Genomic DNA, 58058 nt, shown 5'->3' on the forward strand with positions numbered 1-58058 from the left:
ATCGAGCCGAATGTGGGGCTCCCTGCTTGGTGGGGAGGCTGCTTTTCCCTCTCTCTCTCTCTCCCTCTCTCTCTGCCTCTCCCCTCTGCTTGTTCTCTCAAGTAAATAAATAAAATCTTAAAAAAAAAATTATCTCTCTCTCCATCTACCCCTACAAAGACTAAATACCTTCATTAGAAGAAAAGTCTCAAATCAATAACTTCAGCTTCCACCTTAATAACCAGAATAAGAAGTAAAACCAAATCAAGCAGAAAAAAAAAAAGAAATAATAGACATCCAACTGGAATAAATAAAACAGAAAACAAAAAGCCAATAAAGAAAAACAATAAACTAAAACCTGTTAAGAGAATATCAATAAAATTAATAAAACTCTGGCCAGAATGATTAAATGAGAAAAGACACACAACCAATATCAGGAATCAAAGGGTTACATCATTTAAGCTTCTGTAAATATTAAAGGATAAAATGCAAACAATGAATCATGGAACACTACATCAAAAACAAATGATGTACTGTATAGTGACTAACATAAAAAAATAAAATTAAAAATTAAAAAAAGCAAATACTGGAGTGCCTGGGTAGCTCAGCTGGTTAAGCGTTCTATTCTTGATCTCAGCACAGGTCTTGATCTCAGGGTCATGAGTTCAAGCCTCATGTTATGCTCCATGGGCATGGAGCCTACTTAAAATTTAAAAAAAGGGGGGGGGGGCACCTGGGTGGCTCAGTGGGTTGAGCCGCTGCCTTCGGCTCAGGTCATGATCTCAGGGTCCTGGGATCGAGGCCCGCATCGGGCTCTCTGCTCAGCAGGGAGCCTGCTTCCCTCTCTCACTCTCTCTCTCTGCCTGCCTCTCTGTCTACTTGTGATCTCTCTCTGTCAAATAAATAAATAAAATCTTTAAAAAAAAAAAAACATGATAATCTTAACAGATGCAGAAAAAGCATTTACCAAAACCCAACATCCATTTCTTTTTTTTTTTAAGATTTTATTTATTTATTTGACAGAGAGAGATCACAAGCAGACAGAGAGGCAGGCAGAGAGAGAGAGAGAGAGAGAGAGGGAAGCAGGCTCCCTGCTGAGCAGAGAGCCCGATGCGGGACTCGATCCCAGGACCCTGAGATCATGACCTGAGCCGAAGGCAGCGGCTCAACCCACTGAGCCACCCAGGTGCCCCCAACATCCATTTCTGATTAAACAATTCACTTAAGAGAGAAAGACTTGGGGCGCCTGGATGGCTCAGTTGGTTAAACAACTGCCTTCAGCTCGGGTCATGATCCTGGAGTCCCAGGTTCAAGTTCCACATAGGGCTCCTGCTCGATGGGAAGTCTGCTTCTCCTGCTGACCTTTCTCCACTCAGGCTCTCTCTCTCATTCTCTCTATCTCTCAAATAAATAAATAAAATCTTAAAAAAGAGAGAGAGAGAAAGACTTGAATTTTCCCCCCAAGGATCAAAGGATGTCCATTCTTTTCTATTCAGCATTGTACTGGAACTTCTAGACAGAGCAATCAAGCAAGAAAAAGAAATAAAGTTTCCAGATTGCAGAGGAAGAAGAAAATGGTCCATGTCATTTCTATTCAGCATTGTACTGGAACTTCTAGACAGAGCAATCAAGCAAGAAAAAGAAATAAAGTTTCCAGATTGCAGAGGAAGAAGAAAATGGTCTTTATGCACAGAAGACATCATAACCTATGTGAAAAAATGGATGAAATCAACTGAAAAACTATTAGAATAGGTGAGTATTGCAAGTTTGCAGGATGTAAGAGCAATATGCAAAAATCAGTTTGTTTCTACACACTAACAACCACCGAAATTGAAATTTTTTAAATATAACTTAGGACAATACTTAAAAACATCACATATTGGGGCGCCTGGGTGGCTCAGTGGGTTAAGCCGCTGCCTTCGGCTCAGGTCATGATCTCAGGGTCCTGGGATCGAGTCCCGCGTCAGGCTCTCTGCTCAGCAGGGAGCCTGCTTCTCTCTCTCTCTCTCTCTCTCTCTCTCTGCCTCTCTGTCTACTTGCGATCTCTCTCTGTCAAATAAACAAATAAAATCTTTAAAAAAAACATCAAATATTTAGGGATAAACCAGAAAAAGATGGTAAAAGAGCCATACACTGAAAATAATGAAATACAGCTGAGATAAAGGAGAATTAAATAGAGAGTTATACCTTGATCATGGTCAGAAAACTCAAGGTTGTTGAGTTGTAAATTCTCTCCCAAACTCATTGATGTTTTCAAAGCAACCTCACTCAATATCCTGGCAGGTTTTTTCCTAGAAGTTGATAAGGTGATTCTAGAAATCATATAGAAATGTGAAGAACCAGAGGCGTCTGGGTGACTCCGTTGGTGAAGCAGCTACCTTTGGCTCAGGTCATGATCCCAAGGTCCTGGGATCTAGCCCTGCATCAGGCTCAGCAGTGAACCTGTTTCTGCCCCTCCCCCCTGGTCATGCTCTCTCTCCCCTTCTCTCTCTCTTTTAAAAAATGTAAAGAAACTAGAATAACCAAAACAACTTTTAAAAAGAAAAATAAATTTGGAGGACTAGTCTGCCTGATTTCAGAATTTTTTTAGAACTAGAGTAATCAGGGGTTCCTGGGTGGCTCAGTGGGTTAAAGCCTCTGCCTTTGGCTCGGATCATGGTCCCGGGGCCCTGGGATCGAGCCCCACATCAGGCTCTCTGTTCAGCAGGGAGCCTGCTTCCCTCTCTCTCTCTGCCTGCCTCTCTGCCTGCTTGTGATCTCTGTCTGTCAAATAAATATTTTTTTTAAATGAAAGAGAAGACATTACAACTAATACTTCAGAAATGCAAAAAATCAGAAAAGACTACTATGAACATGTATACACCAACAAATTGGACAACCTAGAAAAAATTAAATTCCTAGGAACATACAACCTACCAAGACTGAATTATGAAGAAATAGAAAATCCGAATGCACTGATGACAAAAGAGATTGAATCAGTAATCAAAAAATCTCTCAACAAAGAAAAGCCCAGGACCTGATGGCTTCACCAGTAAATTCTATCAAACATTTAAAGAAGAATTAATGCCAAGTCATCTCAAACTTTTCTAACTCTTCCAAACTCACTTTACAAGGCCAGCATTACACTGTTACCAAAACTAGACAAGGATACTATAAGAAAAGAAAATTACAGGCCAATATCCCTGATAAACATAGACGCAGGAATCTTCAATAGCACAGTAAAAAGATCATATACCATGACCAAACGGGATTCATCCCTGGATACAAGGATGGTTCAATATATGCAAATAAAGAAGTATGATACACCACATTAACCTAATAAAGGATAAAAATCATGATAAAATAATCATATGATCAATAGTGCAAAAAAAGCATTAGAAAAATTCAACATACATTCATGATAAAAACTCAACAAAGTGAGTACAAAGGGAACATACCTCAATATAATAAAGGCTATGTATGACAAGTCCACAGCTCACAACATACTTAAGAGTGAAAAGATAAAAGCTTTCCTCTATGATCAGGAACAACACAAGGGGACCCACGCCCACAACTTGTATTCAAAATAGTACTGGAAAAAAAAAAAAAAAAAAAAAAAGGAGTACTGGATGTCCCAGGCAGAGGAATTGGGCAAGAAAAAAAATAAATAAAAGGAATCCAAATCTGGGGCGCCTGGGTGGCTCAGTGGGTTAAGCCGCTGCCTTTGGCTCGGGTCATGATCTCGGGGTCCTGGGATCGAGGCCCACATCGGGCTCTCTGCTCAGCAGGGAGCCTGCTTCCCTCTCTCTCTTTCTCTGCCTGCCTCTCCATCTGCTTGTGATCTCTCTCTGTCAAATAAATAAATAAAATCTTAAAAAAAAAAAAAAAGGAATCCAAATCTGAAAGGAAGAAAAATCATCTCTATTTCCATATAACATAATATTATATATAGTTGACCCTTGAACAACATGGGAGTTAGGGGCATCAAGCCCTCACAGAGCCAAAAATCCAAGTATAATTCTTGATTCCCCCAAAACTTAATTACTAAGAGCCTACTGTTAACCAGAAGCATTACTGATAATATAAACAGCTGATTAATACATGTTTTATATGGTATATGTATTGTATACTGTATTCTTAAAATAAAGTAAGCTAGAGAAAAGAAAATGTTATTAAGAAAACCATGAGGGGGCGCCTGGGTGGCTCAGTGGGTTGAGCCTCTGCCTTCCACTCAGGGCATGATCTCAGGGCCCTGGGATCAAGCCCCACATCGGGCTCTCTGCTCTGCGGAGAGCCTGCTTCCTCCTCTCTCTCTGCCTGCCTCTCTGCCTACTTGTGATCTCTCTGTCAAATAATAGATAAAATCTTAAAAAAAGAAAGAAAGAAAGAAAGAAAGAAAACCATAAGGAAGAGAAAATATATTTAGGTATTTTTTAAAGAAATTCACATATAAATAAATGGACCCACACAGTTGAAGCCTACATTGCTCAAGGGTCAACTATGTAGGGAACCTTAAGGACAGTATACACACACACACACACACACACACAATTAGAACTAATAAATAAATCCAGTTAAGTTGCAGGATACAAAATCACATTCAAAAATCACTGCACTTCTACCCAGGGGCTTAAAACCACATTTGGATTGTCAGCAAAAAGAGGGAAGAGAAAACAAATGAAGCCTTGGTAAAATATGATGGAGAAGATTTGATTTTTGACAATTCCCAGAAGACCTAGAAGGGGGAGGGGAATTCTAAAGTTGTCTTTAAAGCTCCTGCGTCATGTCCAGCATTTCTAAAATAACTGAGCTTCTTCCTAGGGGAGTGAGGGGTGATTCCAGCAGCCAGGTTGGAACTAAACACCACATGTAAATAAGCCTTGTCACCTTACAGTCTTTTTGGAAGGCAGATGGAGGATAGGTTTTGAGAATGTCCTTCTATAGGTTCTCTGTGCTGAACCAAGGCGAAAAGACCCCAGTATCCTCAATTCCAGGGTTCTCTAGTACCCAGTCTCTTGTAAACCCAAAAGGAGCCAAATAATGTGCCTGAACCATCTAATCATGACAGAATCCATCTGCCCTCCACACTGGACGGATGGACACACACATACACACACACCTTCCAGTGCTCACCTGCTTTTCTGACCCATCAGCTGTCCTGCTCTGGAAAAGGAATACTGGTTATTTAGGAATTTTGATCAGAAGTTAACGTAGACGTACATTCAGGCCACTATCATTGTCACAAAGATCTACCAGACAGTGAAACACAACAATAATATTTTGAGATATTTTAAATCTACGGTCTGCTTTCCCAATTTCACTTCCAGGACACAAGCAAGTAACTGGTCATATCACCATTGCCTCAAGAGAAAAGCAACCTGAAGCAGAAGTCAGAGAGAGAGTGCAAATCCCCCCGATATTTTTATCTAAATTTTAAGCCACAGGAAGAAGAGGAACCAGAAACATGAGCACATTAGGAATATGTGAGAGGTCATCTTATGTGTTGATTGAACTGGACTTAGAGATGGCCACAGAGCTGGTAAAACACTTCTGGGTGTATCTGGGAGGGCTTTTGGAGGAGACTGGCATTTGAGTTGATAGACTGTAAAGCAGATTTTAATCCCCTATGTGGGTGTGCTTCGCCCAATCCACTGAGGTCCTGAATAGAAGAAAAGGGTGAAGGAAGGGCAAGTTTGCTTTTCACTTAAACTGAATCATTCAACTTTTCCTGCCCTCAGACCCTGGCAATCCTGGTCTTGGGTCTCCAGTCTTAGATCAGGATTTACAGTTCTCAGACTAGCTCCCCTCAGACTAGGACTGGGACTTACACCGTTGACTCCCCTGGTCTTCAGGACTTTGGGTTTGGACTGGAACTCCGTCACCTGCTTTCCTGGGCCTCCAGCTTGCAGACATCAGATGATGGGACTTGTCAGTCTCCATAACAGTGTAAGCCAATCCCTCGCAATAAATCTCTATAGAGAAACAGATCCTACTGAATCTGTTTCTCTTAGGAACCCTAATACAGGCTACAGGTTAGAAGGAGAACAGAAGAGAAGCTTCCTCCTAGACTAGAAAATCTTCCTCTGGGCTAAGGAGCACAGGAAAAGGGGAAAGAAGGTTGTCTGTGAGGCTAGACTCAGAAGAGCAGGAGAGGTCCTCTGTTCCAGCAGCGGTACCCCAGAGGTTGGTCCTGCGGGGTGCATTCTCACATTTTCACCACCAGATGGCAGCATCCACCCACAGATGCTACAACCTGTCAAACCCATCTCTGCGATACTCGGGAATTCGCTTACAGAACACTTAGAGGGTCCTGATTCCTTGGCTCCTGTTAAAAGGTCAGGAGGGTGATTCAGAAAACATCTCCCGATAGGGGGCAGTCCTCTCTACACCTCCACAGGGGCACACCGACCCCTGCACTCCTGCACTGTTACCTACCATACAGGTGTTGCTATTTTAAACACATACCCACCACAAAAAATGGCCCCGCTGAGAAAAGGCCTTTTAACCACGAAATCTCAAGGTTCAGAGGGAGCTTCCATCTGTTCCTTAGTTCCTATATTAAATATAGAAGCCACTGGACAGGGATGCCTGGGTCGCTCAGTCAGTTAAGCCTTAGGCTCAGGTCATGATCTGAGGGTCCTGAAATCGAGTCCCGCATCAGGCTCCCACATTTGTCTCTCTGGAAAATAAATAAATAAATAAAGTCCTTAAAAAAATATTTTTTAAGAAAAAAGAAAGTTTATGGGGTGCCTGGGTGGCTCAGTTGGTAGACCATGTGACTCTTGATCTCAGGATTGTAAGTTCAAGCCCCACATAAAGCTCAGTTTATAAATAAATAAATAAATAAATAAATAAATAAATAATTTTTTTTAAAAAGCTTACATGCTGATGAGGCCTCGCAGGTGCTATTGTGATTACAGAAAACTGCATTTTATGCAACACCTGTGAGAATTCATGCTGACTGGAATTGCACATTCCATTCCATTTAGCCATGGCTTCTCTTTGCTAAGAAAATGTCTACTCAGTATTTGGCAAAATTTGATTACTTCGACTGGATCTTATTTATAAAAGGGAAAAAAGTTGCGAGTGACACTCAATTCTTTTCAGAGTACTGGATGCTCTCCTTCCCTCCTCCCCTTTGCTAAGCTGTGACAATACAAAGAACAGGGTTTAGAATGAGACAAATTCGGTTTGAATTTCTTTTCTGTCACTCGGTAGTGCAGGGCAATGGAGAAGTAGCTAAACTTCACTGAGGATCAGTTTCCTGAAGTAACAAAAGGGAATAAATCCTCCTCACAGTGCTTGGCACAGGGAAGTGCTCGGTGAGTATGAGTGAATCATTTGTTTGCGGGTTTCCTGCAGCCCCTGGACATGCAAAGTGCAACCCCCTGGTTGACCTTGGGGGCTAATGAATCCTGACACTGAAACTGTTATTTAACAAGCTCTGTCTCCAGTGACTTCTTTTTTAAAATATTGATTTTATTTGTTTGTTTGTTTGTTTATCAGAGAGAGAAGAGAGCGCGCGCGCACAATCAGGGGAGCAGCAGGCAGAGGGAGAAGCAGGCTTCCCGATGAGCCCGAAGCCTGATGTAGGACTCAATCCCAGGACCCTGGGACCAGGACCTGAGCCAAAAGCAGACGCCTGAGCCACCCAGGCGGCCCTAAACTCTAAGTTATATGAAAATTGCCATACTTGTTCTAAAAAATGTTTATATATAAAATAAAATAAACTGCATCCTGAGTTTAACTTTAAATGCTACATAAACCTGACCCCAGAGTCTTTTTTTATATATACTACTGCCGGCCACAGGACCATGATAGTCCACAAATCCATACGGGCTTAGGTTGCATTAATAAAATACTGAAGTTCTAAACAACAGAAAGGATCATCACACTCTGACTTAGACCTCTCCTGATGGGGCTAAGTTCTTGTTAAATCCATGACAGGTTGTGTTTAACTGAAGAATGGATACTGATGTGAAGTTCTTATTAGGGCATACGATGAGTTTTATTAACCAGAGAAGAGACATCAGGATGGCCAGAGGCCCCAGGCCAGACACCTCCAGGGTCCTGAGCTGTTTCTCCTGCCAAGAGCAGAAGAAGAGACAATTTAATAATGGAGATATAGCACCTGTCCTCAAATACGCACAGTATTTCTCTTCCCACTTTGGTGATCAGATGCACACCTATGAATTGAAGGTACACAGAGTCTGTCTCATTAAAAGCAAGAACACTGTCACACCAAGTGCTGTCCCGCATATGGAAACAGGTGGCCTGACCAGTAAATATTTGATGCATCAATGAGATGCATAATCAGAAACTTCTTCCATATACGTGATATGCTACGCCAAATTCTAGGTGCATAATGGCGTTGGAGGTAGGCTCTATTTCTGCCCTCACGGGGCCTTTACAGTGAAAACAGGGCCAAAAAAAAAACAAAAACAAAAACAGGGAAACATAACTATAAAGCATGAAATGTACTATAATAAACGCAGAGTGAAAAGAGCCCCATCCAAGGGGCACCTGACCCTGACTGAGTAGTCAGAAAAGGATCCTCAGAGAATGGTTACCTAATTTGAGACCTAGCAAATGGGAGTTAACTATATAAAGAAGATGGAGAAAAGGAAGGATGTTGCACTGAGAACAATGCTCCTTCCCAAACATTGTTTTCTATAACCTCTTTCTCATATGCGACCTTTATAAACACCAAGAAAAAACTGCTCGTTGTTCTCAGTTATGCTGTGTAACAAGGCACTCTAATATTTTGTGGCTTAAAATCACAATCATTTATATGCTCACGACCCTGCATCTTGGCTGGGCTCCCCCATGTCGCTGCAGTTACTGGATGGCTCAACTTGAAGGCACTGCCCACATGGCATCGGTCAGGGCCCCCCGGTTTTCCTGCACTAGCCTCCCACCCCCGGAAGGCTGGGTAGAGAGCTTCTTCACACGGTGGTGGTGGTGCCGAGGCTGCTTTCCAAGAGGGTGAAGGAGGAAACAGACTCTAGTTTCCCATGGGAGGAGCTGCAAAGCTCTGGCTCTGTTTTTCAATCTACCACAAGTATGCTGAGAAAACATAAAATGGAAGAATTCACGGAAGACTCCAGAAAAGAACTCATTCTAAAGGACAAGGAAGAGTTTGCTGAGGAAAACAGGAGTACACAGCCCTACGGTGGCAGGGAGGTGTTAGGAAGCACATGCGACCTGCCTGGGGAAAGACATGGCAGGAAAAGAACTGTCCCGACATGCATTTGGCTGCGTAGGACACGAGTGATATACCTTGACCGTGTCCTAGGACAAAAGCATGAAGGCCGCTATGACCAATGCAGCAGTCCGCCAAGAGAACATTTTTCATCAGGGGAGTTAGGGAAAGACTCTTTCCCTTCTGTATGTGAGATGATATTTCACAGATGCCGCATGACGTAACCAAACTACTTATTCCTGTGGATCCCGTCAGGACCCTGATTCTCTGTACTTTCTGTGCCCCTTACGTGACCCGTGTGAACCCGAGTCCTTGTTTAGAGCACATCGATTCACTCAGGTTAGAAGAGAGGGGAGTATCCTCAGCGAGTACCGTGACCCCACCTGACGTGGTCACGGACACCGAAGCCAGAGGACCAGTATGAAAGCAGACATGAAGGGAAATGGCGAACATCTAACCCAACACATGGGATCTCCCTCGAGTTGGTTTTATACACAGTACTTTTTCTCTGTGTCCTCAGTCAGTTGGAAGAAGAAGCTTCCTGGCTAACAAGCTAGAGAAAGAACTGAGATAGCAATCCTAGAATCAACCAGTTTTGGCAAAGCCAGGATAAAGATGACCGAGATTGCCCAGGGTCACGTGAACCGAATGATTTAAGCCACTAAGAACGGACAGTAAACATTTCCTCACATTAATGGTTGCTCTGTGAGCAGGAACTAATGTGACTCACGATGAAAATATAGTCACCATGGGGCGCCTGGGTGGCTCAGTGGGTTAAAGCCTCTGCCTTCGGCTCAGGTCATGATCCCAGGGTCCTGGGATCGAGCCAGACATCGGGCTCTCTGCTCGGCAGGGAGCCTGCTTCCTCCTCTCTCTCTGCCTGCCTCTCTGCCTACTTGTGATCTCTGTCTGTCAAATAAATAACTAAATAAAATCTTTTAAAAAAAAAAGAAAAAAATTTTTAAAAAAGAAAAAGAAAAAAGAAAATGTAGTCACCAAAGACCACATATTATTATTGTATGATTCCATTTATACAAGAAGGCCCAGAATAGGCAAATCCATATAGAGAAAGAAAGTAAGATTAGTGACTGCCTTGTCAGGGTGGGGGAGGGAAGACATGGAGAGTAGCTGCTAAAAGAATGCAAAATTTCTTTGAGGGGTGATGAACAGGTTTAAAAATTGTAACGATGGTTATACGACTCTGTGAATATATTAAAAACTACTGATTTGTACATTTTGTATTTTCTTAAGTTTATAATTTTTTTGTAATCTCTACACCTAATGTAGGGCTCAAACTGACAACCCCAAAATCAAGAGTCACACACTCTTTCAGCGGAGCCAGCCAGCCACTCTGAACGTGCACTTTAAAGGGTTAATTATATAGCATGTGAATGATGTCTCTGTAATGCTGTTCCAGAAAATTAAAGTCAAAAACTCTCTCTCCATGCAAATCCCGTCATCTGGAGGCTGTGAACCATCCTCTGAGCTAAACTTTGTGCTCAGAAGGTCTTTTCCCAAAATCAAGAGGAGACAGAGTCTCAAGGCAAAAACTAGTATAGTAAGTGTTTTCTGCTTCCTAATGGTGCCCTTTGTTTAATGCAAAGGAAGCATCTATAGACATGCAGGCAGAAAATCCAGTAACTTTTGATAACTACCAGCTGGGATTTACACAATCCAATTAACTTGTCCGCTGACAAAAACTATCCCTTTGTTTTGTTTCCTGAGGAGAAGTGGAGTCTCCAGTAGGTGGGGAGAGCAAACACCTGCTGATTCGATGCATTTTGTAGTAGATTAGCAAGACCAAAAACATGTCCCTAGGCCTCAGGCTGACTGCGGTTTGCTGAGATAGGAGGGAATCCCTCAAGGACACACAGGTCTAGGGCTACTTACGCTGCACAGTGGATTCATCACTCAGTCGTCCTTCTAGCAAAAGCAAATTACCTCCTGTGTTGTACAAGGCCCTAAAGAAATTAGACAAGTTAGGGGAGCTTGGGTGGCTCAGTGGGTTAAGCTCCCAACTCTTGATCTCAGCTCAGGTCTTTGATCTTAGGGTCATGAGTTCAACCCCCACATGGGGCTCCATGCATAGCATGGAGCCTACTGAAAGGAAGGGAGTGAGGAAAAGAAAGAAATTAGACAAGTGATTCTAATGTACAGGCAATAGTTAAGCTGAAAGTTAGCAAGATGGCACCTCCCAGGGCAGACTTGTCTTGAGTGACCTGATCAAAAATGAGCATAGGGGGGCGCCTGGGTGGCTCAGTGGGTTAAAGCCTCTGCCTTCGGCTCGGGTCGTGATCTCAGGGTCCTGGGATCCAGCCCTGCGTCGGGCTCTCTGCTCGGCAGGGAGCCTGCTTCCCTTCCTCTCTCTGCCTGCCTCTCTGCCTACTTGTGATCTCTGTCTGTCCAATAAATAAATAAAAAACCTTTAAAAAAAAATGAGCATAGGCAATCATGATGACACACATCGTTTTTAAGAGCTTTCACATACTACAGTCTCCAGTGATACTATCATGGTTAGGAAACAGTTTTAATAACATTATTTGTACATGAGGAAACAGAGGTTCAGAAACACCAGGTGCATATAGCAGACAGGGCTTTGATTTTGCAGACATGGAGCTCTTAGTTCAAATGCCATCAATATAACTTACTAGCCTTCTGACTTTTCGCAAGTTTTTGAAACTTTTCTGAATTTCAGTCTCCTCAACTTAACAGCAACAGCATCTCTCATAGGCTTGTGTGAAATAGAGGAGAACTTACTCATTCACATGTGCACATGCACACATATGCGCGCGCGCGCACACACACACACACACACACACACACACAGAATGCCTGGCACTTCAACAGAGTTTAGCAATTGGTTACTAAGCTGTGTCCTCTGGAGTCAGACTACTTCAGTCAACATTGCAGGCCTGCTATGTGCCAAGTTCACAAATGTAAGAAGTATGGCTGCTCACACCGCAGTTCCTTACCTACAAAATGGATCAATAGTAGCAGTTGCCCATAGGTTTGTTGTAAAATTTAAAGATGACAAAGGGGGACACCTGGGTGGCTCAGTTGGTTAAGCTTCTGCCTTCAGCTCAGGTCATGAACTCAGGGTCTTGGGATGGAGGCCCGCATCAGTCTCCCTCTCCCACTCTCCCTGCTCGTGTTCCCTCTCTCGCTGTGTCTCTGTCAAATAAGTAAATAAAATATTTAAAAATAATAATAATAAAGATAACAAAGGCATATAAGTCCATAATAAATAGTCAATAAATTACGGAAATAAAAAGGATAATGATAAGGGATGCCTGAGTGGCTCAGTCGGTTGAGCGGCTGCGTTCGGCTTGGGTCATGATCCTGGGGTCCTGGGATCGAGTCCCACATGGGGTTCCTTTCTCAGCAGGAGTCTTCTTCTTTCTCTGCCTCTGCCTGCCTCTCTGCCTGCTTGGGATCTTTCTCTCTCTCTCTCTCTCTCTGGCAAATAAGTAAATAAACCTTTTTTTTTTTAAAGGATAATAATAATAAAGGTAATGATTGTCATAATTCTCAAACAATTTGTTCAGGGTCACATAACAGATAAGCTAAAAGCAGCTTCCGATTCTAGGTCTTCCAAACTTAAATACTGGTGTCTTTCCGTTATTAGACAAGATTGCAAGGTCAAGAGCAAGGATATGAGATATTTTCAGATTCCGAGAAATCTTTGGTGGCTGAAAATACCTGAACATCATTCAGGAAACAATAGATACGTCTAAGAAGAAAGAGAGAAGGGAACACTTCCTAACTCATTGAATGAGACGCACACCATTGCCCTGAGTCCAAAAGTAGGTAAAGACATGACAAAAAAAGGAAAACTAAAGATCAATGTCTTTCAGGAACATAGACGTAAAAATCCTCAACTAAATACTAGCACAGCGAACCCAACAACACATGAAAATAATTAAACACTATGACCAACTGAGATTTACCCCAGGAATATAAGATCAGTTCAAAAAACAAAAACCAATCAATATAATATACCATATCCACAGAATAAAAACAAAACCACATAACCATCTTAATAGATTCAGAAAAAGCATTTGACAAAACCCAACATGCTTTTATGATGAAAAGGAAAGAAAAAGCAAACACTGAACAAACCAGGAATAGAAGAAAATTTCCTCAACCTCATTAACAGCATATTTGAAAAATCTACTGAATAGTGAAAGACTTAAAATTATCCCCCTAAGTTAAAAAATAAGACAAGAATGTCCACTCTGACCCCTTCTATTCAACATTGTACAAAATAGTAGCAGAGCAATTAGGCAAGGAAAAGAAATAAAGACATCCAGATCAGAAAGACATGACAGGATCTTATACTTAGAAAACACCAAAGAATCCCCTAAAACACTCCAGAGCTAATAAGCAAATTCATCAGGTAAGTTTCAGAATACAAGATCAATACAAAAAAAAAAAAAAAAGGAGCAGTATTTCTAAAAACTAGCAATGAACAACCTAAAGATGAAATTAGGAGAATAATTTCACCCATAATAGATTCAAAAGAATAAAATACTTGGGAATAAATCTAATCAAATAAGAGCAAGGCTTATATACCAAAAACTACAAAACATTGTTGAAATTAAAGAGGATCTAATAAATGGGAAGAAATCCCATCTTTGTGGATCAGAAAAGTTAATATTGTTCAGATGGCAATCCTCTCCAACCTGATTTAACAGAACAGGTTCAATATGATCCGTACCAAGATCTCAGCTGGATTCTTTGCAGCAATTAATAAGCTGGTCCTAAAATTCATAAAGAAATTCAAGGGACCTAAAATACCCAAAACATCATGAAAAAGAATGTTTGGAGGACTCACACTTCTTATTTTCAAAGCTTACTACAAAGCTGCAGAAATAAAGACCAGGTGGTACTGGCATAAAAACAAACGTATACATCAAAGGAAGTACATTAAGAGCCCTGAGATAAGTCCATCCATCTATAAACAACTGTTTTCCCACAACATGCCAAGACCACTTAATGGGGGGAGAATAGTCTTTTCAACAAATAATGCCAGGACATCTGGAGAGCCACATACAAAGGAATGCATTTGGACCTCAACTACACACCATACACAAAAATTAACTCAAGGGGCACCTGGGTGGCTCTGTGGGTTAAGCCTCTGCCTTCAGCTCAGGTCGTGGTCTCATGGTCCTGGGATCGAGCCCCACGTCGGCTTTCTGCTCAGTGGGGAGCCTGTTCCCCCCCCTCTGGCTGCCTCTCTGCCTACTTGTGATCTCTCTCTCCATCAAATAAATAAATAAAATCTTTTTTTAAAAAATTAACTCAGGGACGCCTGGGTGGCTCAGTTGGTTAAGCAGCTGCCTTCGGCTCAGGTCATGATCCCAGCGTCCTGGGATCAAGTCCCGCATCAGGCTCCTTGCTTGGCAGTGAGCCTGCTTCTCCCTCTGCCTCTGCCTGCCACTCTGTCTGCCTGTGCTCACTCTCGCTTCTCTCTCTATGACAAATAAATAAATAAAATCTTAAAAAAAAAAAAATTAACTCAAAATGGATCAAAGGTGGGACACCTGGGTGGTTCAGTCAGTTAAGCGTCAGACTCTTGATTTGAGGTCAGGTCATGATCTCAAAGTCATGGAATCAAGCCCCACACAGGGCTCTGTGCTCAGTGCAGAGTCTACTTATCTCTCTGTCTCCTCCTCCCCCTGCTCACTCATTCTCTCTCTCTTTCTCTCTCAAATAAATAAATGAAATCTTTTTTTAAAAAAAGATTTTTAAGATTTTAAAAAAAGATTTCATTTATTTATTTGACAGAGAACACAAGTAGGCAGAGAGGCAAGCAGAGAGAGGGGGGAAGCAGGCTCTCCGCTAAGCAGAGAACCCGATGAGGGACTCAATCCCAGGACCCTGGCATCATGACCTGAGCTGAAGGCAGAGGCTTTAACCCACTGAGCCACCCAGGCACCGATGAAATCTTTTTTTTTTTTAATGGAGTACCTCACTGGCTCAGTCGGTTAAGCATCTGACTTCGGCTCAGGTCATAATCTCAGGGTCCTAGGATTGAGCCCCATGTCAGGGTCCAAGCTCAGCAGGGAGTTTGCTTGTCCCTCTCCCTCTCCTTCTGCCTCTCCCCTAGCTTGTGCTCTCTTTGTCTCTGTCTCTGTCTCAAATAAATAAATAAAATCTTTTTTTTAATGGATCAAAGGCCTAAATGCAAGAGCTCAAATCATAAACTCTTAAAATAAAACAGGAATAAATCACTGTGACCTTGGATTAGATATTTTCTTAAATAAGCACCAAAAGTACAAGATGCAAAAGAAAGACAATAGATAAATTGCACTTCCTCAAAATTTAAAACTTCGAGCTTCAAAGGACACCGTCAAGATAGTGAAAAGACGACCCACAGAATATTTGCAAACCACATTTATCTGATAAGGTTAAGTAACCACAGCACATAAAGTATTCTTTAAAAAAAAAAAAAGATTTTGGGGTGCCTGGGTGGCTCAGGGGTTAAGCCTCTACCTTCAGCTCAGGTCATGATCTCAGGGTCCTGGGATTGAGCCCTGCATTGCATCGGGATCTCTGCTCATCAGGGAGCCTGCTTCCCCCTCTCTCTCTGCCTGCCTCTCTGCCTACTTGTAATCTCTGCCTGTCAAATAAATAAATAAAATCTTAAAAAAAAAAAGATTTTATTTATTTATATAAGAGAGAAAGAGAGAGCCTGCACAAACAGGGGGGAGGACAGAGGGAGAAGCAGGTTTCCCACTGAGCAGGGAGCCAGACATAGGGCTTGATCTCAGAACCTGGAGATCATGACCTCAGCCGAAGGCAAATGCTCAACAGACTGAGCCACCCAGGTACCCCAAAAAAAGAAATAATCAACTTTTTAAGTAGGTAAAAGATACTTCCAAAAAAGATAGACAAATGGCCAAAAAGCACATAAAAAGACACTCAACATCGTTATCCAGGAAATGCACATCTAAACCACCATAAGAGGGGCACCAGGGTGGCTCTGTGGGTTAAGCCTCTGCCTTCACCTCAGGTGGTGGTCTCAGGGTCCTGGGACCGAGCCCCACATTGGGCTCTCTGCTTAGTGGGGAGCCTGTTCCCCCCTCTCTCTCTGCCTACTTGTGATCTCTTTCTCTCTGTCAAATAAATAAATAAAATTTTTTTAAAAATTTAAACCACCATAAGATACCTCTTTATACACACTAAGATGGCCATAATTTTCTGAAAAAAATAAGTGGTGAGGATGTGGAAAAATTCAAAAATTCAAATTCAAAAAAAATTCAAAAAATTCAAAAATTCATACGCTGCTGGTGGGAATATAAAATGGTGGGGCCTCTGTGAAACAGAGTCTGGAAGTTCCTCAAAAAGTTAAATATAGAGTAACCATATGACCCAGCAATTCCACTCCTGGGTGTACATCCAGAGAAAGGAGACCTGATCATACAAAACCTTGCACATGAATATTCATAACAGCATTTATTCATAATAGCTAAAAAGTGGAAACAAGCCAACATCCATCAACTGACAGATGGATATAAACAAAATGTGGTATATAGAACAGAATATTATTTGGCCCCAAAAAGAAATGAGGAGCGGATGTACGCTCCACCATGAATGAACTTCGGAAACATTAGTGAGAGAAGCCAGACAGAGAAGACATGCATCTTTTTTTTTTTTTTTTTTTTAAAGACATGCATCTTATAAGGGCATGGCGGGGGAGGGAATGGAGATGGAGATATGACTGCTGAGGGTTGGAGGTTTCTATCTGGGGTGATGAACATGTTCTGGAATTAGATGGTGATAGTTGTACAGTCTTGTGAATATGCTGAAAACAACTGAATGGTATACTTTCACATGGCTCATTTATGGTATGTGAATGGCATATGAATTATATCTCAGTTTTAAAAAGAGAGACAATGGGGGCACCTGGGTGGCTCAGTGGGTTAAAGCCTCTGCCTTCGGCTCAGGTCATGATCCCAGTGTCCTGGGATCGAGCTCCGCATCGGGCTCTCTGCTCGGCGGGGAGCCTGCTTCCTCCTCTCTCTCTGCCTGCCTCTTTGCCTACTTGTGATCTCTGTCTGTCAAATAAATAAATAAAATCTTTTAAAAACAAGTTATAAAAAAAGAGACAATGGAAGCTGACATTAAGGCCTCTATGGGAGGGCTTCCTCACGGCTAAGCATGGGACCTCTCGGGCTTTAACCATGTTTCCAGGGAAGCTATGTTGATTACAAAGCCAGCGTGGTTTGTGCAAAATCGTCATGCAAAAACTGTGTTGGTCACGTGACTTGAGTTACAGAGCTCTTGCAACTGGTTTTGAATATCAGAGAACATCTTGAACTCTGTTTGGATAGAAGGGTTTCTGCCATGACCACAAGGCACTCGTAAAATTTTCCCCCTCCTTTGTCCCCCAGCACTATGTGCCATCAGGAAAGTATATAAAGGTTCATTCACATCTCTAGTAGAAAGTGCTTTACATTGGTCATTCACTCATTAATTCATTAATTTGCCCAGTACTTTCACTTATACAAGGTCAAATAGTTCATACTTTAAGCTTAGATGTCCATATTATTGTTGGGAGACAAGTCTCCCTGGAATTCTCGCTTTCTGTGTGTTCTAGGTCTTTTGAGCCAAAGATGTGTTTGAACAGCAAACAGCCTTGGAAGCCAGAAATATGTTCCCTCCTGAGAGACTTGGATATTACCTCCCCAGAGATGTCCCAGTAATAAAGATAAGCCTTCTCTCTCCCTGGGAGATTTGCTCATATTCCAGGCTAATTGAGTAATCTCGCTCTTCAGAGGAGAAGGACAGGTCATTAGTTTCCTCATTGCAGGGCTCCTCTTCCGTGGGGCGTCCCATAACATGTGCAGGTAACACACAGCCCTCACCACATTTCCCCACCAACTTGGAACATAGGAAGTGTTGCCTTGGCTCCTGGTTTTGTCATGGTAATAAACCTGTGTCACTGACCCAGGGGGCGCATGTTTTCTGTCAGTATATGCATATAAAATTGTGCCAGGCTAATTCGTAAGCTTGCAAGTAAGGTAAAATCTCAGGCCTTTCACGATTTCTAACTTAATGTTTTATAAAATGCGGAATAACAATGCTTAGATAAGCATCTTAAGGGTTTGAATCAAGCCATGTGAATAATGCACTTAGCTTATTATTTGTCAGTCACTGTGCCTTATTTTATTAATTACTCTACTAAACACACAAAGTTAGGGGCACAGTAGACAAGAAGAAAGAGATTTGGTTCTTGGATTTCTGTCTGAAAACATGACTTGAACTCTGGCTCCACCACTAACCAGATTTGTGACAGAGGACAAGTCATCCCTCTCTCAGACCTTTGTGTTCTCATCTGCTAAAGTAGAATACTGGAAAAGGTCAATATTTAAAAGATGCTTTCCTAGAAGCATTAGACTCATGAGATTATTCTGGGCAGGGAAAGGGTTCTGTGGACACAGACATCTGGGAGACTTTGCATCTGGTAAGTCTCCCCTAAAAATCTATAAGGCAAAGAATAAAAAGTCAGAAAGCCCTGCAGAAAAGAAGACTGTTTGATATGAATTAAGCCAAGGTTTCCAAAATGTCATTTGACCACAGAACCCTTTCTTCCTCATGACACCAAACTAGCAGCCCATGGATTGTATTGTAAGAAAATGCTGGACCAGGTGATCTAAGGGTCTTTCAAAGGTCAACAAACTTTTACCTCTCTATCATTTACCCATGTCTGATGTTTCTTTCTATAGTTTCAAGCTCAAGTTATGAGTGACAATGATCTTCTTGTGGACAGGAACCACACCTTTCACTCCTAAATCACGCAGCAAGGCAACTAAAAGGTCCATATTGACAGAGAGCCACAGCAGTCAAACGCACACCCATCAGCGAGCACACAAAAGAAGATAGTCATATTGGAAGTTTATAAATGAACTGTCCAACATTCTTACTGCCACCAAACACCCTTGTTGGGAAAATATTTCTTTAGTAATCAGATGGGGGGAAAAAGCCGCATGTGACCATGAACCCTTTTCCAGCCTTGTAAACAGCTAAATCCAATAAGAATGATGCTCTGGAACCTGGAAGCTTCGGATTCTCTTTCTGCCTAAACCATGAACTCACTTCTGACTTGAAGAGAGTCCTCTTCCTTATCAAATCATGCATTTTCTCCATCTTGTCAGTGAGGGAGTTGAGTTTCTTTTTTTTTTTTTTTAAGATTTTATTTGTCAGAGAGAGAGAGCACAAGTAGGCACAGTGGCAGGCAGAGGGAGAAGGAAAGAAGCAGACTCCCCACTGAGCAGGGAAAGCCATGTGGGGCTCCATTCCAGGACCCTGAGACCATGACCTGAGCTGAAGGCAGCCGCTTAACCAACTGAGCCATCCAGATGCCCCAAAATGGCATTTCTTTTGATCCAGCAATTCCATGGTCAGTGCAGCCTTCTGCAGCAGCCTTCTGGTCCCGTGCATATGCATGAGCCTCATAGCCTCCAACATGCACAGCTGGAGATGGGAACAGCTCAAGCCCATCTGGGCCTTTTCGAAAAGGCTGCATCACACCTCTTATGCTCAGTGCCCACAACGATGTCACTCTTAACTACTTGGGAAATGCTGTCTCCGGTTTGGGGGACAGCCTGTGTCCACTAAATCAATGGCCTGGACTGCTGTGATCCTGAAATTTTCCTTATTTATTTATTTGACAGACAGAGATCACAAGTAGGTTGAGGGGGGGGAGCAGGCTCCCCGCTGAGCAGAGAGCCTGATGTGGGGCTCGATCTCAGGACCCCGGGATCATGACCTGAGCCGAAGGCAGAGAGGCTTAACCCACTGAGCCACCCAGGCGCTCCAAAATTTTCCTTTTTGTAATAATTTTTTTAAATGACAAAAACACTCATTTAAGGGGTGCCTGGGTGGCTCAGTGGGTTAAGCCTCTGCCTTCGGCTCAGGTCATGATCCCAGGATTCTGGGATCGAGCCCCGCATCGGACTCTCTGCTCAGCGGAGGGAGCCTGCTTCCTCCTCTCTCTCTCTCTCTGCCTGCCTCTCTGCCTACCTGTGATCTCTATCTGTCAAATAAATAAATAAAATCTTAAAAAAAAAAAAACACTCATTTAAGTTGTGTGAAGGAGGTTACTTCAACCTCCAAAAGCAAAGAGAGCTACACCTGGGCCTAGAAGTAGCGCCAGACACATGGCTTAAGTTAAGGCAAAAGAACAGTTTCAAGTCTGAGTTCAAGTTTGTTCTTTTGTGTGTGTGTGGCTCTGTCAGCAAGATTAAAGCACAGCTTACTTGGGGGAACTAAATGCTATGAATGTGTACATTGGGTTCCACTTCTCTGAACTGTGCTGAGGAGCTCAAATCCTCTTAACCACTGCGCACGGGCAATCTCTCCTCAGGGCAGCGTCCAGCCTTGGCTTTGAGGTCACTGATGGCACCCTGTCCCTGCCCTCCCTGCTGTCAGCTGAATGAAGTCTGGGGCTTGTTTGAATCCCCTAAGTCCCCTTCTCAGGGCCACGACACTTACAGAGAGAGGAACAAGGAAGACCTGGTTGGCTCTGATGTCACTGATCTGTGACCTTGAGACAGTCATGTGGCCTCTCTGAGCCTCCCACACTCTACTTCCCTACAAAACAGGGCTGATAATCGCACGGTGATCGCGCCGTAAAAACCTCATCAGACTGCTGGTGGGACATCTCTTACCCATCTCCAGCTCATGGGATCTGGAGGGATCTTGACTTTGTCCATCTATCTTGTCCCTGTTATCTTCCAGGCTTGACAAGGGCCACACCATCATCCTGGTAATAATGCCCTTTCTGTTTTGTTTTTTCTTTTTTTTTTTTTTTTAAAGATTTTATTTATTTGTCAGAGAGAGAGGAGAGCGAGCGAGCACAGGCAGACAGAATGGCAGGCAGAGGCAGAGGGAGAAGCAGGCTCCCCGCCAAGCAAGGAGCCCGATGTGGGACTCGATCCCAGGACGCTGGGATCATGACCTGAGCCGAAGGCAGCTGCTTAACCAACTGAGCCACCCAGGCGTCCCTGTTTTGTTTTTTCTTAATAAACTGCTACTCATTCTTCTAGAAACCAGTCAAGTGTTTTCTCCTTCAAATGGCTTTTCTTGACATCCCAGGCTGATGGTCCCTGTACTGCATTCCTCTGGCAATAGAAGCACTTCTGTTTACATTTGCTACTGCACTTAGAGAACTAAAATCACAGTTTCCACCTTTAAGATGCTCACAGACAGATGCACCATATTCTTTAATAATTGGCCTTTTTTGGAATGTCCCCTCTCGGGTGGCTAATACATGTCTAGGCACATAATGGTTGGCAGCTGAAAGTGAAAGTACGTGGGGGTGCAGGGGCCACCAAGACAGTACAAGGACCCAAGGGGTCTGGGGGCAGCACTGGCATTGTCTGTGACACTGGAGGAGGCTAGCAGGAGGCCAGCACCTGCCTCTCTTCATGGTCGGCAGATCCTGCAAGACCTCTCAAGGGCGATATGGAAGCAGAGATGGGATTGGCCATATGTTTTAGAAGGAGCCCACTGGCTACTACATGCAGAATGTATAGAAGGAGCAAGACTGGAGTCAAAGAGTCCAGTGAGTGGCTTTAGGTGTGACTCAAGACAGGGCTGATGGTGCTGGTCATGTGGATGGCAAGAGGCAGGAGGCTTCCATTCCCTGGGGTAAGGGAAAAGCTGCGCTGGATCCAGCTCTGCCCCTCCATGGCTATGGGCTTCAGGTGCCAACTTCACAGCATCACTGTGAAGAACATGTGAGGGAATAAATGTTTTAGTAGTAGCAATGTGCCAGGCATGTTCTGGAGGTGAACTGGGGGGTATGGCAGGTGAGAGAGAGATCAGGAATGACTCTTGGATTTCTGGCTTAAGGAAATAGGCTGGTAAGTCAGAAATGACTCATCTATGAGCATGTCAGGTCTTGGGACAGGTAGGAGCAGGACACACTTGGGATCTGTGGGTGGAACTTGTTTAGACCCTCATATCTCAGCCCTAGCTCTGCTGCCTGGTCCTCACTCCCTTGGGCAGGGCTGGGTGGGTGCAGCACAGGCAGCCAGAAAGAGTGGAACTCATTGGAAAGAACAACAGGTCAGTTATCTGAGGGGCTAGGCCTTATCAGAGGTGCTCTGGATGGCCCTGGGCAAGTCACTTCACTGTCCTGCATGTGAATAGAGGACACATTTCCCAGACACTGAGAGCTGGAAAGGACGGATGGGGACCTTGAAACATTTCTTCATTCAAGATCCTACTCATGTGCCACTTCCTCCATGTCACCCCTCCTGGTTCCCCTGCCCCAACAACCACTCTCCACTCTGGGCTCCTAAAACCAACACCCCTGAACACTTTCAAGGCTCTGTCCGGCCCCTGCCCACCCCACAGTGCTCCTTGCCCCATGAGCCGCTCTGCTCCCCGTGGCTGAGGGTGGCTGGCCCCAACACCCGGTGAGTCCAGATGCAGCTCCTGCTGTCATAATCCTAGCCAACAGGGAAGCTGGCTGGTTTTCCTTCGAGTGAAAAGTCCGAGTGTGAAGCAGAACCAAGAGAAATCAAGGCATACCTGTACAACAGGGCGCTACAGAGGGATACCATTAATAAAGAATTTTTAAATAATTTATTAACATCCTTAGAGTGATCAGGCTGAGAAGGGTGGATGTATTTCTCCAGAGTAATTTCACAGATGCAGAAAAGTGTTTGCAGACACTCTGTGAGCCAGTGGGAGAGGTTTCCAGAGGCCCCACGAGTTACTCTCGTGGGCCCCCAGGATACTCTGGGGTTCAGGAGATGCTCTCCCACCCCAAGGAGGGTCACAGTCACCAGAAACTACCCCCTCCTGCCTCTTGCTAGGAAGAGGCTGACTGTGGCAGGGCAGGGCCTTCCCCTAGACATCCCCAAGCTGTTCTTCTGAGGCTCCGCATGCCTCCTGGGGCAGGCTGGGCAGAGAGGGCAGGGGTTGTGAGGATACAGAAGACTGGTCAGTTCAGGGAAAGGGTAACCTCTTCAGATGAGAGTGGTCCTCTCAACCAGCACCACCCCTTCTCCACCCAAGGCAGCCAAGGCAGCTCAACATCCCCTGCTCTGGCCCTCTTCTGGCCCAGCTGGCCTCCTCTGTCCTCCTCAGAAACAGGGGGCCACAGAGCTTCTTGCCTGAAGAGTTTGAAAGCTGGCACACAACTACTCCCCACCACTCCTGCATACTGAATACCCACATGCAAATGGGCACATACATAGACATCCGCAGAGACACATGCCACTCATTTCCATATTCACAAGATCATACTCAAACACAGTTACCCCAAGTGTACATGCATGCCCTCCATAAACACCAAAGACATGCATGTGCATATACAGCTACACACACACACACACACACACACACAGGCACTTCAAGTGTTCTGGCCTTCCAGATTTTGTATACAGCTATATACCTGGCCCCTCTTTCCACTGCAGCATTCACTTGCCCAGGCAAGGTCACTCAGCAGGACGGGGTGAGAGGGAGTCTGGGAGGGGGAGTCGATGCAGAGGTATAAAAGCCAGGCCCCACTGGGCACCTGGGTGGCTCAGATGATTAAGTGTCTGCCTTCGGCTCAGGTCATGATCCCGGGTTCCTGGGATCAAACCCCGCATCAAGCTCCCTGCTCAGTGGGGAGCCTACTTTTCCCTCTGCCTCTCTCTCTCTGTCTCTCATAAATAAATAAATAAAATCTTAAAAAAAAAAAAAAAAAAAAAAGGCCAGGCCCCATTGCCCCAGATCAGGACAATTCTTTGGGGCCATTACCGTCTCAGAGCCTTGTTACTGCTATTGGCATAGCTTCTCCTTCTACCCAGCCTGGCTTCCTTCAACCCCCCAGATGTTGATCATCAGAAGGCCCCCCAAAAGAGTCATGAGTCTGTGCGGAACTCTCCCGTTCTTTTAGGGTCTTCAGTCCTCTAGACTGGGAGAAACCAGCTCTTTTCTACCTACAGCCTGAAGGCTGACCCACAGCATCCTACCCTCTAGTCTGGGCCTGGAGAAGAATGCCAGAGAGGATTCCTGGACAGGCTGCCAGAGGTCTAACTCGGGGCTGGGAGCAGACTGAGGATCCTCCCAAGTGTCTTTATTGGTGACGTTGGTAAAGGAAATCTACCCTTCATCTATGCTTTTGATTCTGGTCTCAAACCGCAGCTGGCTGTGGGACCTCCGGCAATTTTTGCCTCTCTGGCCTTAGATTTCCCGTATGTGTTTTGGGAAGCCTGGAACTGGGGACACAGCTTCCTGGGACACCTGTATAAGAGCTGGCAAGGTATGGTTTAGATCTGTGCTACTCAAAATGTGGTCCATTGGCCAGCAGCTTCGGCCTCACCTGGAAACTTATTAGAATAGCAGAAGGAGAGGACCTCCCACGCCCTAAGGAATCAGAATTTGCATTTTCCCAAGATGCCTGGGTGGTGCTGATGCACACTGCTGTCTGAGAAGCACTGTCCTAAATGAGCTCGGAAAACCTTTCTGTTTCTGGAGGTCTATAAGCTACAACTTTACCAGGATCAGAGTAGAGAATGTGGGGCTTTTGGTTGAGAGGAGTTACTGATTTGCCAGGGAAGCTTTCCTTTGTCAACGCCTGGTGACACAAAATAGCTGATTTCCATAGCTAGAACCGAGTCCTCCTTGGGGACCTTCCCCTGGCTCCCTCTCCTCCATCTGATCTTTACCACGTTCTGTCTCCTCCTCTTAGCTCCTTTAAAAGATGGCTAGTGTGAGGCACCTGGTATAGGAGCCTTCTCTCTACCTGGTCTCCCTACCTCATAAGGGTTGACCCTTCCCACCTATTTTTCCCACCAGTAATTCAAATTAGCTGTTGCACGAGAAAGTTCAATATATATATTACAGAGACCAGTATAAAAAATACACACATCCAAAATGCTGACCACTGTTAATGTTATCTGTAATATGTTATGAAGCAAATATGGCAAAGTTGTATCATTCCCTCCACAAGGCAAGCACTCTCTTAAACCCTCCTGATCCTGTACTGAATGTATCCTCGGTGTATTTTTTTCAAACGTTTACATATGTTTACAAATGACTACATGAAATGATTTTGCATTTGTTAGAATTTTATCTAAATGTTTCTGCAACTTGCTTTTTTGTTTTCGAGGTTTTTCTGTTGATACTTATAAATTGAGATCATCCAGGGCCTCCTAGGTTGCTCAGTCAGTTAAGCACCTGCTTTTGGCTCAGGTCATGATTCCAAGGTCCTGGGATGAGCCCCGCAACAGGCTCCTTGCTCAACAGGGAGCCTGTTTCTCCCTCTCCCTCTGCTACTCCCTCTGCTGCTCCCCCTGCTTGTGCTCTCTCTCTCTGTCAAATAAATAAGCCTTTTTCAAAAAAGTGAGCTCATTCACATCAATAGTTCTATAGTACACCATATGTAACTACAACAGCACATCTATTTAACTACTGATGAGCAACTCGGTTTCTCCTGTGCTTTTCTTTTGTAAACAATGCCTATATCCTACGCATGTGTGAGGTCTTTAAGGCCTATACTAGCAATTATAATTGCTGGGTCTTAAAAACAGTGATTGTTATGGGTTGAAATGCATCCCCCCAAAATATAGGTTTAAGTTCCAATCCCAGGTACCTGAGAATGTGACTAATTTGCAAGCTGAGTCTTTGCAGATGCAATTTCGTCAACTTAAGATGAAACCATTAAGGTGGGCCCTGATCCAATATGAGTCATGTTCTTCAAGAAAAGACCCAGCCGTACACACAGGAAGAAAATACCATGTGAAGACAGAGGCAGAGATTGAGTGATGTAACTACAAGCCAAGTTGCTGCTTGATGGCAAGGACTGCTGGTAACTGCCAGAAGCTGAAAGAGAGGCAGGGAACAGATTCCCATCACAGAGACTCCAGAAGGAATGACCCCTGCTAACACCTCGATTTGGGGCTTCTAGTCTCCAGAACTGTAAAAGAATAAGTTTCTGATGTTTCAAATCATCCAGTTTGTGGTACTTTGTTACAGCAGCTGTAAGAAGCTAATCTAGTGCTGAAATCAAAAGTCCTGGCCTCTGGGAGCATAGGTTAAGGCCAGAGAGAGAGCGGACGAGTCTGGGACAGTCAGCAGCGGCCAGACTGGGAAAGACCAAGAATACGACCTTGGACAGGTGTTTGGATTATTCACTCAGGCAAGGAGATAAATTAAATCGTAAAGGGACACAGTTCTACTTGGGGTTTTTAGAAGTGTCAGAGAAACAGCTGTTCTTTGAGTCGACTTGATTGAATCATTCAACTTCTGATATCTCCAATGAACTCACTTTTTCCTTCAGAAATTATTAATTTCCTTCCACACAAAACTACAAGGATTTGACAAACACAAGTTTGTCATTAATAACCACGGGTTATCTTGTGCTACTAAACCAGGCCGTTTTTAGACATAATCGGCTAATCTCACTTAATCCTCACAAATACCCCCACGAGATGGCCCCGTTATCCTCTACAAACATGGATAAAGAAACTCGGGAAGAAGGTGAGGCGATTTGCACTTCACGAAATATCCCCCCAAAGATTGAGGACTGGCAACCTTGCTTACGGGGCTGTACGGCAGGAGGCAAATTACTTCGCCTACATCAGCCTACCAGCTTTTAAACTGGCGTGATAGAGGCTGTACTGTCTGGTCCGTCGTGATCAAACGAAAGCTTTTCAGGCGCTGCGAACCGCGACAAACCGCAGGGTCACCATACTCGGGGACCACGTGGCGCGGGAGTGCAGACTCCGCGGCGAGCCCACACACCGCCCGGTGCAGGAGGCCTCGCTGTCTGCGCTCCGGGCGCCAGGGTGCGCTGTGACGACGCTCGGGACGACGGACGGCCGCTCTAGCCGCCCCGGGGAAGTCGCTGTCCTTACCTTCAGCAGGAGCCCGCGCCTCGGTGTCTGCGTCCGCTGGCCCTGCGCTCTGTCCTGCAGCTACCCACTGCCTTCTTGCCGCCCACCATGGCCCTGCTGCACTCTGGCCGCGTCCTGTCCGGGGTCGCCGCCGCTTTCCACCCGGGCCTCGCTGCTGCGGCTTCTGCCAGAGCCAGGTAAGCAGGGGAGACGGAGAGGAACCGGGGACAATAGGCCTGCCCAGCCGGGCTGCGGACGCCGCAGGACTTCCACCCCTGCCCACCAAGCACAAGAGCGGGTACCACACACACGCTTTCTCTGACGCCCCCTCGGCTTCACCGGGGGCTGATAATTGAGCATCGGGGCCTCGAAGTGACGGTCGGGGTCCTACAGCCCTCCCCTCCCTCGCCCCCAGGACCGTAGGAGAGCGTGCCAACGCGTTCCCCTGGGGTTAGAAAGTATGGCCCTCTACGGCATCCGGACTCCCATTCTCGGGTAGTGGGGGTCACGAGACGCGGGTTCGGCGCCGTGGGGTGGGGGAGGGGGGCGAGGGGAGAACACACGGGGCTGCAGTGCCGGCCGGCCTGGCGCCGATTGGCTGCGCCCCCGAGACTGCCTCGCGCGGATTGGCTGCGGCGCGGAGGGGCGCGGGTGTCCTTGATGGGCCACTTTGGGGCATGGCGGGACTCACCTGTCCTGGCCTCGTTCGGGCCTGAGCAGGGTAGGCAGGCCTGGGGCGTGCTGCTGGTCGTGGGCCCGGGGATAGGAAGTACATGGCAGGAAGGCTCCCGGGGCACGGCTTTCAGGCCCAGCTTTAGTTCCTGCATCCACTGACCTTGGTGCGTGGCATCCTTTCTCCCTATCCCCCACCCCAACGCCGTGTTATTGCCTCAGTTGCCCGTGACCCCTGGGTCGTGTGGCCTTAGACATGGAAAAGAATCAAGGTGTAGTTCACCTCCCTTTTGTTTGACTGTAGGGAGGTCGCGGTTCTTCCTCTTCACATCACTCTGCACTCCTTTAGTAAGTAAATAGTTCGTCACCTATTTCTCAGAGCCAGGTGCTGGATCAGATGCTGAGTTTGAGCAAGAGACCGGTGTCGCTCAAAAAAAATTCAAATATGTAATTTCACACTGTGTGCTGAGTGGTGCAACAAAAAAGTACGTAGTTTAGAACAAATTAGCAATTCCTTCCCAGTGGAGACCTGAGCCAGGCAATTAATTCACTCAAGAAGGCAATTTGGGGTGTGCCTTGGTGGCTCAGTGGGTTAAGCCTCTGCTTTCGGCTCAGGTCATGATCTCAAGATCCTGGGATCAAGCCCCACATCAGGCTCTGCTCAGCGGGGAGCCTGCTTCCCCCTCTCTCTCCCTGCCTCTCTGCCTACTTGTGATCTCTCTCTCTCTCTTTCTTTGTCAAATAAATAAATAAAATTTAAAAAAAAAAAAAAAGGGCGGAAATTTGGAACAGTATCCTAAAGTACCACGTAATGAGGAACCTAGTCTCCAACTCACCTCCAGCTAGTTACTGGCTACAAGGAGCAAAGCCTTGGCTGTTATGGGTGCCTTGATTGCTTGCATGTGGTCTTCAAGCCAGGGGAACAGTTTGTCCTTTATGCAGCCTCACACTGTTGGCAGTACAGTTTTGCTTGGGCTCTCACATTTTCTCTCTCCCTGATTTAGCTCCTCCTTGGCCCCTTGTCAAGGTATGCTCTTTAAGCCAGCCTATCTAGTGGACCAGATTGAGAGAGGGTTTATCATTTATGCAACTAATATGGAGAAGAGAAAGAGGTGTCTGAAATGATGGGCAAGAGAAAGTCTTTCAACATTGTAGTGATCTTAAAGTAATTACTGTTGTATAGATTTGGTTGGGTGGCTTAAAGCTTAAAGTGCTTTGTGAAAATCCCTATGGGTGTGACCTTTTAGTCATTCTTTGAGTGGCTGACTCACTTTTCTTTTCTGTCTTTTCACAATGAGAATATAAGTTCCGTGAGAGCAGAAACCTTACCAACTTTGTTCACTGATGTAAAGTCTTAAAATTGTTTGAGCATCTGAAGCTGAGAAGGTGTTGTTCAGGTTTAAACAATGATACATGATTGAGTGATAGAGCCAGATTCCGTATCTGGCGGACAGGTAACTGTTCAGACAAGGAAGTGAGAATCTGCATTGCTGCCACTGTGAAAGTGATCTTTACCAAAATCCAAAGCGAAAACATTTAAAATAAACTCAGCTAATTGAAGTTTCTTTTCTTTTTTAAATAGCTCGTTTTGGGGCACCTGGGTGGCTCAGTAGGTTAAAGCCTCTGCCTTCGGCTCAGGTCATGATCCCAGGGTCCTGGGATTGAGCCCTGCATCGGGCTCTCTGCTCAGCGGGGAGCCTGCTTCCCTTCCACTCTCTCTCTGCCTGCCTCTCCGCTTACTTGTGAACTCTGTCTGTCAAATAAATAAAATCTTTAAAAATAAATTAGCTCATTTTACTACAAGTCAACCTTGGCAGTCACTATTCTAAAGAACTGAGGATTTATCCTATGAAATAGTTAATTGGTGTTGGGTCATTTAGATGGAACTCTAAGTTCAAATGTTTCATTTAGGGGCGCCTGGGTGGCTCAGTGGGTTAAGCCGCTGCCTTCGGCTCGGGTCATGATCTCAGGGTCCTGGGATCGAGTCCCACATCGGGCTCTCTGCTCAGCAAGAAGCCTGCTTCCCTCTCTCTCTCTCTCTGCCTGCCTCTCCGTCTACTTGTGATCTCTCTCTGTCAAATAAATAAATAAAATCTTAAAAAAAAAAAATGTTTCATTTAGCTGCATTTTTTAAACAGAAAGCACTCAACATTTAACCTTATCTTCCTGACTGCTGTGAAAACATAGTGACATGAGATCAGCCTTAATCCCAGGTCAATGAAGAAAGGAAAATATGCTCATGTATTTTGATTTATAAAATGATCCGTTCTTAATTACTCTGGTTATTTAATATTTAGTGAAATAACTAAAGGAGTATCATGAGACCTTTTACAAAGGCAGCGTGCTCTCGCTCTCTCAAATAAGAAAAATCTTAAAAAGGGGGGTACTTCTGGGTTATTCAGTTGGTTAAACGTTTGACTCTTGGTTTTTTTTTGCTTGGGTCATGATTTCAGTGTCATGGAATTGAGCCCCATAGTTGGGCTCTACACTCAGTGGAGGGTCTGCCTAAAGAGTCTCTCCCTCTGCACCTCCCTTCCCTCATACTCACTAGCTCGCTCTCAGATAAATGAATAAAAATCTTGGGGGGGGGAGGCAGTGTACAATAGTAGTATAATAATCAGTGCTAGAAATAAGCATTATAGTATCATCTTTGCCATTTTTAGCTCATGATCATGAACAAATTAACTTCTCTCCTTATTTTAAAATAAGAATATGAGGGGCACCTGGGTGGCTCAGTGGGTTGAGCGTCTGCCTTCGGCTCAGGTCATGATCTCAGGGTCCTGGGATCGAGCTCCCTGCTGAGCAGAGAGTCCGCTTCTCCCTCTCCCTCTGACCTTCCTCCGTGCTTGTGCGCTCTCTCTCTCTCTCTCTCTCTGTCTCAAATAAATAAATAAAATCTTAAAAAAAAAAAAAAGAAGAAGAATGTGAGGAAAAGCATATTTTTAAACTACAAAGCACCAGAGAGGTTCCCAGAAAAATTGCAAGGCCTTTGAATTAGAAATATTTTATTTGAATAGTTTTTACCTAACATGTTTTGGTTTGCTGGTCAGCATTGCTCAATGGCTGAGGCTTTGCATTTATGTCCAAAGTACATTGGTAGGAATCAGTTTGTAGGCCACAGGTTATCACCTCAGTTTTGTCCCTAGAACATTCTTGTTTTCATCTATTACTATCCCTTGAAAATATCGTGGTTCTTACATTGTGTGCATAGAGTCTTTACCCTTTTAAGGAATGGAGGATGAAGGGCACAGAGATTCTGAACATGATGTAGAACTAATCGAATCGAGTGTCCCTGCTCCTATATTTAGATTAAGATTCAATATTGTAAAATTGCTTTTAGAATTTTTAAAAGATACCACTTTTTTTTTTAAGATTTTATTATTTGACAGAGATCACAAGTAGGCAGAGAGACAGGCAGAGAGAGAGGGGGAAGCAGGCTCCCTGCTGAGCAGAGAGCCCGATGTGGGGCTGGATCCCAGGACCCTGAGATCATGACCTGAGCTGAAGGAAGAGGCTTTAACCCACTGAGCCACTCAGGCGCTCCAAAAGATAACACTCTTGATGAGATCTCTGCCAGAAAACTCAAGGGTATAGTTTCAGTGAGAATCTCTGTGCTCAATAAACTTTTGAAAGAACTTGATGGGGGTGCCTGGGTGGCTCAGTGGGTTAAGCCTCTGCCTTTGGCTCGGGTCATGATCTCAGGGTCTTGGGATCGAGCTCCATGTCGGGCTCTTTGCTCTGCGGGGAGCCGGCTTCCACCTCTCTCTCTGCCTGCCTCTCTGCCTACTTGTGATCTCTCTCTCTCTCTCTCTCTCTCTCTCTCTGTCAAATAAATCTTTTTTGAAAAAAAAAAAAGAACTTGATGAATAAGTACTTTTCACACCATTTAATAAGAATGGTGCCTTCTGTCCTGTAGCTTGAGGCAGCAATCCTGTCATTGTTGGTTAAAGGCCTTAGAGACAGAGATATCTTTTTTAAAAATGAAAATTGCTTACTGGAAGTTTTCTATAATATGTCCTTGACATTCAAAGTATTCCTTTCACTCATCAGTTAATGACAGTGATGTATAGAGGCAGGTGGCTACATGTCTTCAAGATCTGAATTGTGGGTAGGAAATAAAGGAAGCTTTCTTCAGGCCCAAGTCAGAAGTTGCTTCGAGGTATTTGTTTCTTACTGTTGCTTAGCACTGGAACAGCTAAACAGCCTACAACAATGAAAAAGAAGAGAGGGATTTTGAGTCCTGGCAATAGAGACGGTGAGGAAAAAGGATGGTAATAATGTCCCCCAGGACTGTAGAAAAACTAAGAAGTAATTGAAAAGCAAAAAAGACCTGTATTTGATCATAAAAATTATGACCATATGATTCTTGACTTTTACTTACATACTTGCCTCATCAGACACCATACTCGGGGCACAATAGTTATAAATGAAAGCATAGAAGCAATAATTTAGTAGCAATGATACCAGCTAACAGCAAACACTCACTCTGTTCCAGGCTCTTAGTGTTTTATATTTAATAACTCCCTTCATCCTTCTGGGGCGCCTGGGTGGCTCAGTGGGTTAAAGCCTCTGCCTTCGGCTTAGGTCATGATCCCAGGGTCCTGGGATTGAGCCTGCATTGGGCTCTCCACTCAGCAGGGAGCATGCTTCCCCCTCTCTCTGCCTGCCTGCCTCTCTGTCTACTTATGATCTGTCAGATGAATAAATACAATCTTAAAAAAAACAAAACAAAAAACTCCCTCATCCTTCTAACAACCCTGTAGGATAGGGACTGCTCTGCCCTCACTTTACAGATAAGGAAAGTTGAGATTAGAACTTAATTGGCTTGCCTGTGCTCACCCAAGCTGGTAGGCAGCTGAGCTGTTACTTGAATCCATACAGGTTGCCCAGTACTAACTTTTCTAAGGCAAGCTGATAAAAGCCTGGGAAATCCAAAAATGGAATAATTTATCCTTCATTAACAGAATTAACTATATTTAACAATTACAGCTGCTAACACTCAGGCAGTTTTCAAGGAGTCGGAAGAGCGTAAATTTAACTCTAGTGCTGTCCCGAGCCATCCAGTGTGCCTCATGGAGGAGTGAGGTGCATGAGTGCTCACTGGCCACTGACAAGTTCAACAAGAAAACCATTTTCAAGAAGGAAGTTCTCACTGAGCTTGTCAGCATGGTGAGCACAGAGAACTCTCACTGTGCTGTGTAAAACATTTGATTGGTTAAGATGGCTTCCCTAGCTTCCACCTGTCACTTCAACACCCCCCCTCACCAAGCTCTTTTTCACCTTTAACCTTTATTCTTACGTTTGTGCTGGGAGTGCCTTGTTTCCTTCTGTCATCCTTAGCACTCACCTCATATGTCACCTCCTCCTGGAAGCCTCCCTAAGCCTGTTCTTTCTCTCCCTTTCCCAGGTTTTTAGGGCCTGTCCTCAAGGCTATGAAAAATAATATTCTGTGCTCTGAGCCTGACTTTATCACTGTAGCCCCCCCCACTGCAGCCTGCATTGTTTAGAACTCCCTGGGGGTCACCCCCCCTGGGCTAATGCAGTTGTGAGGGGTGGTTTTACTCTTCTTTATATTCCCAGCTCTTCGCACATAGCACATGCTCAGTGACTGGGACTTAGGAGATCATAAAGACTTTGTTTTCCATGATATGAAACTGTAAAAAGTTTTTTGCTTATTTGCCATGAAGAAAAGGAGTAGAATAATCTTTTTTTCAGAACAGTAATTCACCAGGAGTAAAACCTCAGTTTTGATATATTAATGCTGCCTGGTGCCAAGAGAGTGTTTATTGGAAACATGAATGGAGCTCCTTGGGTGCCCTCTTAGAAATTTCAAAGTAGTTTTAGGTGAAAGATAGCCTGAAAGTTTATGTTTTCTATATTTAGGATTCAATATGGGAAGGCCAAATTAAAAAAAAAAACTGTTAGTTATTTGATCACTTGATTAAGATTGTGAGTGCCTGAGAATTAATCACTATTTATGTATTTAATTAAAATGACAGAACTTTAAACATGTAACATGATTATGAAACCATTTCATATGTGAGGAACTATGTTTTGTGTTTTGTTTTTTCCTTTAACAGGGACATAGGAGAGTCAACACAAAGCATAGAGAAGTATTTTAGTAAAACAAAGAATCTCCACTACCTAGGCAGATTACACAGGAGGTAAAAAAAATTACGTTTTGTGTTACAGGTAAAGTCATTAATCACTTAACCAAGGAAGACTGAGCAAACTTTTTTTTTTTTCCTTCCCTGTTGTATGGTTCATCCTGAGCCTGCAGGGAGCAAGCTGGCCCCAGACTTCTCCAGGTCCGCATTTTTTTGCCTCCAATTCTTACGTGTCCAAAGATAGGACACACCTTTGCAGGTGGGAAGACTGAGCAACTTTTATGTTAACACCTGGGTGGCTCAGTTGGTTGAGTGTCTGCCTTTGGCTCAGGTCATGATTCCAGGCTTCCAGGATCAAGCCCCACGTCGGGCTCTTTGCTCAGCAGGGAATCTGCTTCTCCTTCTCCCTGCTGCCCTCCCTGCTTGTACTCTATTTCTCAAATACATAAATAAAATCTTTCATTGCTTTTCCGACTCAGTTCTAATGAATCAAGACAAAATTCATTTTCCAAGTTTTGTCCTTAAATGCTCTTTCATATTTATTTAGAACAAGCTGATACTTGAACACAGTGTAACAGTTTCTGAGTTTTATTTTCTGATACAGTAAAATATTGGTGTTATACTACACATAAATAAAAGCTGTTTCAGGCCCTCAACAAGTTTAAAGAATAAAAAAGGATCCAAAGACCAAAATGTTTGAGGACCTCTGCTTTAGGACAACACAGTTTTTTTTTCCTTGGAAAACAAAAACATATACAACATTGCATATCTCTGTCACAGTTGATCCTTCCATATTGTCCACCACTCGTTAATAATAACTTTTAACCAAAGTAACTTCCTTTTCACAGACAAAACCGAAGGGAGGGCTCTAATGTTAGTCTTACACAAGCATTTTAGGAGACCAGTTGACACACGTAGTTCAGCTTCTAGAGCCACACATATATCCTTTTTAAACTTTCTATGTATATATATACGTATATGTATATGTGTATATATATATTTTTTCTCCTTAAAATGACAACAAAGAACATGTTCACTAAAGTGACCCAAAGCTCTGGACTTCTAGTTCCCAGAACTGTGAGAAAATAAGTTTCTGTTTAACCTCCCCACAAAAAAATTGTTTTAATTAATAAAATCACCCAAGGCTATAACCTCTCAAGCACATATAAAAATAGGAAATAAAATAAATAAAAATTATGCTTAGTAATCAGTGTGTCTATATCCTGTCTTTCTTAGAAATTATCTAGGTTTCCAATAATTAACCCATTAATTAATTCATAATTATATTCGTCTAAGATTTTAAGTTACTTAAAGATCTTGGAAATTATCTTCAAGCAAACAGAAAATAAAATGACTGTTCTCCTAACCACCCATAACTCCAGTCTAATGAGCAAAATATCAAAGTCCAATAGAGGGATATCCTGTAGTATGCCTGGCCAGTACTCCCCAAAACTGTCAGAGTGATCAAAAACAAGAAGTGTCTATGGGGCGCCTGGGTGGCTCAGTGGGTTAAGCCGCTGCCTTCGGCTCAGGTCATGATCCCAGGTCCTGGGTTCGAGCCCCACATCGGGCTTTCTGCTCAGCGGGGAGCCTGCTTCCTCCTCTCTCTCTGCCTGCCTCTCTGCTTACTTGTGATTTCTCTCTGTCAAATAAATAAATAAAATCTTTAAAAAAAAAAAAAAAAAAAAAAACAAGAAGTGTCTAAAACTGCCACCATGAAGAACAGCCCAAGGAGACATGACAAGTGAATGCAATATGATATCCTGGGTGGACCTTATAGAACAGAAATAGGACATTGGGTGAAAACTGAAGAAATCTGAATAAAGTGTGGATTTAATAATGTGTCAATATTGGTTCATTACTTGTAACAAATGTACTCTACTAATATAAAATGTAAGTAATAAGAGGGAATTCTTGGTGGGGGAGCAGATGTTGGGAACTCTATAGCAGCTGCTTAATTTTCTGTAAATCTCAAATTCTTCTGTGGGATGCCTGAGTGGCTCAGTCAGCTAAGCATCTGGCTTCATTCAGCTCACGTCATGATCCTAGGATCCTGGGATTGAGCCTCGCATCGGGCTCTCTGCTTAGAAGGGAATATGCTTCTCCTTTTCCCTCTCTCACTCTCAAATAAATAAAATCTTTCTTAAAAAAATAAAGTTTCTAAAAAATTTAACCTACTGGGGTGCCTGGGTTACTCAGTCTAAGGTTAAGCCTCCAACTCTTGGTTTCAGCTTAGATGTTGATCTTGGGGTCATGAGTTAAGGCCCACATTGGGGTCCATGCTGGGGGTAAAGTCTATGAATGAATGAAGCTAATAAAAGAGAAAAAATAGGGGCACCTGGGTTGTTCAGTCAGCATCTGCCTTGGGCTCAGGTAATGATCTCAGGGTCCTCAGATAAAGCCCCACGGCTGGCTCCCTGCTCAGCAGGGAGTCTCCTCCCTCTTTCCCTCCCCTCACTTGTGTACCCTCCTTCCTCTCTCTCTCCTCAAATAAATAAAAATCTTTTAAAAAGGGGACTCCTTGGGCGCCTGCGTGGCTCAGTTGGTTGGGCGACTGCCTTCGGCTCAGGTCATGATCCCGGACTTCCAGGATCGAGTCCCACATCGGGCTCCCGGCTCCTTGTGGAGTCCGCTTCTCCCTCTGACCTCCTCCTCTCTCATGCTCTCTCTCACTCATTTTCTCTCAAATAAATAAATAAAAGGGGGCTCTTGGGTGGCTCAGTCAGTTAAGTGTCTGCCTTCAGCTTCGGTCATAATCTCAGGCTCCATCTCAGGATGGACTATAGGCTCCCCTGCTTGGCAGGGAACCTGCTTCTCCATCTGCCTGCCTCTCCCCTGCTTGTGGTTGCTCACTTCTCTCTCTCTCTTTCTCTTTGACAAATAAATAAAATCTTAAAAAAAAAAAAAAGCATGTTAGCTTATAGTCCAGTAAACCAATGTAAATTTAGGAAAAGCAAAGCCACATAGAATAAAATGTATGCTTGTATCATACTTAACATGAATAAGTTAAAGACATAACTAGTTCTATTAAATCAGTTAAACTAGGGGTGCCTGGGTGGCTCAGTGGGTTGGGCCGCTGCCTTCGGCTCAGGTCATGATCTCAGGGTCCTGGGATCCAGTCCCACATCGGGCTCTCAGCTCAGCAGGGAGCCTGCTTCCCTCTCCCTCTCTCTCTGCCTGCCTCTCTGCCTACTTGTGATCTCTGTCAAATAAATAAATAAAACCTTTAAAAAAAAATCAGTTAAACTAGTCTCAAAGGGGTTTATATGACTGATGTGAACTTGAATTTTTTAAACATTTCCGAGTTAGTTTCTTTAAGAAAAAAACTTTTGTCTAGCACATTTAAAGTACTAGAAATACAGTCTCTATTATACAGTCAGAACAGAGCACCTTTGAGATTTTTTAAGTGGAGCCCAATGTAGGACTTGAACTCAGGACCCTGAGATCGAAACCTGAGCTGAGTTCAAAAGTCAGGCCCTTGATGGACTGAACCACCCAGGTTCCCCAAGATTTTTATGATCTAAATTTATCAGTGCCCGACAGAGCTGGAAAACATTTCACATTCAGACACTCAGAAGGAAAACAAAAAAACCCATAGAGGTCTTATAGCTCTATAAGTCTACAGCTTTGGCCGCAGAGCAAGAGTAAACACAAATGAAAACCTCACAATTCTGATAAAGAGCTGCAAAAAAAAAATTTTTTTTTAAGATTTTATTAGGGAGGGGCGCCTGGGTGGCTCAGTTGGTTAAGCAATTGCCTTCGGCTCAGGTCTTGATCCTGGAGTCCTAGGATTGAGTCCCACATCAGGCTCCCTGCTCGGCAGGGAGTCTGCTTCTCCCGCTGACCTCTCTTCTCTCATGCTTTCTCTGTCTCTCTCAAATAAAATCATTTTAAAAATTAAAAATAAGATTTTATTAGGTAATCTCTATACCCACCGTGAGACTCAGACCCACCCACCACCCCAGGATCAAGAGTCCCATGCTCTACCAACTGAGCCAGCCAGGCACAGCAGAGCTGCAAAATTCTTGATTTAAGCTTCAAATAAACAAAATCAAACAACAAACCAGATTATGCATCATCTCTCACCCAACAGAGAATAGATCTCTGCTACCCATTTTCAGAGATTACTGAATGATGAGATCATAAAGCCAGATTTACCATCATTGCTGCTGATGAGGACTGGCTTATCGGCCTTAGGTGAACCGGAAACAAAGCCCCAGATTAGTAGCGGTAGGAAACAAGCCAGAGAAACAGTTTTTGCCTCAGGCTCCTTCCTGGAGACCACAGGTGTGGAAGCCAGTGCCCTGCCTCTGCTGGAGGGGCTTCTGAACCCAGGAGAATGAAGGTTGGGGTGGCACACAGCAAAGTAAACCCCAGCGCTTGTGATGAACAGTCAGGGCATCTGGCTGGCCTACATTGTCTTGGTAGGACTGCCTCATGTTCTACTCCGCATTCCTGTTGTCTGGACCTGACTGGTGCCATCCATAACTTGGCTGTGGTGTCGTCTCAATATACAGTGAAAGGGACACCCTTTAAAACCCCTCACTAAGGGGTGACACACTGGGAACAGATGGACTGTAGGCTCCAGTTTACCTCTTCCTGCAAATTCCTCAGCGTTTCTCCCCCTGTCCTCTACCTCCTGGCCAGTTTCTGCACCTCATCTGCACAGCCTCATTGCTCAGCATACTGCTGCCTAAATTACCCAGTTCCATGGGCTTCGTGTCTTTGGCATCAACAAATACTGAGGGATGGGGCTGGGGATAACACTGGACCAAAGGGCTAGAACATCCTTTCCTTCTCCATATGTATAACCTTTTATATGTTAAAGCCTGAAAGCTCTACAACTTTGGCTAACCTTTGTCTTCCCAGGGAAGAGAACAGATTAGAAAATAGGGCTCCCTGGGCCCAGCCCTGCCAAGAGCAGGTTTCTTGGAATCAGGAAAAGCAGGAAAGATAAAGGCCAAATCGCTCCCCCACCACACACACACACAGATGCACGCACGCACGCACGCACGCCATGTTTGGGCAGCTTGTTTGCTGATTAAGTTTTTCCAGATCAGCCACCCCCACCACCTTCCAGCTCTGTTTGCTGTGTGTTTTCCTTTTAATAAAGGTAATTTTGAGAGGCACCTGGGTGGCTCAATGAGTTAAAGCCTCTGCTTTCGGCTCCGGTCATGATCCCAGGGTCCTGGGATTGAGCCCCACATCGGGCTCTCTGCTCCGCGGGGAGCTTGCTTCCTCCTCTCTCTCTCTCTGCCTGTCTCTCTGCCTGCTTGTGATCTCTGTCAAATAAATAAAATCTTTAAAAAAAAAGGTAATTTTGAGGGGCACCTGGGTGGCTCAGTTGGTGATGTGTCCCAGGTCTTGATTTCGACTCAGGTCATGATCTCAGTCGTGAGATTGAGCCCCATGTCAGGCTCGGCGCTGGGTGTGAAGCTTACTTAAGACTTTCTCCCTCTGCCCCTCCCCTACACCCCCCCAACACTCTAAAAAAAAATGTAATTTTTTTTCCCAAATATAAAGTTATTTTTCAGAGAGAGCATAAGCAGGGGGAGCAGCACTTGGAGGGAGAAGCAGGCTCCCTCCTGAGCAAGGAGCCCATTGTGGGACTCAGTCCCAGAACCCTGGGTTCATGACCTGAGCAGAAGGCAGATGCTTAACTGACTGAGCCACCTAGGGTCCCAAGAAAATAAAGTTCTGTTGCCTCTTGAGATTACCTCAGGACACCAAGGAAAGATGAAGTGTACTTCCCTAACAAGATAGTTCACCTGGCCCAGGTGGATGACCCCCCCCCACCCCAAGACTGTTAAGGGATAATTTTTTAAAACACTTTTATTCAAATTCAATTAATTAACATATAATGTATTATTGGTTTCAGAGGTACAGGCCTGCGATTCATCAGTCTTCTATAACAGTGCGCATTACATCACATGCTGTCCTTAATGTCCATTATCCAGTTACCCCATCCCCTCACCCCCCTCCCCAGGGGATAATTTTTTAAGGCAAAATCATGACTCTTATAAATACAGAATAATAAACATTGTCCAGCATTTTAATTAAGTAGTGAGAGGATGAATAGGTTGTTACAAGTAGTTTTTGCTGATTTTTAATTCCGAAATACTTCGAAATTCTGTCTTCCTCTCTGCCCCTCCTGCCTTGTCCTGGTTTAGGCCCCAATCCCTTTGTCTCTTTTGCTAAGTAATGAACCAGTGATCCTTCTGCATCCGCTCTTAACACTCTACCTTCAGTACCCTACCTTGTGACCAGATGGGCTCTAAAAAGGCAAGGCTGTTCATGTCCCTCCACTTACCTGATCAACCCGCCTCCCCCTGCCCCCCAAAAAACTTCAATAACTGTACATGTTCTCACTATATCCAAGCTGGAACACGGGAACCTGTGTTTTTAACAACCTCTGCAAATGCTACCCTTTAACAAGTTTGAGAACAGGCTAAAACCCAAGCACCTTTGCGGGGAGGGAGGTTAGGGGTAGTCACGTAATATTCAAGGACCGAGCAAGCAATGGTCCCTGCTTGCTTCTCTTTTTTTTTTTTTTTTTAATTTAATTGACAGACCGCACTAGTAGGCAGAGAGGCGGGCAGAGAGAGAGGAAGGGAAGCAGGCTCCCCGCCGAAGCAGAGAGCCTGATGTGGGACTCGATCCCAGGACCCCGGGATCACGACCTGAGCTGAAGGCAGCAGCTTAACCCCCTGAGCCACCCAGGTACCCCTTGCTTGCCTCTCTTATGTTATCTTTTACCACTCTCAGTTTCTCACAGCCAAATTACGTGAAATAGTCTTTGCCTGGGAATTTAGATCAGATTTGGACCGTGAAAGCCTACATATGCACCCTGTCCTCCCCAGGATGATTGGGGTGTCCCTCTTCTGCTCCTCATTGCATTTGCATTTGGTCTTCTGCCCTCCTCTGCAAAGTGCTCTGGCAGATTTGAGATGTCTCTGGCCATGGAAATCCAGCTACTGTATTTTCTTTTATTTCTCATTTCAGCTCTTGGTGGACCCATGTGGAAATGGGGCCCCCAGATCCCATCCTGGGAGTCACGGAAGCCTTTAAGAGAGACACCAACAGCAAAAAGATGAATCTGGGAGTTGGTGCCTACCGGGATGATAATGGAAAGCCATATGTGCTCCCCAGTGTCCGGAAGGTGAGTTTGCCATCTATCCCCTGCCTTCTTGGGATGGATCAACTGAAGAGAGCTCCTGGAGAATGGCAGAAAGAGTGCCAGGCTGGGAGTTGGGAGACCTGGTTCCAGTTCTGGCACCGGCTGCTTAAATCACTCGGGTTTCTGGGCTCAGTGCTCCTTGCTGTAAAAGTGACAGATTGGAACTATGTGATCTTTCTCAAGATTGAACTTAAGTAGAATCACTTAAGTGATTTTCTGTAAAGCAGGCATAGTGTCATGTTTAATCCTGAGGGTGCACAAAAGGACCAAGAATTTAAACATTGCCGCTTGGTAATAAGAATAGCCCTTTGTGGATGAGGGTTACTGCCATTATTCCATTTCTCTCATGTTGATGGCCTTAATAAGCTCTCCCACACAGGCATGCTCTGTCCCTTCATACTGAACTACAGAATAATTCGCTTTATTTTTGTGATATTTTTATCACTGTTCTTTCTGTTGGTAATCCCTATAACTTTAAATAGTTAATTCCCTTAGAACAGTTTTTTTTTTTTTAAGGAAAGTATGAGTTCCTTTTCCATCTACACCTCCTCTGTTGATATATGAATGCTTTGTCACTTCTGAAAATGGGCTGGTGATGCATCCTTCCTCCATAGAGCAGAACTGGGCACTGTGAGTGAAAGTTACAAAGGAATACTTCCGGGTCAGAGTACAACACTCCGTAATCATCTGAGCTGACCGCCCTGAAACCGGCGGGCTCAGGCCCTCAGGAGCCAGTGAAGTAAGAACATGGGCAGAATGAACCCCTGAAAGAAGTCTGTGGGAGTGTGAGTTAAGGGTCACCTCTAGAGCTCTCAGAGTAGACAAAAAGGGTTCGAGAAACCATTGTGATGAGAAGACCTATTGAAAACTGCTGACTGCTGGGTCTTAGGTCATGCAGGGATTGCCTTGGTCTCAGTCTGACAGTTGGAAGTATTCAGCAAGGATTAGTCCACTGGTTTGCAAGCTGGAATACCACCACACGCTTCCGTGCACTCCTTTGTCAGGTCTTCAGCCAGTCGTGAGAGTTGTAGCAACAGTTGTCAACAGATGAAGAAACTGAGGCTCAGGAAGGTTACTAATTTGAGTTGCTCCGGGTCACACAACTAGTGAGGGTTGATCTCACCTCTGTCTCCAAAGCAGAAGAGATGTGGCTAGTACAATTAACTCTTTGAAGTTCCTAGACTGGCATTATACCTTGAAATACTTTCTTTCTTTCTTTCTTTTTTTTTTTTATTTATTTATTTGACAGAAATCACAAGCAGGTAGAGGAGGCAGGCAGAGAGAGGAGGAAGCAGGCTCCCTGCCGAGCAGAGAGCCCGATGCGGGGCTCGATCCCAGGACCCTGGGATCATGACCCGAGCCGAAGGCAGAGGCCTTAACCCACTGAGCCACCCAGGTGCCCCTTGAAATACTTTCTTATGTATTTAGTTTGATTTTATCATCTTATATCTCTTTTAAGTGTTGCTCATAAACCTTGTTCTTGTGCATTCCAGGAATGCCGTATATTAAATATTAACCAAGAAAACATTGTGTAGGGGCGCCTGGGTGGCTCAGTGGGTTAAGCCGCTGCCTTCGGCTCAGGTCATGATCTCGGAGTCCTGGGATCGAGTCCCACATCGGGCTCTCTGCTCAGCAGGGAGCCTGCTTCCTCCTGTCTCTCTGCCTGCCTCTCTGCCTGCTTGTGATCTCTGTCTGTCAAATAAATAAATAAAATCTTTAAAAAAAAAAAAAAGAAAGAAAACATTGTGTACCCATCCATGTAAAACCTAACTGTAAAAAAAATACAATTTTTAAAATCACAAATATTTGTGTTCTACATTATAAAATACCAAGTATTCTTTTTTTTTTTCTGTAGGTTTTTTTTTTTTTTTTTTTTTTTTTTTTTTGGTGTATATTTTCAAATTTTTATTTAAATTCCAGTTAACATACAGTGTCATATTAGTTTCAGGTGTAGTACTTAGCCTTTTTCTTGAACAGTATTTCCGAATAAAAACAAGGCTTTACTTCCTTTAAACTAAATTTATTGAACATTAAATATTAATCATCGTAATTCCAGGTAAGGAGAAGAAACTAAGCAGATACCTTTTCTCTTGTCTAGGCAGAGGCCCAGATTGCTGCAAAAAATTTGGACAAAGAATATCTGCCCATCGCAGGACTTGCTGAGTTTTGTAAGGCATCTGCAGAGCTGGCCCTGGGTGAGAACAACGAAGTGTTGAAAAGTAGCCGGGTAAGCAGAGCAGACTCTGCCATCATACAGAGTCTGTTTTTAAATATAACAGTTTGAACAAATTTGAAATAATTTAAATAAGTAAGATCTATCACTTTGTGTGTGATAATGATTTTGAGGTGACCACACTATTGCTAAAATCTCTTCTTGAGAGAGTAAGTTGGTACTTATAAATTAAAAGATTTCATGTAGGGGCGCCTGGGTGGCTCAGTGGGTTTAAGCCTCTGCCTTCAGCTCAGATTTTATTTTATAGAAAATAAAATTGATTTTATTTTATAGAAAATAAAATTGATTTTATTTTATAGAAAATAAAATTGATTTTATTTTATATTAAAAAAATAAAATATATTTATTTTATATTTAAAAAATAAAATATATTTATTTATAAAATAAAATAAATTTCATGTAACACCCACTCCAAAAAGGTAGCAATAATCTTGAAGGTGGAATAGTAATTTGACTCAAGAGTTGACCCTGCTCTGTGTGCTTATGTTCACTTTATACTGAATATGCTTTAGAAATGCCAAACTATGGGGTGCCTGGGTGGCTCAGTGGGTTAAGCCTCTGCCTTTAGCTCAGGTCATGATCTCGGGGTCCTGGGATCGAGCCCCGTATCGGGCTCTCTGCTCAGTAAGGAGCCTGCTTCCCCCTCTCTCTCAGCCTGCTGCTCTGCCTACTTGCGATCTCTGTCAAATAAATAAATAAAATCTTAAAAAAAAAAAAAAATGCCAAACTAGGTGCAACTGGGTGGCTCAGTCGTTTCGGTGTCTGCCTTCAGCTCAGGTCGTGGTCCTAGGGCCTGGGATTGAGCCCTGCCTCAGACTCTCTGCTCGGTGGGGAACCTGCTTCTCCTTCCCCCTCTGCCTCTTCCCTCTGCTCATTCTCACTCTGTCTCAAATGAGTAAATAAATCTTAAAAAAAAAAAGAAGAAGAAGAAGAAATGCCAAACTATGCCCAGTTTTAGGCCTATAATTAGCCGCTACTCTCATGTTCTCAGCTTCCAGCTCAGATGGAAGAAGCACACAGGCACGTCTCTTGGGGCCAGGACCAGCCTGCACTCCTCCGCTGCCCCTTCACAGCCAGTTTAGACATTAAAAGAAGGCAGCTCTTCTCCCTTCCTGCTGCCTCCCTTGTCTCTCGGGTCCAGAAGAGCATCGTGCAGCCGTGACAGGGGGAGCACACATATCTCCCTGGGGGTTCTCTTATGGCAGAAGAAGATGGTACTGTACACAGACTTCGCACAAGTAGATGTCTGTGTGCACCCCCAGAAAATGCACAGGCTCAGCCCTTCCTGTAGAAGAGGAGCAAGCCCGAGGTGGCTGGGATGCCTCCAGGCCATTCAATAGCACAGTGAAGCGGGGGCCTCGAGCACCATAGTTCACTTTCCTTTGAAACAAATGTTTATTAATGGATACATTTGTATGTTTAAATATTTGTTTTCCTGGGCAAGTCCCGAGAAAAACAAAGTAGCAGTGCTAAGCCAACATTTCTCCCCTTCTGCCCAGGAGACCAGAATAAATAACAGTTTATTCACAAGGCTGGTCTAAGTCCACAGGTTAGATCAGGAACTCAAGAGTAAAGCTACAACCTCCTACTGAGACAGTAATGATCCTGATCCACAGTTTGATTGATATCCGTGCAATCAACCACCTATTAACCCCTCATGAAACCTTCCATTTTTTTCTGTAATTTTTGCTTATCTCTCTCTGTCTAGCTAAAGTAACATCAGCTTGTCTCATAAATTGCTGTGCCTTTATGAATTATTAGTATTATCAGATCCACAGTTAGGTTTGTTTGGTTTTTTTGGGGGGTCTTCTAAAGATTTTATTTATTTTTTTTTTAAAGATTTCATTTATTTATTTGACAAGACAGAGATCACAAGTAGGTAGAGAGGCAGGCAGGGAGAGAGAGGAGGAAGCAGGCTCCCTGCTGAACAGAGAGCCTGATGTAGGGCTTGATCCCAAGACCCTGAGCTCATGACCTGAGCTGAAGGCAGAGGCTTAACCCACTGAGCCACCCAGGCGCGCCAAGATTTTATTTTTTAAGTAACCATTTCACCCACTGTGGGGCTCAAACAACCCCAAGATCAAGAGTCCCAAGCTCTACCAACTGAGCCCGCCAGTTTCCCCCACAGTTAGATTTTTATTTCTGTCACGGCAAAGTTCGCAGGGACAAACTTTGTTTTATAAAGAGTTTGTTACGCTCTCCCCCCACCCCACCCGTTTCTTCTCCTGCCCCCCAGGCCAGAAAATAAGTTCATGTTTAAGAGAACCTTAAACATCTATAATGCCATAGAAAAAAGAATCTGTGATTTCTTATTCCTTAAAGTTGACTGATTCGAAGAAACAGATTACCTCAGGCACCTTCCTGTTACTCAAAAGATAATGTTTTCAGATTATGAAAACTCAGAGAATGGAACTTCTGAGCCTTTAAAATGTAGTGATCCTTATTATTCTCATAATAATAAGTTGACTTGCTTTTCAAGGAACTTTGATGTTCAAGAATCATTCAGTAATGTAGTGACTTTTCTTAGTGTCCTTTTTTCTCTGTATAAATGAACCCTTTCTCATGTGGGGGGAGCAATTGTGTCCTGAACATTTCTCCTACTATACAGTAAGATACGGATAACAAGCCGTGAGGAGTTAACTTCTCGGTCAGCAAAGATGTTGGAAACTGAAGAGATGGCTCTTTTGAGAACTCACAAGGAGAGTCAGTCTGTCTCTTAGCAAATTGGGAAATGAAACAGTAGTGCTATTCTCTCATTTCCCAGGACCATTTGAAACATCTTCAGTTTTTGAAGCAGGAAGGAGACTGAGTGTACAGAGCAGTGCCTCTCTGGGCTTTGGCCTCAGTTCTGTTATGGGCCTGTAGAGAGTATCACACCTCACTGACCGTGCTCTCTCTCTTTCAGTATGTCACCGTGCAGACCATTTCTGGAACTGGGGCCTTGAGGATCGGAGCCAGTTTTCTGGTGAGTCTGGAAGCTGCTTCAGGGATGAGCCATAAGAGAGTCTGTAAGTTAAGGATGGTGGGGTTTCCTATTGCCTGTGTGTTTGATGACCTCTCTCCCCAAAGTTGGAAGAGTTCCTGTTCTCTGACGAATGGAGTCAGGGGTAAGAAAAGTAAAAATGCTTAGAAGAAATTGCAAGGAAGATAGAATAATAATAATAATAAATCTTATTTATTGAGCACATATCTGTTATTACCAGCTTTTAACTCATTTAATCATTTTATCTTTATGAAGAAGATTCACTTACCGCCATTTTACAAACAAAGACAGTGAGGCCCAGACAAGCCCTTGGCTACACAGCGAATATACTCGTCAGAGCTTACATTCCAGCTCACACGGTCTTTCTGCTGAGTCATTACTATCTCTCACCCATAAAGATAAGATGAGTTTCAATAGAGAAAAATGTCTTCCTCTTAATGTCTTCTTCCTAAAATGTATCAACTCTTTTATTTTTTTCCTCTTCCTTCTTCACTTATCCATTCCCTTTCATCCCATTTTTTAGCAAAGATTTTTTAAGTTCAGCCGAGATGTCTTTCTGCCCAAACCATCCTGGGGAAATCACACACCGATCTTCAGGGACGCAGGCATGCAGCTACATGGTTATCGATATTATGACCCCAAGACGTGCGGCTTTGACTTCACAGGCGCTCTAGAGGACATTTCGGTAAGTGTGACTTTCAGGGCAAGAGGGGTGAAGGAACAAGAAACAAACCTCCTTGTGGAGATGTGATGTTTCACAGCTGGGTCTCAGTATCTGAGTAAAAATACTGGGAATGAACTTACTTCCAGATCTCAGATTATCTTTGTTACTGATCCAAAATAGTGACTCTTTGGCATTTCAGGTAAGTTATCTCCTTTCAGAGCTGCACAGTCACCTCTTGGTTGTCTCTTTAGAAAATGCCACAGCAAAGTGTTCTTCTCCTTCATGCTTGTGCCCACAATCCCACGGGAGTGGACCCCCGCCCTGAGCAGTGGAAGGAGATAGCAGCAGTGGTGAAGGTAAGGAGAATGAGCTGACTAGCCACAGTTCTGTGTTCAGTAACTGGGCAAAGTCTTAATCAGAATTAATTACCATTGAGCCCACATTAAGTTGTCAGGAAAGAGCTGCTTACTTATTAATTAGCAATTTGGGTTTTGTTTTTGGTTTTTTGGTTTGTTTTTTTTTTTACGATCTTTATTTATTTGAGAGGGAGAGTGCACATACATGCATGCAAGTCAGGGGAGGTGCAAAGGAAGGGAGAAAATGTCAAGCAGACTCTGCCGAATGCATAACCCAGCACGGGGCTTGATCCCACAACTCTGAGATCACAACTGGAGCTGAAACCGAGTCAGCCGCATAACCAACCAACCCACCTAGGTGCCCTGCATAATCAGCAGTTCTTAACTGATGGTACAGGAGCAGCTTAGAGATAATTTCTGTTCCTCAGCCCGGATGTAGGGAATTCTGAGGACTCTTGTCATTGGCCAGCCTGTCCAGTGGGCATCCACTGGCCCCAGGATGTCTGTCATTGACACCTACACTTGTCCTGGCCAGGATTACATGTTCATCCTTTATATACTTTGTCGTGTCTCCTGTCCTGCCTGTTTCCTCAGCGTGGCCGTTATCATTCACAAACTCAGCTGTCAGAAGGCACTAGTCAAAATTCAAAGGGAGGAGGGGTGCCTGGCTCAGTTGGTAGAGCATGCGAGTCATGACCTCAGGGCTATGAGTTCAAGCTCCACATTGGAGGAAGAGTTCACTTTAAAAAAAAAAAATTCCTGGGGCGCCTGGGTGGCTCAGTGGGTTAAGCCGCTGCCTTCGGCTCGGGTCATGATCTCAGGGTCCTGGGATCGAGCCCCGCATCGGGCTCTCTGCTCAGCAGGGAGCCTGCTTCCTCCTCTCTCTCTGCCTGCCTCTCTGCCTGCTTGTGCTCTCTCTCTGTCAAATAAATAAATAAATAATAAAAATATAAAAAAAAAAAATTCCAGGTATTCCTATTGCCCTATGTCTCCATTTTCGCTTCTTTTGGTCTCCCTTTCTTTACATTCTGTTAAACCTAAGGTTCAAACAGAATGAAACAGGGGGGAAAAGAAAAAGAGAAAAAGAGCATTCACAGAGCACTTTGAAGATGAGATGGTTCTCATGAGTCCTAGGTAAAAGATGAGACTGCTGGAGTTACATTAGCCCCAGAAGAGACTGATGTTGGTCCTGTGTTGACTGGACCAGAGTAATTACCCAGACTCCTCTGGGCCTGAAAAGAGCTTCCTGTTAGACCAAGCAGCTTTCTGGGAAGATTAAAATTAAGAGTACCTTTTCTTTTCTTTTTTTTTTTTTCTTTTAAGATTTTTATCTATTTATTTGACAGAGATCACAAGCAGGCAGAGAGGCAGGCAGAGATAGAGAAGGGGAAGCAGGCTCCCTGCTGAGCAGAGACCCCAATGTGGGGCTCGATCCCAGGACCCTGGGATCATGACCTGAGCCGAAGGCAGAGGCTTTAACCCACTGAGCCACCCAGGTGCCCCAAGAGTACCTTTTCTTAATGTCTTCTTGAGGGACCATATCCACCAAAGTAAAGAAAAATATATGATGATGTCTTAACTCAAGGAACATTAAACATCTCCAAATTGCCACCAGGGGAGAAAACTGCTCACTCTGTGTGAGGCAGATAAGGTCCTCATAAGCACAGGCAAGCATGTGGGGCATCTTGAGACAGACTGCCTAAAGCTTTGCTCTTCTCTTTTCCTTCCCAGAAAAACAATCTCTTTGCATTCTTTGACATGGCCTACCAAGGCTTTGCCAGTGGTGACGGTAACAAGGACGCCTGGGCTGTACGCCACTTCATTGAACAGGGCATTAATGTTTGTCTCTGCCAATCCTATGCCAAGAACATGGGCTTATACGGTAAGCTCAAGGATCCAGCACGTGGTGTATGAGTCCTGATAAGACTGAAGAAGTGCTGGAAGAGGATGCCACAGAGATACCAGTTGGGCGGGGGTGCCCGTGTCCATGAGTGTCCGTGTGTGTGTGTGTGTGTGTGTGTTACCCAGAGAAGACAGGTAACCTGGATTTTACTTATCTTAGTCACGTCTTCGTTCGTGTCTCTGAACTCCTCCAGCAGAGGAAACTAATAACTGCTTCTCTAAACAAGAAATGACGGCTCCACAAGCCAAGAAAATGGATGTCATGAAAAGAGACCGTTGAGTACTCAGACTTCCTGTTGCCTCTAGATTCACCTTAGTGGTTGTCGAAAGCTTTTTAACAGATATTTTTGGGGCACTTCTGATGGAAGCATAATATGTAGCGCATTGAATCATGACTTGCTTTCGCATGTTAGACTGGAAAACTGAACGACAGGGTCCATGTGTGTCTCTCCAGGTGAGCGTGTGGGAGCCTTCACTGTGGTCTGCAAAGATGCTGATGAAGCCAAAAGGGTAGAGTCGCAGTTGAAGATCTTGATCCGTCCCATGTATTCCAACCCTCCCATCAATGGGGCCCGGATTGCCTCCACCATCCTGACCAGCCCTGACCTGCGAAAACAATGGTAACGGCTCATTGCTGCCCCCCTCCCTACCCCCCTACCCCCGCCACCTGCCTTTCCTGCTTTCAGGGTCGTGATGTACAGTATCACCCAGCTTCCCTATGTGGGCAGGGAGGAGGAGAGAGGGGTATGATTCTGTTAGCTCATTCAGATACATCGGAGACAAACATAATTCAAGAAATAGTTTTTTAATTCCATTATCTCCACTTTAAGTAAAACCTGCCCCCTACTCAACTGAGGCTCAAATTGAAGTACCTTACATAGGAAAACTTAAATTTTTAAGAACACCGTATTTTTTGTTTTTATCTTAGCTACCTCTGAATCAGTATTTCTGCTTCTTTTTGGCTTTTATTGGCCTTTCCATCTGAATCTCTTGGCACTTGTGCTCAAACTTAGTGTCACTCAGTCTCTTTGACCACAGTCCACATAAGACATATTTTGTATCATGACCCTGAACCCACATCCCTGTAAATGTACACGTAACTGAAACAGTTGTCAAAAACTCAGTACTTAGGCTTTATGTGTTCTGGTATTTTCTTTTTTTTTTTTTTTTTTTTTTTTTAATTTTTTTTTTTAAGATTTTTTTTTTTTTTTTTTTTTAATTTATTTGACAGAGAGAGATCACAAGTAGACAGAGAGGCAGGCAGAGAAAGAGAGAGAGAGAGAGAGAGGGGGAAGCAGACTCCCTGCTGAGCAGAGAGCCCGATGCGGGACTCGATCCCAGTACCCTGAGATCATGACCTGAGCCGAAGGCAGCAGCTTAACCCACTGAGCCACCCAGGCGCCCTGTTCTGGTATTTTCTAAATGCCAGTTGCATCCAACTACTTGAGCACTAATGGGTCATGCCACGCAATTTAGAAAGCTTGCTCTAGATCAGAGGTTGGCAAACTGTTCTGTGGGTCAAATCTAGTCTGCCCCCTATTCTTACAGAATTCTATTCGGTCATAGCCATACTCATTTTTGATGAATTACATGTGGCTGCTTTTGTGCCAAACAGCAGAGTTTAGTAGTTGTGACAGGGAGCAAATGGCCTGCAAAACCTAACAACGTTTATAATTCAGCCCTTTATAAGAAGTTTGCCTTGTTAACTCTACTGGAACTTAAAAAAAAATTGAAAATGAGAAGTTTGCCAACCCCTGCTCTATATATTTCAAAGTTAATAAAAAACCAAGATGCCCATGAACAATGTGATTTGTCAGATAAGAGTTTATCTTTGTAGCTGGTTAATTGAGAGGCTAGAAGATCCCTGAGCAGCTTCTCAGAGAGAAAAACTAAATCTGTTGTCTGCTATCTGCAAGAAACTTTATCTGCAGCCCCCCAGCTTATCACATGACAGCTATTCTTTCTAATTTAAATTACTCCTGTGGAACATTGAACTAAGTCTGGTTCAGGGTAGTTCTTTTTAGTTAAATATACCCATGCAGGGCTTACCAAGAAACTGACTACTTTTTTATTTACACTTTTTTCCCTGTTATAAAATTCATATGTAAGTATATTTCAGAAAGTTTGGGAGAGGGAAAAACTCACTGTAAATCTAGTCATTAAAGCCCACCTTTTATCGTTGTTCACTGTCTTCCATCATGTTAACATACCATGTGCTTTACTCCTATCTATGTATGTTGTAGGTTTGGTGGTATTTTTGTCTCTGAGTTATTCTAAGCTTTTTTTTTTTTTAACTTCATATTTTTAAGTGATTTTTTTATATTTCCTAATGATTATCAAGATGTCATTTTTTTAATGTGTACACTTCAGTACACCTTTGAAGTCTGTCGTGTACTAAGGTAACAAAGGAACTGTGCTAGATGAGTGAGGCATTTCGGCCTGTGGGTAGTTTATCAGATGAGAAAGGTACACATACAGCATTGATACAAGAGACAAAGAATAAAGGCAGACCAAAGGAAGGGCTGTTGATTCTAGCAGGGTATAAAGGAGGATATAATGAAGACAGCAGCCTGTGAGCTGTGCCTTGAAGGGAGAAGAAGGCTTTCCCCCGCCAACCAAATAAAGAGTAAAGGAGAACTGGACAGAGCTGTGCCTGAGGACAGGCACGGGAGCACATTGTGCATCCTGTAGGGCATGCTTTGGAAGTCCCAGGGAATTTCTGTGGCCTTGACTCTGAGCGGGAGGAGGATAGAGAAGGCAGCAAAGCTGGGAAGTTGGGCACAGGTGATGAAGCACCTTCACCGAGATCTTGAGAAGTCAGAACTTCATTCTGTGGGCACCAGTGAGCACGGAAGGGTTTTGCCAGAGTTGCCCTGGATCTAGCTGTGGTCAGAGCCTCCAAGCTTTTAGGACGTCAGCCTGAAAGTAAATAGAGCAGGACAGAGATGGGACCATAGGAAATTTAAAATCAACTGTCATCCCTAGAGGAGTCGGGAGCTAGAGCTCCAGCCAGGAATCACGCTGCTAGTGAAGTATTGCCAGCTTTTTTCAGAGAGGAAAAACCCGTTTTTATGTGCAAGTGCCCAATTTTAGATGTTTACCTGAGTCAAATAAAAATTACTAATACTAACTTTCTTTGACTTCTGATTGGCAGTTGTGACCCATTGTAACTGTGTATGACATCATCATAGATGGTTTAAGAACATGAACACGTTAGAACAGGGAGGTAAAATAGAAATATTTTTAGTCATCTAGTTGGGCAAGAATTTCCCCTAGAGCCATAGGTCTAGAATGGCAAGAGGAGATTCTAAGGAAGGCGATGATGTCCAGAATCAAGTGAGCCATGTGTATCAGAGGACTGCCTTCAGTTTGCAGATAGAACTGACCCTCCCTCCCTGGGCTTTTAATGCGGCACTGTTCTGTTGGTTCTTAAATTGTCCTGCCTTGTTCCATAGTTGGTGGTTCACAAGTTTATTCCCAGTTTTGGTTTTAAGATTTAAAGGCAAGGACCGGGGCGCCTGGGTGGCTCAGTGGGTTAAGCCGCTGCCTTCGGCTCAGGTCATGATCCCAGGTCCTGGGTTCGAGCCCCACATCGGGCTTTCTGCTCGGCAGGGAGCCTGCTTCCTCCTCTCTCTCTGCCTGCCTCTCTGCTTACTTGTGATTTCTCTCTGTCAAATAAATAAATAAAAATCTTAAAAAAAAAAAACAAAAAAAGGCAAGGACCATGTATGAACCCTTCCTTCTCACCGCCTAGCACATGGCTTGGCACATCATAGGTTTCCAATGCACTGTCTTAACTGCAAAAGCAGGATTCCATCCAAGGTCATAGTTTACTATTTAAAAAACAACTTTGGGGGCACCTAGGTGGCTCAGTGGGTTAAGCATCTGCCTTCAGCTCAGGTCATGATCCTGGGCTCCCAGGATTGAGCCCCACATCAGGCTCCCTGCTTAGTGGGGAGGCTGCTGCTGCTTCTCCCTCTGCTCCTCCCCCTATTCATGCTTACTCACTCTTTCTCTCCCTCCCCCAAATAAGTAAAATGAAATCTTAAAAAAAAACAACACAACTTTTCCACTTTTCCCACTACATAAATAATAGATAGCCTTAGCCTTCCTAGATTTGAGTCACTCATTCTTTTTTTTTTTTTTTTTTTTTTTTTAAGATTTATTCATTTATTTGAGAGTACAGGGTTGAGGTAGGACAGAAGGAGAGGGAGAACCCCAAGCAGTCTGCATGCTGAGCACAGAGCCGATGCAGGGCTCAGTCCCTCAACCCCAAGATCATGACCTGAGCTGAAATGAAGAGTCACATGCTTAACCAACTGAGCCATCCAGACACCCGTCATCATTTTTTTTATTTTTAAATTTTTTAAATTTTTTTATAAACATATAATGTATTATTAGCCCCAGGAGTACAGGTCTGTAAATCGCCAGGTTTACACACTTCACAGCACTCACCATAGCACATACCCTCCCCAATGTCCATAACCCCACCACTGTCTCCCTACCCCCCTACCTCAGTTTGTTTTGTGACATTAAGAGTCTCTGATGGTTTGTCTCCCTCCCGATCCCATCTTGTTTCATTTATTCTTTTCCTACCCCCCAAACCCCCCACATTGCATCTCCACTTCCTCATATCAGGGAGATCATATGATAGTTGTCTTTCTCCGATTGACTTATTTCGCTAAGCATAATACCCTCTAGTTCCATCCACGTCGTTGCAAATGGCAAGATTTCATTTCTTTTGATGGCTGCATAGTATTCCATTGTATATATATACCACATCTTTATCCATTCATCTGTTGATGGACATCTAGGTTCTTTCCATAGTTTGGCTATGGTGGACATGGCTGCTATAAACATTCGGGTGCACGTGCCCCTTCGGATCACTACGTTTGTATCTTTAGGGTAAATACCCAGTAGTGCAGTTGCTGGGTCATAAGGTAGCTCTATTTTCAACTTGATGAGGAACCTCCATGCTGTTCTCCAGAGTGGATGCACCAGCTCGCATTCCCACCAGCAGTGTAGGAGGGTTCCCCTTTCTGCGCATCCTCGCCAGCATCTGTCATTTCCTGACTTGTTAAGGTTAGCCATTCTGACTGGTGTGAGGTGGTATCTCATTGTGGTTTTGAACCCCTCATCATTCTTAATAACTGCATCACATTAGTCATTAGGTGCCTGCTCAGAACAGTGTACAATGCAGTAAAATAGCTATTTACTTGCCGAACCAGTGACAGCTTCTGACTTGGACTAGGACAACGAATTAAGGCGCACTAGGGAAACAGCCAGGGACGTAAAATTGCTGTGAGCTCTGTCTTACTTGTTGGTGTTTGTCTAGAATTGAGCTGCACCCCGGGGTTCTTTTTGGGGTTTTTTGTTTTACAGGTTGCAGGAAGTAAAAGGCATGGCCGACCGCATCATTAGCATGCGGACTCAGCTGGTGTCCAACCTCAAGAAGGAGGGTTCCTCCCACAACTGGCAGCACATCACTGACCAGATTGGCATGTTCTGTTTCACGGGACTAAAGCCTGAGCAGGTGAGAGGGCCCTGATTTCTCCTCAGCTGACCAACTGATCAGTCCTCGCAAACGAGAATTCCTCACAGATCCCCTACCTATTCAGGTTACCATTAAGACGGTCCTTTTAGAACCCTGTTAGGTAAAGGAAGAGTGTAGCATTCATTTCGTTCTGTTAATAGTCATTTCCCTGTCTGTATCCCCTGTGAGGCTGCAAACTGCTGAAAAGCAGAGCAGGTTTTGGTCATTCTTTGGACCACTGCTGCGTCTCTGAAGAAATCCCAGAACAAGCAGGAGCCGGAATATTGATAGGAGACATAGCTGAGCTCTCCCATAGCTGGATTCTGGATCTGTTTTTTTTCTTCAACTGCTGGATCGAAGATTTGTTTTCACCTGTTCACACCTCAGAATTCGTCATCCAACTTTAAGATGGCTTTTTATCCTTCTCTCTATGCTAGCCCACCAAATTCTGGGAATAGGGTTTAAGCAAGAAAATTGAGTTTCTGTTTTCCTGTTTTAATGCCTGGGCTGGGCAAATCCCACTGCCTAGAATGCTCCTGAACTCTCTTTTCTGCAGGTGGAGAGGCTGACCAAGGAGTTCTCCATCTACATGACAAAGGACGGCCGCATCTCTGTAGCAGGGGTCACCTCTGGCAATGTGGGCTACCTTGCCCATGCCATTCACCAGGTCACCAAGTAATTTCCCTGGTGAGAGACAGCCTTCCTGCCTACGACCCCTGCTGTTGTGAGATTCACACAGAGAGAAGAGGAGGGTGGATGGTGGTGAGCAGGTCCTTTCTTTCAACCACAGTAGTTAACACTCAACCACTGAATGTGTTTCGCAGAAAAGAACGCGTAGTGAGATAGGGCAGAGGCATCTGCGGCGGGTGTCTGAAACTTTGTGGCTCAAAACCAAACTTCTGCTCGTCCTTGAACCTCAGCTATTCCAAAAGCGTTTACATGTACGAGGAAGACAGAAACCCTGTTGATCATGCCATTGCAATATTCCAGAAGCTTTAACTGCAGCACCTTAGGGCATTGGGGCACCTCTAGATCTGGCATGAGAACAGCACCCGCAAAAGGTGTGTGGGAAGAGCCCGTTCCGACATTCGCAGGTGGCCTCGTGTGTGTCCCCCGGCGATCCAGCAGGCTTATCAGCGGACCTTGTGACAAAAATCATGTTTCATGAAAACCAGCAAGTCTGCCGCTGCAGCAAGGAAAATAAAAAGATGCTGTTTCCTATCTTATTTAAGAAGAAAAAAAAAAAGGTTCTTTTCAATACTTTCAGGCATTTTAATGTTCTTCTCTTTTCCCTTATCATTGCTGTTCTTTTTCCTTAGCCACAGAGATCTAAAAGTAGCCTGCATATTCATCCTGCACTACTGCTTGACTGACCACCTGCCCCATCCTATAGGCTGTCCTTATTTGAAGAACAAAGAAGATAATTTACTGCCCCTCCCATACCCTCACCTTACTCGTCAGAGAATAGCCCAGAGTAGGTAACAGCCCTTGAGGCCAGCATCGTCTTCAGTGATTGGTTGTCTACTGTTGGGTGTCACCTCTGCCCGGTTGGACCCCTTTGTTGAGTGTGGTTGTGCAGTCTGTCATCTCACATCGTGAGCGGGCGATGCAGGGCGGAACCAGGAGAGCAGATCCCTGCGCTTCGGTTTTAACCTCTATGTGCTGCCAGCTGGGCTCAGGCTTTACCCTTTGGAAAGATAACCACCATCTGCTCCAGTCGTGTAGACTTCTTGCAGCCTGGTTTGTCTGTTAAAATAAAGTTACTGCAGACCCCACCGCTGTCTCCTATGGTATGTTTTTCTATAACGGAAGGAAAGGTTAGTGGCCAGATGTCCCAGAAGTTTGCCGGCCTGTTCAGCTGCCTGTAAGCCAGGAGGTGTGTGAGCTGTTCCAAATGTAAACAAAAGCCATGTCTTGGTCTTGCCATTTGGCTTTTCCAGTCCAACAATGTTGAAAATGTGGGTATAATCCTTTGGACTTTGGGGAACAAGTGGAATACCTTGAAAGAAACTATAGATAGAACAGGGATGAAGAAATGGAGGGGCAGTGGCGACTTTAAGTGTCTACAGGAGCCAAGTAGGTAACAGAAGCAAACAGCGAATGTAAAGTAAAAAAGGGATGTGAAATAGGAGAGAACTGGTGAGCAGCCTCCGTCCTCAGTGTTGAGGAGTGATAGGGAAATGACAACACAGTAAGTTCAGGATTGCAGGTCTTGTGGTTTTTTGTTTTTTAAGATTTTATTTATTTGACAGCACAGGTAGAGGGAGAAGCAGGCTCCCCACTGAGCAGGGAGCCTGATGGGAGACTCCATCCCAGAACCCTGGGATCATGACCTGAGCTGAAGGCAGACGCTTAACCAACTGAGCCACCCAGGTGCTCAGGTCGTAACTTTTTTTTTTTTTAAGATTTTATTTATTTGTCAGAGAGAGGGGGAGAGAGAGCGAGCACAGGCAGACAGAATGGCAGGCAGAGGCAGAGGGAGAAGCTGGTTCCCTGACGAGCAAGGAGCCCGATGTGGGACTCTATCCCAGGACGCTGGGATCATGACCTGAGCTGAAGGCAGCTGCTTAACCAACTGAGCCACCCAGGCGTCCCTCGTAACTTCTTTTTTAAATAAAAATGGAAATCCTGGTTTCTATGGGAGGTCTACGGATGCTTGAAAGTTGGCAACTAATTCAGTTTGTTGTAAAATGATTTGCAAGCAAGATGCAAATAGTAGGTTGCCAGTGCGCAACCTTTAACATGAAGTCATGTGCTCTGTTGGCAGACATCTAGCAGTGGCACATGCTTAGCATCTGTCCTGCTCAAGGTTATTCTGTCCCTTCTGCTTAGTGCTAGGAACCATTCAAGATGGGCCAGCTACTGAGCAGACAGTGGAACAGGACTCGGGCCCATCCACAGTGTTTTTTGACAGGGAGGCGGAGAGAGAAAAGTGAGCTCTTGTTTTTCTTCGCTCCGCAAAGGGAAGAGTACACTGGGGAGCAGGGGGCTTTTCTGTGTTCCTCTTGCTAATGGAAATAACCCAGCAAAAGGAAGTGAATGGGCCAGGTTACTGGGAGTCTTGGAAATATCTTAAAAGGAAAAGCAATAAATACTATTAACTGATCCATAAAGGGACTGACTGCTAAGTCTCTTGTCTGGAGCCAAAGGTTGAAAGTTGGCTGCCAAGACCTCAACCAAAAAAGGAACTTAACCACCCTGCTGACTTGTTATTTTTAAACATGTATTACCAGCACACCCTGGACTAAGTCCCATTCCTCACTGAAAACAGACCTGGTGGGTGTGAACCTGATGCTTCTCTCCACTGTTCAGACTGCTTCACCCCTTCTGAGTTTCTCAGGCTCTAAGATGTTAGCGTGCAAGGTGATGGGGGAGGTGGTTTGCCCACTCAGAAGAGTCATGCCTTTGTTCTGTTACAATCAATTTAA

General features: G+C 44.2%; 1 protein-coding gene, 1 non-coding gene and 1 pseudogene across 3 annotated transcripts; 2 read left to right on the forward strand and 1 right to left on the reverse strand.

Moving 5' to 3' along the window:
• Positions 1 to 27004: 27004 nt before the first annotated feature.
• Positions 27005 to 56405, forward strand: GOT2 (glutamic-oxaloacetic transaminase 2). Of its 2 annotated transcripts, XM_047711561.1 has the most exons (11): positions 27005 to 27200; positions 40785 to 40941; positions 43058 to 43186; positions 46098 to 46157; positions 46699 to 46860; positions 47091 to 47195; positions 48927 to 49077; positions 49552 to 49717; positions 54480 to 54630; positions 55187 to 55317; positions 55455 to 56405. In XM_047711561.1, exons 1-10 carry the CDS (start codon positions 27112 to 27114, stop codon positions 55307 to 55309), a joined length of 1293 nt encoding a protein of 430 aa, XP_047567517.1. In that variant the 5' UTR covers positions 27005 to 27111; the 3' UTR covers positions 55310 to 55317; positions 55455 to 56405. The 2 variants fall into 2 exon arrangements, with proteins under 2 accessions (XP_047567517.1, XP_047567516.1); XM_047711560.1 differs by having other exon boundaries at positions 27006 to 27200; positions 55187 to 56405.
• LOC125090069 (small nucleolar RNA SNORA38) lies at positions 33925 to 34046 on the reverse strand. The gene has a single exon (XR_007124176.1). It is a non-coding gene; the product is annotated as a small nucleolar RNA SNORA38 (small nucleolar RNA).
• LOC125089382 (ORM1-like protein 2) lies at positions 37706 to 38743 on the forward strand (annotated as a pseudogene).
• Positions 56406 to 58058: the final 1653 nt, after the last annotated feature.

This window comes from Lutra lutra, chromosome 17 (genome assembly GCF_902655055.1).
Source record: "Lutra lutra chromosome 17, mLutLut1.2, whole genome shotgun sequence".
Classification (NCBI taxonomy): Eukaryota; Metazoa; Chordata; class Mammalia; order Carnivora; family Mustelidae; genus Lutra; species Lutra lutra.

Excerpts from the sequence above, each read along its gene's own strand:
- GOT2 (XM_047711561.1), top strand. The coding sequence starts at position 27,112 with ATGGCCCTGCTGCACTCTGGCCGCGTCCTGTCCGGGGTCGCCGCCGCT. Across the intron at positions 43,187-46,097 it reads AAGTGTTGAAAAGTAGCCGG|TATGTCACCGTGCAGACCAT; the intron begins GTAAGCAGAGCA and ends TCTCTCTTTCAG. Across the intron at positions 49,078-49,551 it reads CAAGAACATGGGCTTATACG|GTGAGCGTGTGGGAGCCTTC; the intron begins GTAAGCTCAAGG and ends GTGTCTCTCCAG.